Below are 62,178 nucleotides of genomic sequence, written 5' to 3'. Positions count from 1 at the left end.
CTGATTGCCACAGATTTTTTGGAAGTGAGGGATAAGAAGTAAAGAGCAGGACAGCGGAAACGAAAAAAAAAAAAAGAAATAGAGAAAGAGAATTTGGAAGTCCTCCGCCCACTGCTTCTCACAGGAGATCGCCTCTCTCTTTGATAGCCTGCCCGAATCTGTTCCCCCCATAGAAACTGCCCTGCAGATGTTGTTGCTGTATGCCGACTACAAAGAAGGAGCCCTTTATGAGAAGAACATCTATTTTGGGCCTCAGTGTTTCCGAGCCGCGGCGCTCAGTGAGTGAAGCACAGGCCTAATCTTTCTTTCGCTGAAAACTCTGTTTTATTCCCTGCCCGTGATATTTTTAGATTAAAGGCCCATTCTAATGAATAAAGTGAGGATGTAATATTTTATGACAGTATCAATATGCCATCACTGCAGTGGGCTTGAGCCTTAAAATATCTCCATTGCTATTGGCAGAAGCAGAAGAGAAAGTGGGGAAATATGGGACAGTGAAACAAAGAGCTGGGAGAAACCTCTGTATCAGGCCTGACTAGATTCATTTACAAGTGTTTGTGGTTAAAACTCTCACCCTCACCAGCAGAGCTGTGACTTTGTTGCACTCTTGACTGGGGGGCAAAGGTTCTGGGGGCAATATTAGCTCTTGATATTATCTTTAATTAAAGCATGAATCCCCTCAGCCAAGTTGTCCAAACAGTCCTAAATAGGCCCTGTAAATCAGACAAACATCCTCAATATTTGATGGGTCGAGAGTGTGCACTATAGCCTCCAGATGGTTTGTGTTTCTCGAGTGTTTCACAAGGGATGGTACTGGACAGCGATCTTCTGTCCGAGTGTGCCTCTTGACAGAACGAGTTCCTGCAAGCCTCACGCTGAGTCGTTTGGATTTGTGCCTAGGTTGCTCTCTCTCCCTTTTCTTTTCTGTCCTCTCACTGTGTGGGTTTATCTCAAGGCTTTGTGTGTACTGAAGCGTTCCTCAGTCAATGTTATATTTAATTAATGGCATGCCGAACCACTAAATAAATCTGCTGTTGAAAACTCCACATTTTTCAATTTATTAGCCAGTCCAGCACACAACACAGAGTGCAGTGAGAGATCATGGATTTGCATGGATTTTATGTCATACTTCACAGCGTAAGAGATCAAGTGTCATTCCCAAACCTTATACCATCTTTAATAAGTGTAAACTTAACCTTGCTTGGCTAAATAACACCTCCCTTCGATGAAAGACAAAAAAAAGATGAGTGCAGTAAGATGAAAGGAAAAAGCAAGACATGGAGGGAGTGAAAAAGATGCTGAGTTCAACATGAACCGGTATGATAAGCTGCTGGACTGGCGCCAGAAATCTCCTCTACAATACACACACATGCATTCAAATATACACACAAACACCCCACCCAGTGGCTAGCTTGACCCCCCCTCCCCTCCCCTCCCCACCAACACACACATGTACACCAGCACCCCAGTGGCGTCTGCCGCACTAGTCCTCCTCATTAGAGTCCCAGAACGAGATGCTTGTCATGTAATTAGCTGAGGAGGTTTTCAGAACGCCTGTGTAACACACACTCTCATTAGAGAAGTGAGAGAAGGCTGGTGCAAGAGTCGGAGAGGCAGGCCTGGGAGGCACACAGACAGGGAGGACAATCAGTGAGACAGATTAGGAAACAGGGAGATATAGGGCGACATGGACAACAGGCCAGAAACAAATGCTGCTTGCAGTAAGAAAAATGGAAACTCATATCTTAAGGGGGGTTAGATTGAACCGTTCAACTGTCCCAAATTAGACCTGGTGTTGCTCCAAAACATACTTGCTTTGCTTTCTAAATTCAGCTAGTGTTCTTATTAACATGTTTAAATACAGCTGCAGGCATTTGTGTCAGTCTTAATGAATTTTTATTGCGGTCACTGGGCTTAAATGTGACGATAAGTGAGAAAATGTAATACATTTAAAATCACATAGAGCTGCTGTAGCTCAGTGGAGGAGTCGGTCGTCTCTCAACTGGAAAGTCGGGGCTCGATCCCCAGAAGCACATGTTTGGTGGGACCTCGGGCAAGACACTTGCAGGCACTGCTGCTTCTTCAGCGGCATATGAGTATGCCGTATGTGTATGAAAGGTATTGGTTAATACTGATAGACACTAGCAGCCTCTGCCATCAGTGTGTCAATGGGGAGGTGTGACCTTGGTGTAAAAGTGCTTTAAGTCAGAAGACTAGAAAAGCGCTATACAAGTTGAAGTCCATTTACCATTAACCATAATAACTAATATGTGCAAAAGATGATTTGACTGCTTAAAATGGGACATACACATTTTTGTAGTTCATTTCAACGTAACTCTTAAGGTTATATTTCCTAACCTTAAAGGGGCCCCCTTTCTCAGCGCTTACTCATTCACACAACTGTTTTAAACACAACATGGGGTTGTAAAGAGTCTGGCTTTATATGATTAATGCCATGTTAGCACTTGCAGCATTTCAGAATATCCTTTGTTACTTGTTGCAAGAAAGTGGTCATCATTTGCTCCACTTCATCCCAATTGTCTTAACACAGATAACTACATCAGTGTGTGTAGTGCCTGTCGGCTTTGTTCAGATCATCCTACCTGTGATGAGGTGTTGGGCCCGGGCTGTAGAGTAGGCCTTATCAGGGTGATGAGAGGGAAGAAGGAGCTACCTGTCAATGACTGCTTTTCAAGAGTCTGCCTTGTGTCCTGTGTCTGCTCTCCTTCACAGCCTCACTTCAATTTCAAATTCACACTCTTACCAGCAAACCTGGGTTGAATTAACTCCAGAACTTTTTTCCTTAACCACTACTGTTACAAATGAGTTTCAATAACTTTGAACCAACTGAAGTTAAATACCTATTTACTGGATACACTTTTTTATGTACAGTATAGTGAAGCTGTGTTATCTGATGCTATGAAACCACCAATAATGGATTAGAATTTATTAAACAGATGCTAACAGGTTTGTTTGTTTCCTTTATTTACTTAATTTGTAGTCCTCACAAATTCTGGACAAATTACAGAGTAACAGCTGCACCTCTCCCAATTGTCTGGAGAAGTTTCTCACAAAATAATATTGAAATGACCATAGAAATGTTTCTTCCCAGGACGGATGGTTTTCCTTCTTTAGCTGACGTACAAGGCTAACATGTCTCCGCATTTGACTGAATGCCTCTTAAAAACCACAAAATAACTTGAAATTAAAACATACTTTTGATAAACCTAACCATAAGGGAACCATTGTAATTGTTGCAGATTAATCCATGTAAACATTTAAATATCCAAGTAGCCTAGTTAACTGTTTGAACCTGGGCAGAGCATTGTTGGCATCACTTACATAATCTAATGACCTTTTTTTTTGTGGCACTTGTGGCTACAGCATGTGGAAGACACTTGTCATTTTGGAGAGGGCATACTACCCACAGCTAGGTAGGTAGAAAGCCATATTAACCATTCATTTGGAATAAACGAAGAGCATGTCTATAATTTTGTGGCTGCCATTAAGCTATAAAGAGAAGTTCAACAATTAAAGCCAAGAAATGCTGATTAAAAAACTGAGTTGAAATATTTTTAGCACCTTGTAAATCTGGACCGGAGGGCAGTAGTCTAGCCGTCTTACAAAAAACTGGCTCTAGATTAGGGGTTCCCTGAGGGTCGTGAGCCACCAAGAGCGGGGTCATCAAAAAATAAAAAATAAGTTAAATTATTCAAAATTGTATACTTTACCCTTTATTGTAAAATGGTTCAATATCAAGTAAAACCACATCATCAAGTGAAATAAAAATTATTTGAATATGTACAAATATGTCAATTGTAAGTTTACACATGACAGCAACAATGTAGGTGTCGCAGGTCTTTACTCAAAACAAATGCACACAACCTTGTTTCTGTTTATTAAGATTAAGATTCTTTATACACTTCATCAACAAGTTCAGCAACAATTCAAAGTGCTTCACACAAGACATCCAAAGCATCATGACAAAGGAAACAAACATGTAAATGACTTCTATTGTGCTTCTAGCCTCCTTATAATAAATAATTATTTTTTAATAATTGTATGGTTTTTAGACTCTTGTATTATTTTGTAATGTACTTTTGTGTTACCAGTGTTTGGATAGGCCTATTAGTGCGTGTGGCTGTGTGCTACTACATCATATGCCTTAACCAACTCCAGGGACAGTGGGGGTCCCCAGTCTCTGGAACCCCTATTTTGGGGGTCGCGATCTGAAAAATTTGGGAACCCCTGCTCTTAAGTTTAAATAAAGGAGCAAAACTGACTAAAAAATATGGACTACAGTCTTCTTGCTATAATGTTGACTGACAGCAGTAAGGAGGGGCTCTGCTCTGTATGAAGAATGTTGAACAAAACCAGCAATTGAGCAAGGTGAAGAAAGTTTGTTTCAGGTAATAGAAGTCGAAAACGATAAGTCCATAGGAGATGGAGTGATAAATTGGGAATTCTCTCTCCTTCACTTGCTTTGAGTGGAGTAGCTACTCAAACATTTTCAAGTCTTGCTGAATACCATTCTTTGATGCAATACGACCTGAAATCAATCAATCAATTTATCAATCTGTATTTGTACAGTGCCAGTTCATAGCTAATGATAACTCAAGAAACTTTACAAAAATAAAAACCATACTCTTTGAAATAATACTTACAAACACCAAATACAACATTATTCCACCATTGAGAAAAGCACGTTGCAACATTCATTCAATGAACACATTCTTTTTAACAGGCAGATAACATTGAGCAGAACCAGACTGATGTTGAAACGTCATTTTCTGGGACTGTATTATGCAGTGTGCATGTGCAGACCGTGCAAGCTGCCTGTTACAGTTGCTCTTGTTTGTGTTCTCTTCTGATTCTGATTCTATTAGGTTTGCAGAAACAGAAACAGAGATACAACTAAAGCTGTTGCACACAAAAAAGCGCGCCTCTTCAGTGTCGTCATGTCACTAACACATCAGATATCAATGAACTGATTACCTTGGGGGGTTGGAGGGGTATATTAACTACTAATGTTTTTGTCTCAGTTAAGATTTTTCAGTCAAGTAAATAAATGAACTTAAAGATTATAGCAGTGTCTGTCTTCATTAAAATAGAAAGAAAGGTATAATGCAAAGACAGCAACAACAACAGTTAAAAATGTTGATGGTTAGAATGCCAGTAACGCCGTGTTTCCATTGAAGTATGAGACTGTTGTCAGTAGATCTGTAAATGAACAGATGATGCCACTAGTGTCCTTTGCGAGGAAGTGCATGTCTCTAAGGATGGATAGAAACCTAGAATCTACCTGAAGCCATGGGGGAGAGGCTCATTTTGTCCTTTTTAAAAAACCTGTATTTCATGTGAAAACTGACACATCTTACTATGTGATTAATATGAAACTGATAAAGGGTTAGGGTTAGGGTTAGGGCTAACCCTAAAACGATATTTAAGCAGATTAGCATTACTCAGATACACTATGTGTTTAAACTAGATGAACAAGTTATTTTTAATCATACATACTGGTTTTGCAATCAACATTTCCAACTAAATTGTAGGAAATAGCTTGTTAGCTAGTTAGCAGCCTGTTGGCTAAGCTGGAACACTGCCACATGGTCTGTCCAAAATCCACAGGAAATTTACATTTTTGAACGTACTAGATGTACATTAAGTACCAAAGTACTGAGGAGAGGAGTTCCGCAGGCACATCAGATATCACCCATAGGAATATATGGACTTCTGGTTGACTTGCATTTGTACATATACATTAGTGGAAACTAGTTGTAATATTGGTCCAAAAAAAGTATGTGTACAGGAACAACAAAGTATGATAACTGACAGATCCTTCTAATGTTACCTTAACAACTATGACAACTGAATGAGGACTGATTATGGGAAATATAGCAGTTGGAGTCGGGCAGTTTTAAGATTCACTTTGACACACATGATCCTTGTCAAGATGATGTTTTCATAGGTTGAGCTTGATGGAGCTTGACTGAAATGTGGATGGGATTTCTTCCCTGTGTTGGAGTTGTATGTTGACAGAACATAAATCAGAACATCATCCTAATACATCAGGCTCGAAAAGAGTTGGTTAGTCCTGCTGCTCTTTCTGCCAATGCATTTTGCTGCTAAATGGGCCTTCCTTATCCATACCCACCTGCAATACAGTGTGTTGGCAACTCTGGGAAGAGGGTGCAAAGATTTATCCTGTAAGTATAGGGAAAACATTGACACGCCAAGAAACAACAACAACTGGGACAGTAAAGGGACTTCAGCCTTTTTCACTGTTTTCAACAGGCAAGTATTTCAGTTCTATGTGTTGGTGAAACTCTGTAGGGCTAATTGATTTGGGCATCAGAACTGTGGATATAATGCTTAATTATACAGCTTCGTCCTTCGCTAATGTAATTGTACATTTTTCTGACATAGTAGTTTCAGAGACCGTACTATGGAGGGTGATGAGTTTGTTTCATCATTGTCTGTAGAGGTGGAGAGTTTTCACATACCTATAAGGTTATACAACATCAACTGATGTCAACAGAAGCAGAATAGATCATACCCAGGTCTTGATTGCAGTAAAGCTCAAAGTGTTCTCCCGAGAGATTTATGACAAATAGCAACAGTTGCGTCATTTTGAAGTTTTCTGATAGAGTGTGCTAAGATACTATTCTGGTCTGGTTTGGGCAAGTGTAACCACAGTTTGAAAAATCCACTGGAGAAAAGGTACAGCTACAGATACAAAGGCTTTGATTGATAAGGTTTCACTTTGGAACCATGGGTGCAAGCACAAACACAGTACAGCAGGCACCCACTGGGAAATGTTCATGTCTCACGGTTCAAGTACTTTGTTTTTTTGAGGATCAAAGATGGTTTAGTATCTTTCCAGATAATCACACCCTGATATGACGCAATAGTAAGCAACCCTGGCAATTACAAATTCCTTGTGCCATACCCAATTTTCTATTCTGATTCCAACGATACATTTCCCGAAGATGTCCAGGCACTGTCCATCAACTGAGCAAGCTTGCTAAGGAGTTTGTTATGTGCCGTTTTTCAAGAATGTAGATCTGATCTTCAAGAGTCAATAGCAGTCCCATCTGGATGTGAGTCAAATTAATCACGCATTAACTGTGTATCGTCATTTTAAGACTCTAATGAAGAAGTAGATTTTTTCCCCTTCAGCAGTGTCCAATGAACATTTCTCTGTCAGTTTCAGGAGAGTGGAAGTTAAAGGGATACTTCACCCGTTGAAACATGAATCTGTATTGACATTGGGTCATATATGTAGTAGAAATGTGAAATACATTTTGAAGTTGGTGCCTTCTTGGCCGAGAAAAGGCAGAAAGTGTCTTTTTGGCTCATGTGGATGAAAGACACCAAATCCCAGAATGCACAGCACCGCAGGCCACTCCCACTAAGGTCAGGTTTACAGACATTTACTTCAACACATGAGGCCATTTCCTCAACTGATTCAGAGATTTCTTCCAGAATTGATCTTGGAAATTCCTGTCAGAAAACAGACTCTATGTTTGTGTCCATAGACAAACAGTGAGAGCACCAACACTACCAGTCCGCCCCAGCTCGAGCCGGCCCCGGCTCCTCGTCCTCACCGCTGCTGGCTCGGCAGCAGCTGCCTCGCCGCTATATTGCGGTTCGTAGAGATAGCCACACGAACATCCGATTCGAGCCTTCAAAATCCCCTTCATCCATATCAGTTTGAAGTTGAAACATAATGTTAGCATAGCTTCCAAGCAATATGGCAGACGTTAAGTTTAGATTCTGGGAGTGAGTTCCCACCCACTGATCTGTGATTAGTCTGTAGCTTCAGTGGTCGAAAATATAAGGAACTAGTGTTGTAGTTCCACCCCGCTAACCGCAACAGCTTCCAGTGACGCAATATGACGATATTTGTGTCACTGGAAGCTCCTTTTCAGACTCAGAAATACAAAGATTTCCCATCTCAGGGGAAAATGAGGGAGGGATGCATGACCATTCAAAAATACTACCAGGTTTCTAATGATACAAAGCTTAATGCAAATGGGTGAAGTATCCTTTTAACAAAAACTAGTGTTGACTTAAACGTCTCTATTTATGCATAAATTCACCCTGCATACATTTTTAATGGAGTTTGATAAAGAGAGATCCTTTAATAATAATATATATTGCTTAAAACATGGCACCTTCGATAGATAAGTGATAAACTGGAATATTCACCAAAGTAGAAAACTTAAATATAAGTTGTTCCTAACTTCAGTTTTTTCATTTGCTGCCACTAAAATGTTGTTCTCCACTACATTTTACAAGAAAATATTGTACATTTAATCCACACGTGAACTTTTAAACAAGTAAAATATATTAATATGATGTGATGCAGAGCTATTTGGGCGGCTATGGCTCAGTTGGTAGAGTCTGGCATCTCTCAACCAGAAGGTTGGGGGTTCAATCCCCAGCTCCTGCAGCCACATGTCCAATGTGTCCTTAGGCAAGAAGCTTAACTCCAAGTTGCTCCAGCTCATTAATCAGCTGTGTATGAATGGATTAGTTACTTCTGATGGTTACTTTACAGAGCAATCTCTACCATCAGTGTGTGAATGTGTAGGTGTGACCTGCAGTGTTAAAACACTTGAAGTAGTCAGAAGACTAGAATAGCACTATACAAGCTCAAATCCATTCACCATTTATATGCCTTCTGTTTCCTCTGTTGAGTTCTATAAACTGCTATATAGGCTGTTAAATGAAAAAAAAAACACTTTAAATAATATTTGTTTTAGAGCAGTTATGAATAGTTTTTGTATGTAAAATAACTAACTACTGAGTTTCATGGATCTAGAAAGGGCTTCTCTCTCCTCCAGTTTCAAACTTACTCCCACTCTCTCTCTCTCTCTCTCACACACAAGCAGCCAGTCACTGCTGTCTTAGCCGGGTGGTGTTTCTTTGTTTCTCCCCAACTTTTCACCCTCAGTCCACTGCTCTGATTCCCATTTCCAACCACCAGCCGCCCCCACTCACCAACATCCCCCCCCCCCCCCCCCCCACCTCCTCCCCTGCACTCCCACCTCTTACTGAGCAGAAACAGAGGTTATTTTTAGAGCTTGGTTGAACGTTTAAGGATGTTAAGTTCACATTGTGCCATGGATTTTCAGGGAGGAAACATGCGTCTTCCTTTTTTTTGCCCCCTAACTCCATTTCATTTCCTTCTCTGCATCCTCTCTTTCCTCCTCAGAGCCCACTCGTCAAAACACCCTTTACCCATACACTTTCTCTTTCTTCCATACACCAGAAGCACCACAAACATTGTTGACACAAAACACCTGACATGCTCTCAACCACCTCCTCACAACTACATAATTCTCACATTTGCTGATTCTTTCTTGTCCTTGTTTTCTCTCTTCCTATAGCACCAAGCTTCTTCTTCTTTTTCAAGACTATGCAATCTTGGCCTACTTATCCAATCTGCTGTCTTCCTATGGCTGTATGAAAGATGCTTCAAATTTAGAGCCTCACTATGTTGATCTCCCAGACCTTTAGAGTTGATATTGTGGTTTACAGAACATACCAAAAACTATAAATTGTATACAACGGTGAAACAACAGTCATGACTTCCTGACAGCTAATCGAATGTTGGTTTTCCTGTCACTTGTCAAGTTTTACTTTTTTTTTAAAAACATATAGCACAGGTTTTGATACTCAAATGTTAGGGGTCAAAATGATCTGACTTGCACACAGGGAATGCACTTTTTTTTGTTATTGGGGAACTTTTCAGGGTACCAGTCATGGCAAAAGCTTGAGAATAACTTCAGCAGCATAAACGCTGTGATTTAAGTTAATTTTTCAGAAGTTACGCAGTCAAGTGTTTGAAACTTAACATCAATGAGAAAAGTTTCCAACACTTGCCTGACATAACACCCTACTTGTTCCACAGCTCAACTCTGCCCTCTATCACTCGATCTCTGTAGTGCAGCTGCAGTACCAGTTAACCTGTCATATCATCAGAGTAGCATGACAAACCTCAAATCCACTTGTCAGCTGAGCTTTGAATAACATTATCCTTACTATAATTGTTTTTCTTTTAATCTTTTATCACTTTATGACCCTCCAAATAGAAATCTCTTAATCTACTTTTTTTTTTTAAAAAGACTATAGCTGATATACATTTTGATCTGACGAGGCCTTCTATCAGAATGCAATCAGAGAGCTGGCATGGCCGCCTCACGGCTTCTGTGCATCTCACAAGCCGTCTCAAATAGCCCTCGCCATATGTTAACACTTTACCCTCCAAATATGCACGATGACAGCGTTGCTATGTCTCTTTAAGAGCTGGCGTGGAATGCTGTGGTTTTCCTAGGCGTTTGGGGTAGTGCCCTCACCCACACACATAAACACAACCCTTAAAGTGACTGTGACTCACTCTGCTGCTGAAGCGCCCTTCTACTCTTGAATTCTTACATCCCTACACCTATCCCTGTCTGCCCGTATGAAGATGTTTTCTAGCCATGTCGTATGGCCTTCTTCCTTTTTCTTAACTTGATTTTTAAAAGAAAAAAACTAAACTCTGTCCTGACCTCATCTGGCAGGCACCGTGAGAGCATGTTTCCTGTTTCACTTGTTTGTTTGTGCCACAGGTGGAAAAGGAGGGTGTTGCTGTTGTCTTTGGCGCCAATGACCTACATGGCTTTATTTTAGAATTTCAAGTGGTTCCCAATAGAAAAACAAACATTTTAGATGTTGGTCTATTAAGGTTATATTTGCATACAGTATAATGTCTTTAGATTGATCATCATTACATACAAATAAATACAAAGGGAAAAAACATGTTTTTTTCAATGAAGAATCTTCTTGAATCAACAACAAGAAAAGAGAATTACTTGTTTATAACATCTTCAATGCTGAACAAAAGGATACCCGAGTCCTCAATGAGGCACTTGTAGCTTGAGCCAGAGAGCCCTCCAGTGGTAACATGAGGCACTAGCTTTCCCCATGAATAGGATCAATAGGCAACCTCCCTTTATTAGATCCAGATTTGACCGTCTGAAGGCACAGATGAATGATTTTTGTAGTCTGGTGAGCAGCCCACATCGAGTTCAGCCTGTCAGACATGTCTGGGGGGACGTGGGGGAGGAAAGAGAGGCGCGGGCCTCAAAGTAAAAAGCCTTGAGAATGCGGGACGGGGGTAAACCCTAAACCTGAGAGCTCAGCTCAGGCCAGCAGCCTTCCAGGGAACAACACTTTTCTTATTGAGCCAGCAGGCCAGACCCAAATGAGAGGTGACAGCATATTCATTTCACTCAGTGTTTTTCTTTAAGGGCTTTTTAAAATGCTGCTGAATGATGAGCGGTCAGTGGATTTATAGTCCGGGGATGATTTAGGCTTTCTAAATGGCACTCCCCCCCCTCTCCCCGCTCTTGCTTGTACTGTTTTTTTCCACAGGAGCATTAATTTTCAGGGTCTTTATTTCAGCCTAATGTTTTTCATATAGGGATGGCCCTCTCCTGGAAACCAAGATTGATTTAAGATGTAAAGTGAGCAACCAGTTTCCCATGCCCAGTCTGTACTCGGGACAGGGTGTGTCCACACTTACAGCTGAATTGACATAAGATAAGTGGTCTGGGAAATCCATGTATTTACCCTCAGTAAGAGAAGAACTCCACAGTATTTTGTGCTTTTTGATAAGTGATGCTATGCAAACACACTGTGGATGCATAAAGCGCACACACACACACCAGCCCCACATCTACTCTCTTCTCTTTGGATTAAGTGCATACCAAAACATATTGTGTGTAATGACAACATGCATTCGGTCTCGACACCATATGTCGCTGCACAAACATCCACTCTCCGAAGCTCTCGTCTCAGCATAACCCCCCCCCCCCGGGGGGCAAGAATACCAAGACTGAACAGATGAGGTCACGCAGTGGACGCATCAGCGGTTAGCTGCAGACCTTGGTGAGTGGCAACACATCAGGAGGCATTGGGAGGTCGTTAATTTATAGGGATGCTATTACCTTCATAAATGCTCGCCTCATAAAAAAGAATGCCTTGCTTTAATTTAATACTTCCCCTTGCTAATTATCACTGCGCACATGAGTGGGCTGCTGTCTGTGCTCTGTGTGAGCTGGTTCAGACAAACAAGCAGAATCAAAGTTTGGGTGATTTTCTTTAAATGGTATTGTTCAGAGCTCTGAGTTATGTTGTGTTAGTCCTGTAAAGATGGATGATTTTTGGGCCAACAGAGTAGAATGGTTAGGGCTTCCTTACCAGCATTGTGCTGTTCAGTGTCAGGAAATACACCTCATGTGTGTCAATAAGGCCTCTCATAAATCATCCTAACACTATTACCAGTATGATACAATCAGAATCAGAATCAGAATCAGATTTATTGTCCAGGTATGCTTACACACATAAGGAATTTAACTTTGCTGAACTGTGCTCTCTTATGTACAGGTACAACATTAAATATCAACAATAAACATAATAAGAAAAGACTAATATTTACATGACTAAATATGAAACAGTGCAGTGGTGAATAGTGCAAAAGATGCTGAAGTAACATGATAAGTAAAATGCAGTTATGTGAAGGATGTCAATTACAGTATTTGCATAAATAAGTGTGCATATATTATCATTTAAATTAATAATATATATATATACATATATGTATATTCACAGTGATGGTATAATACAAGTATTAAGGTGGATAAGTTGCACTCTTTTAAACTCGAGCCCAGTGCTTTCACATGTTCACTGTTCACTCTGTGGCCCATGACTGCCTATAAGTTTGCGTGAAAAGATTTGATATTGTGCCCTGCCTTCCCTGGTGCCACACTGCCATTTTCTTTCTCCCCTGAGGAGTGAAAGAAAAGGGGGGCTGGAATGGAACCGATTTCCATCTCCAGATCATCTCTCAGTAGCCCCTTCAGCTAAATAAATAAGTCATTACAGTTCAGAGTAAGGAGCTTCATTTACTCTGAGAGATGTAATCTCAGATGTCTGTAGGTTGCCCACATCATCTCAAATACAAAAAGTGTTTTTAGTGGAATCCCAAGAGAAGGACCTCTGAAATGTTAACATACCAGTAACAGAAAGACTGGCATGTGGATGGCAGATTGTTTCGTCTCACTGAAAAGCTTGATTCTTTAAAAAAATAAAGAAGGAGATTCTGTTAGTGACTCTATTATAATATTTATATGGTCAAATATATTTCATAAAAGAGACACAGAAGACCATCAGGAGTCTTGTCTGAGCCATTAACAAGCGGCATAATCACTCCATTTTTGTACGATGACCAAAAACAAGAAGTCCTGGATGGTGCCAGGTTTGATGAGAAAACAGGCAGAGGACATGAAGCATTTGTCAATGTTTGTATTTACTGAAAAAACTCAAGAATTACTGTTACAAGCCAAATAAATCACATGGACAGAGTTTAGAGAACCACATTAGATCACTTCAACAATCTGATATCTGATGGTGCTGTTTGAATGATCATGTTTGCAGCTCACCAGGTTATAACAAGTGCTAGTAATAAATTGAGCAAGCCACAGCCTGGACACTTCATGGTTTAGGACATTAACATTTCAACTTGAAACAGTTAAATCTAAGAATGTCAGAGACTTTTACAACTTTACCCTCAGTGTTGTTTTCTCATATTCTATAACAATCCACTGAAATGGGATGTAACATTATTAGTAAGGTTTTTGATGCTGGTTGAAAAGTGACTCCTGGTGAAAGGTTAAGTAACTTTTGACATTAAGAGTTTACAGCAAAAGCTTTTTTTTTTTTTTACATGATGTCTAAATAAGAAGTGCTCCTTTATTTCAACGTCTTAGTAATTACAGAATATAACTAACAGAATATGTTCACCAGGCTTTATGTACCTAACTTTTTCTTTTCTTTTTTCTTTTAGAAATTAGTAGTTGCTGTTCAAATGTGTTAGAAAACTTCTTCTCCTGTATCCTGAGGAAGGCAACACAGCAGGCGCGTGAATGCCATTTTTCAGTAAAACGGATGTTGGGATTTCCGTCCATTGTTTCGTGCTGGGAACACTATTATCAGTGTTGTTGTTTTTAATCATTGCATTAGGAAACGGTGCAACAAACAGAAGGTCTAGCCGGTGATGAAAGACGACCTTTTTGCCAGATGACCCCATCACTGTGAAAAAAAACAAAAAAACAACCCATGGAGACGGATTGGAAGCTTTTTTATTCAGTCTAATGGGCTCTAATTGTGTGATTATTTAGCCTAATTCAAGTGGTTTTTTTTGTATTTATTTTTGTCCTAGAATCTCCACAACGTACGTCACCTGGGTCTTCACTCCTCTGAGACGCCTGGTCTGGAATACATGAACAAGTTAATGACACTGAGCATCTTTATGCTTGTCGCTTTGTCCTCATTAAATAAGTCTAATTGACTTGTCTTTGATTATACTTAAAGCCTCTCCAATGCAACAAGTTATAGGTTTCTGCTCTTTTTTTTTCACTTTGGTTGCTCTCCGTGAAATAGCGACCTTGATGGGGCTATAAAATGCCACGGTTGGGCGACTTTCCTCACCGTGAATTGCCCCACATCCTTTGGGGGTGGGGGGGGGGGGGGGGGGGACTCTTGGTCGAAGATGAGGGCAGCAATGTGAAGGAAATGAAGTTAGTGAAGTGAGTGGGGTCAACTGGGCAGGAAAAGACAAACCCGCTGCAGAGGAACTGCTGCTGCGGCTGTATTCCTGCGGGAGCTGTCACCATGAGGACACACAGGAACATGAATGACATGAATATCTGAACACAAACACAGAACACAAGTATGCTGCTTAAGGTTAAGTGTTTAAAAAAGTAACAATTAATATAAATGTTTACATGAATGTATTCATCAGAGGGCGGAAGTGGCTTCTTTATGCAGAGCACAGGTGTAAATTGATTCTCTATTTATTTTTTAAACACATGAAGCTTGATACTTGTAAATTAAATTGTAATAGTTCGGTAAATAAATACAAGGACGGTTGATGAGATATACTGGAATAAATTCCTTCTTCTATAACAGACTCAGTCAACTTCTTAAATTTCAGAAGGGAAGTTTACAGGTGAGAGAATAAACAAAGTCATATTCCTGGGAATAAAAAATGTGTGTTTTCAATGAGCTCTGTGGTGCTTTTGAAGTTCTCTGTTTATGCCCAACTGTTGCTCACATATTTGTGAGGTGTATTATTTTTTAAACCTCTGAGGAATACTTCTGAGAAATCCATCTCGTAACAATTAAAACATTATTAGTTTTTGTTATCATATTCTTTACAATAAGGGATTTATAAAGCAGATTTATGACGCTCTGCTTTTCCCTTATTTCATGGTTCAGTGGCCTCACACGGCAGGCAAGGGGAGGTTTTCTCTCGCTGCTCATTGGTCGCGGCTTTCCCATCTCAGCAACATTTCCATTCATGCACCCTGCGCTCCTTTTCAGCCCCTTTCCAAATAACTCAACTGTCATCGGCATTGGGAAACGGCTTTGCCAGGACGGGACTAATTATTTAAAATTGGTGGAAGAGTGATCAGATCGAAAAAAGAAAAGAAAGAAAGGATCAAACGACCGACACTGAAGCGACAGGTGAGTGAGAAAAGCAGCTTTACAAAAGTGATTCGTGTCCGTGGAAGTTGTGTTGAGACAAACTCTGCAACGTAGATGTGCATGCACGACAATAATCAATCATTTCCGCATGTTTTATGGTTCTTATTGATGATCGGTCTTATTGTAAACAGATTGAAAACAATAGTTTAACAGAGGTGGATGTTCCGGAATGACTCTAGGCTAAATTGAAAGTAAAGCCTGCATTTGTCATTGTTTTTTTTTATGATTTAATCAATATTAGATATGTCTTCACAAATAAAGTTTCACTTCATATTCTGTGTTGAATTTAGTTTTTAAAATCGAAAAACACTGCTCCCGAGCTTGTGTCAGCACACCTAATCGCAGACTCACTCAGATCTATGCGTAAGAAGAAGAAAAAAAAATGGAATGCGTATTAGCTGGGAATCAGTTGGCTCTCGTTTATGATGGATAACAGCAAGGTAAGATGCTTAAAATGTAACACTAGAGGGGTCCCAGCCCACGGGGCTGTCTCGGAGGGAGGTTCACGCCGTTATTCACCAGTCCTCCTCTGCCTAATTGGCTGCAGATGCGGTACCCTATGCTCTTTTTACCGCGCAGAAATTGGATGCATTTGGGGAACTTTATGGGGCGAGCCTTGCGTTTGCCTGCCGAATCCAAACACACACACACACACACACACACACACACACACACACACACACACACAAAGAAAGAAACATTGGTCCCACACACGAACATGTTTTTAAATTATACCACGTTCATATACGACCATCTTCCATAGATTTTCATGGGAAGGAATTAAAAAAAACGTGAAATTGCGCTGGAAAAAAAAGTAGCCCAATTAACCCCCTGATCGCGTGTAAGTAGGTTTTAATTGTTAGATTTTTCGTCTCTTCCTCGCTAAATTATCCTGTCAGGTATTGGCCCAATATCACAGGGCCCATAATATGCATTCGCCACTAATTATACTAAAGCGTAGAGTATCTCAAAGGTTCCTGATTGTATATTCATAATCCTGCAGGTCAGAACTCTGAACAGACTGGAGGGAGAAGGACGTCCTAATTGCCCTGTTAAGATATTTGGGACTTTAACAGTGCGTCCTGGTGCCAATATAGTGGTCTATATAAATGTTCATATGCTTAATCACACAGTCTATATAACAGCCATTTGTGATGGTATGTGCCACTGCCTTCCTAATAATTGCACGGGGAGGGAAGGGCTAAAGACACCGTCCTCTAAGTGCCCTTTCACCCTAGACTTTGTAAGCTGCACTTATTAAAGCGAAAAGTGTTTCAATATGTGGTAAGCTTGAGGGGAAAACGTGATGGGGGTTGGGATGGGGCCCTGTTCTTCTTGCTGCCCGGCTCCTTTTGGAGTAATCCATCCATGGTAGCAGTAGTTCAGTGGTGTAATTTCCATCTGTTGATGTTGTTAATGTACGGACAGAGGTAATTAAAACGTAGCCCTATCTAATAACTCTTACTACGCTAGAAGAAAAAAAAGGCTTCTCTCCGAATGAATCAAGGGATTATGTGTGCAGTCAGACATACAGGGGGCCATTAAGCAAATTTGACTTTCCCCTTTATTTTGCTGGAAGTGGTAACCCATGAGTGCCCTGAAGTGGAAGTTCACAAAACCCGCGGAACTTTGTGGATGTTTGCTTCAACACAGGCCTGTCGTGTCAAGTGTGGGGCCACAAGTGATGTCTTGATGGCAATAAGAATAAAAAACGAGTTGTTTTGTCTCGAGAAAACTTAGATAACCATGAATTAAGTCAACATATGAAGTGAAAAACAAAATAGTAGTTGTCTTATTGTTATTTCTGTCTGATTTCCTTTATCAGGGCCCACTGGACACTGAGCACCCCTGGGCCTGTCTGTAGACATGTTTCAGACTGTCCCTGACACGTCGTCTTACGTCAAGGTAAGACACCACCGTCTCTACCAGGTAACGTTGGAAGGGCTAACTGGAGTCTTCCTTTCTTTTCTTTTCTTTTCTTTTCTGTTTAACTCAGTCTGTGACGATAAACCATCTTTCCTTAAATTGTCTAGAAAGTAAAAAAATAAAAACAACAACATTAGGCTACTTATTTCATCCTAGTCTAAAACTGGATGTTACACATCAGTCTTTATATTTAACATATGATCTTAATTTAAAAAGACGTGTTTTTTTCCACATTTGAATTCAACGTCTGTACATAAACCTTGTCTAAGGTCCAAAATGCTTCTGTTATTGCTCGTTATCGTATTTGACGTCACCCCCCTTCTCTCTCTCTCTCTCTCTCTTTCTCCCTCTCTCTCTCTCTCTCTCTCTCTCTCTCTCTCTCTCTCCTCCCTAGCCCTGACTGTGTAAATAAAGCAAACAGTGCACATCTGGTTTTCACATTTAAAAAAAAAAAAAAGCATCATGCTCATATGGCGCAGCATGAATACCTGCAAGTGCTACATACGCTACCTGAGACACTGGAACCATTTAAAACACATCTTGTATAATTGTATATGACCATATAATATCCACATAATGCCAAGTTGTGCGTGCACTTTGCTCGCAGTTGTGTCAGTTCATTTGGCTGGCTCCTTGACGTTTGCTCACGTCGAGCAGAATATTGCTGAGGGGTGACTGCTCGGATTGTGCCTCATTAAAATGGACCATTGTGCAGCAGCGAGCTATGGTAATATCTTCATAATCAAGGTATTTTCCAAGGGAGACTTTGCTAATGTTTTGAAGACTTATTCCCCCTTGAATAAAGGCTCTTTTCATCCAGCTGCAGCGTTTGTGCCACTGCAGAGAGACTCCACGTTTCAGTGCTCGGAACAATTCCTGATTTGTTGTGAGAGAGTTGAATAGCTGGGAAGGTTTAAACGTGAAAATGTTTCTTTTTAAACGAGTATTTTTGCCCCTTGAAAATAGGCAATAGGTCAATGAGGGGCAAAAGGGGTTTTGGTTTGGGTTTAAAAGGCTATTTAAGGAAAGTATCCTTCATTTTTAGATCATAATATGCTTTGCTGTGGAAACAAAGCCTCCATTATCTCTGTTTGATCTGGTTCCAACAACGTTTTGTTTTTATTATTACTATTATTCTGCCCAGACTTTGCGTGTCGTTTTTGCGTGCAAAGTGCCTCGCTCTGTGGCTCACTCACATTCAGGAGATATTGGTCAGAATGTGGCACGCCTCAATACAACATTTTAAAAGAAATATTCCTCATTCGAGCGAATCCACGGCCCAGATTTTTGGTTTTGTTTGGTTAAGGCCAGGCGAGACTGGAACTCTCCAATAAAAATAAATCTCAAATTAATTATGGCCTAGAGCGAGGGGCCAGACAGTTCGTGCTTATGTGTGCTGCAGACTCCACGCTTTGCCCTCAGTATTTTGACTCGGACTGCCTTCTACCCCGGGAGAAGGAATGATCTGAATACAAGTCTGCAGTCTAATAAACAGCCAGTTCTGCAGGCTCATATTGAAAAGCGACTATTTCTTGAGTAGAATAACAACCAAACCAAATAGCTCCCCACACAAGTCATTATTTTTGATCACTTTCTTCCCGCGGAGCTGCTGGCCTTAGGTGCAGTCTTATGTGTTCCACCAACAACACTGGAAAAAAAACATGATAATTATTGGACTACAAAGCAGTAGAAAAACAATTAAGATAATTTAGATCAGGACACCTCAACAGGAATATTGACTTTGAAACAGGAAACACAGTTTAGAAACAATTACCAGAGTTGTTCTCCAAAGACGGTCTTAAAACAAGGAGCTTGATTGAAGTTACCCCTTAACATGTACTCATTTCTTTATACCTCCAGTTTCTCTGATTGTTACGTATTTTAAAGCCTATATGACAAATAAAAACCTTTATTTTCACGCTCTGTCATTTCAGCGTGTGACCAATTGCCATACACTAAATCTTAGTCGATCTTCATAGAAGCCAAAAAGGAAAGCAAAAGCCAAACAATTGAGAGACTGCTGAACATAAACTGTGCATAGTGTCCGCCCACCCCTGGCTGGTTGCCCCATGCAGTGGAGAGACAGAGGAGCTACTGGCTCATGGTGTAAGGGAGAAATGTCTGGCTGTCTAGTTCCAGCGTGGAGCCAGATGTTTTGTGGTTCCCTGTGTAAACCAACTTGCATCTGTTTATTGGCCTTCCAAAATGTTTGTTACCACTGTATTCATTATGGGCTTGGTAGGTCCTGGACCCCCAGCCACCCTGATGATTTCTATGGCATGGATGGAAGGTATTCTAATACAGGGAGAGAGTGATCTTGTTGGTTAGATATTTTTATTTTATTTTAGAAAATTAGCTACTTTTGGACTAAATATAGGCTTACAGGTTGAGAAGAAGCTCACACTTGTTTAAAAATATAAATCCAAAGCGGCACACCACAGTGCAAAAAAAACTATTTTTTAGAGACCTGCTTCTGAAGATATGATGAGTCATATCTTAAGCAGCTCTTTAATTTGTCACTTTATCACAAGCCTCCCTGCAATGAAATGCCTTAATGAAAAACCTGGAGTCATGTATAGAAAAACAAAACAAAAGCAACAATACAAATCAGAAACCTCACCAGTCACTAAAGAGTTAAACAAGGTGTCTCCCTTAATTACACAAGTCTGAGCTGGCCTCAGGCAGGAGAAGCCTTGACCCTTAGCAGGATCCAGATGTGGTGGTCCCAAGGGTAGGGGCCGTCAGCCCCACCAGACCCCCAAGTCGAGAGCAGACAGGCCGGCCCTGCTTGTCAGTCGCTGCGGCGGCGCGCTCTGAGGCCGCTCCCCGAGGCAGAACCCCAACACTGCAAAAAATGTTCTCCATCTTCACCTCGACTAAATCGCAGTGTGTTGTTTAACATACTTTAAGTGCAATATGGATCTTTTTTTTTTCTTCATTTTTTGTTATTGTTGACAGTGTTGAAATAAAGCTTGCACCCCTGCTTGTTATTAACCCCCTCAAGCCAAATTAAGATAATCTGGGATAAAGTGTATTTTTCTTTGTCTATACATTCGAGTTGCTTATTGTTAGTTATAAATTCGTTTCGTTTGTCTTTCTAGCGCTTTTTAAAAAAAATGTTAAATGTGACAATAAATCTGTGAAAACAGACTCTTCTTGCAGTGTTATTGGTCTGGTCACGTTCAGAGCCGGCTCCATGTCTAGCATCTGCACTAAAATTATGCTGGAATTGATGAGAGCAATTTCATAGAGCAGACGAAAAGAAAAAAAAATCCTAAACGTGGGGGTGGGGATTACGGGATTTCTCTCTCTAAATTCAGGGGAATAGGGAATGACATCGAATATCTAAAATCAACTTAAATATATTTATTATTGTGTTATGAGCAACAATAATAATCCACACTGTGTCGTGTTTCTGTTGACGCAGGCTGCGTTTCATTCAGTGCTGTGCTGAACAGCAGACGCACACGTGTAGCGCAGACCCGCAGACTGTAGTGCGGTCAGGAGCTGAATGCTTGGATTTTATTAATGGTGTTTCAGGAAAACTTCACAGAAGCTTCACGGAAGGCTGTAAGGGAAAAAAAAGAAGACAAGGTTGCAACTCTTGTAGGTGTTCAGGTTACTCTCCTGTTTTGATTTAGAGCTCCTTCAGCGGCATGTCTGAGAAACATCTGTCCAAAATCAAAGATCAACTTTATTCAATGTATCACTTTCACTATGAAATATAGGATAAAACAGAGAATGGGCAGATTTATATGAGGATGGAGGCATGGCCAGATGAGAGTCCGAAGTGTAGGCGTGAACAGAAAGTGATCAAACACACAAGATCACAAAAACCGCGACAGAAAACCGCATTCCCTGAAACCTCTGTGAAATGCAGAAATAAGTCACAAGTCGGACAAACGGTAAACGCTTCCACACTAGCCGTGATTTAACTGAGAAGCAAACAACACAGCCCCTTTTTTTTTCTTTTTCTTTTTTTTACAGCAGGCTAAACAGCAATGGCTGTGCACAACGCAGGCAGTCATCCTGTAAATATTTCCGAGCAGAAAAACATAACAGCGGAGCGAACACTCAATTGTTTTCCCTGCTTATCTCTCTGGGACAGTATCCTGCTTTTTTGAAGGCAGGGCTTTCGGTGACACACAGCTTCCTCCTCAACCTTCTCAACAGCGGTGACTTCACTTCCCAAATTTAGAGGAAAGAAAAAACTCAATCCGGCAAAAGTGTCTCTTTCTCTCCGCCACATACCGGGGGCTGGAATTAACACAGAAGCGTGTCATGTTCGGGATATTGTCGGGGTCCGCTGAAAATTGCGCAAAATGGACGGAACTATTAAGGTAAGGGTGGAGAACGGGGTGTATGAGTTTGTGGGAGACTTCTTTTTCGGAGTTGCGCCTCCTTTTTTTAAAGAAATGGGTTGAAATGCCCCTCTGTGTGGGTCTGTGAGCGGGGACCTTCAATCTGACGACTATGAGCGGCTTTTCTGTCTCAGCCTGAATGCGGTAACAAGATATTCTTACTTTTTAGTCTTTCCCCCCCCTGTCCTTTTTTTAAATATCTGACTGGTTGTAAGAATACGCTACGGGTTTGGATTCAAATCAGAGTCACGCTTTGGACTTGGGGACCAAGCGCACAATTACGCACGTCTGGAAGGACGAAAGGAGTAGATATGTGTTTCAGACAACACATTGTAGACTAACTTCAGTGTCGGTACACGTTTTCCACGAATTCGGTGATTAATTTTTGTCTGACAAGCGGGCATTAAGCAATAGCCATGACTGGATGTACGCTGGACACGATGTGTCGAGCTGCGCAACGGCGGTGTGGCACATCGCCCGGCTCGGTCAGAAGATCCTGTCCTGGGTCAAAAAAAACATGTGATGTTTTGGTAAATGGTTTATAAGTAATGTCCTTGTCTTTGTTGCTGTTGGTTATTGTAACCTTTCCTCCTCCGGAGTAACAGAGAGTTTTGTTGAAGTGTAAGGAAAGCTGTCATTTGGTAACTTCACGGGGTAACTGCTCCGTTTGCAAAACTTGAAAACCGCAAGGCTTCACAATGATACCTTGGCTTGCTCCTCATATATAGTTACACAACTATTTTGAAATGGCATGTTTGAAGTCTAGAGCTCTGGTGTACTCTTAACACCAGCTACTAGCCCCGACAGTCAAAATTCCAGATGCATTATGGCTGCGGTCACCAGATGTTGAATGGCAAGTCCCGATTAGTTCGTCCTGCGATGCTTCAGTCTGTGTTCTCCGGGTAGAGAGCGGGAGCTAGGCAGGCTGCAGCATCTGCATTTTACTCTCATTGTTGCTGAAAAGTAAAGCGACTTGTTTTCTGTTGGAAACTTAAAGTAGCGGGTTTGCGGCGGCTGGGTGTGGTGTGAGTTTTGGATGAGTGTAAACGTTGGCCAGACAAGAATGTCAGACTGCATATAGTCACTTAAATGTCGTTATGTGCCGCTCAGAACCCTGTGGTTGTTTTCTTGTGTATCAGGGGTGAATGTCATGCTGCAGAAGTACATGAATGTCTCCACCTTAGATGATTGTAACAAAGCAGGAGGTTGTTACAATTCAATCATAATTGAATCCTCGGGTATAAATTACGGGCTGCTTGTTGCATTCATGCTCGCTCAAAAAGAAAGGAAGGGCTCTCTAGCCATGAGAGCTTCCTGTTCTACACAATCTTTTCCTGACAGGTTTCCTCTTCCTCTTTAAACAAAGAGCAGGAATGCCCCCCTGGGTGGCTCCTGCTAGATGGCTGTGTGTGAACGTCAAACAATCACACGTGTAGTCTGGATGTAGAGCTATTGCATATATCTCCAGTCTGCTCCAGACACGTCGTGACGCATTTAGAGAGATGGACATGGCTGATGTAAACAGCACAGAGGTGGCTCCCAGCAGGTGTCACACTCACACAATGCTTCTTATGGTGCCTGCAGTTGAACCTTTTCCACCTTTGTCCATCTGAGGACTTTTAATATGGTTAATCAAAAACTGAATTTTGAACTTAATTATTTTTTGTATTTTATTTTTTTGGTACTGATAATCTAAAACAGATGTTCAGTTATCGTCCTTACAAGAAAGTGACTACAAGTGGCACATAACCACTGAGATTATCTTTGGATGCAGTGGGACAGACTGACAGAAAAAAAATAGTGTAACCGCTGGTAGCTTTTACTGGCAGCATGTTCCCCACAGATACTGGAAAGAAAACGTAGGCACTGGTCTGTCAACCTCCCAGTTTGTCTTCATGAGTGTGGTGTGCTCTATTTAAAACAAACATCTGCAATCTTGATGGGCTCCCACCACTTGCCAATCATAGAAACAATTTGCCCAGGCTGATATGTCAGAGTAAATGTAACGTGCAAACACTCATACTAGTTGTCCAGGCCGTTATCGAGCTGCAATGAGACATTCCCTCACTCTCTACACTTTATCATCCACAGACTAGCTGCTGTGCTCTGCTCAGATAGAGAGTCCCGCCGCCAGTGTTCAGACTATGATGGATCCACTGATGAAATCGGTGGAAAATCTAATTCTGGCGAGATGGTTAAACGCTTTGGAGAGGGTTCAGCTTTTTTTTCATTAAAACCATCACTCTGAAGAGTAGTAGTTTATCAAAGGAGGTCAAATTTGTGTCTTGTATTTGATATGTGTTATAAGTCACATACGACTTGCAGTAAATTGTGGTAATAAATGACACACAGCAAATACCTCAAACTGTCACTTTGGTTGTGTTAGGTTAGTTTTTGTAGAGCTGAAATGGTTTCAATATCAACTTTAGAAAAAAATAACAAGTCATGATGGCAGCCAATGAATATAGCGCTGGCTTCTTGTAAGACCAAGTTAAGGCAAAGGAATGCTGTGTTTTGTATGTTTTTCTATTCAAAATGAATATCTGTTTAGTCTTTGTTATCTGAATCCTACCTGTTAAAGGACTCAGATCTCCTTGAAGACACAGCATCAGTTACTTTCTTTTCATATAAGTGTAGAGAGCTAAATTAGAGTTACTCGGCTTATCTCGTGTTGTTGGGTTCTTATGATGGTTCTTGTGATGGTTCTTATGATGGTTCTTGTGATGGTTCTTGTGATGGTTCTTATGATGGTTCTTATGATGGTTCTTGTGTTTCCTGGGTTCTTATGATGGTTCTTATGATGGTTCTTATGATGGTTCTTATGTTGCCTGGGTTCTTATGATGGTTCTTGTGATGGTCGGGTTATATATGTCTGTTGGGTATCGTGCACTTTGGGTTCTTTTCTGTTGAATTGTATTTAATTATTTTTAGTATTTTTCATTTGTTATGTTCTTGCTGTTGTTTATGTTCTTCTGTGTTTAGTTTAGTTTGTTCTTGTTTTTGCTGTTTGTCAAAGCACTTTGTAAACCTGTGTTTTTAAAAGGTGCTATAGAAATAAAGTTATTATTATAAAGTTATTATTATCTCATAAAATGTAGAAGCAGCTGTACACAACATAAAAGATACCCAGGTACTTGTTTTTTTGTAGTTAAGAAATGTAAGCAGGTTATATTTGTAAATTCAGCATTTAAGAGAGAGAGTTGTGAGAGATCATCCATGTCATTTACAGTTACTGTTGTGTTAGTGTTAGTGTGTGCATTTCATCAACCTCCTCATGTAACAATGACAAAATGTGCTTCAAAAAGGAGACACGTGCAACAGAAAACGGCATAAGTGAAAACTTTCTACTTGCATGAAAAGTCTCAGCATGGAATGATTTTAAACCTCTGTGGGATCAGGAGGGATTTCACTTTTCATTTCGCTTTTCATTTTTAGAGAATGCAAAAAAAAAGCTACGTGTTGGAAATATCGATCAATGAATATCAAGTAGCATTTTTTCTCCCTCGAGCAGATATGTGGCATTTGGAATGAAATAATTTCAGTCATCCTGGAATTAGACATGTCTCGGTCTAAGCTGTGCCATCAGATCCAGATGTGCATCAGACCCCGATCCTAATCCTCAGTAGAACCATATGACTCCAGTGACTCCACTTTATATTGTGACTTATAGGTTTTTCTATTTCTTATAGTTAACAGTCGATTACGCAATTTCTACTAAGTCATCAAGTTATTGTTGGGTATAATCGTTCTGTGCCAGCTTTGAGTTGCCTGGCACAGGTCTAAGATGGTGTCATTGCCCAATTATATTCTTTGTGCAGCTTTTGGCAGTGACATCTGCATCTTCAAATGTAACCTATCATTTACAATACATGCTTTGCGTCCTAGACGTTACAAGAGGAGCATGTTTGAAAACCACGTAATAACTTGGCCAGCACTAAGTTTCTGCGTTTGTTTTCTTTAATAAACTGACATTGCTCCAGCTGAGCCACAGCAGAGGGGTCGGTGTAGCTGTGACCTCTTCTGCTTCTGTTGAGTCTTCAGCCGTGCAGCGACGCACAAGACAAGACATTTCAGGGGTGACAGGGGAATTGAAGTCCAGAAGATTCTGATAATGAGCGAGAGGAAATGATAGTAAAACCAGGATTCTGTAAAATGTTGCTAAGAGTATTTGTTTGTACTAGGAATGTGAGAAAGTAAGACTTTTTTTTTTCTTTGCGTGAGCTGATGGGTATTTACTGGTAGAACAGTTGAATGTATGAGCAGATAATGTCAGCAACGCCCAAGCTTACAACTCGGCCTTACTCCACTTTGGGCTTGATTGAAGTCATGCAAACATCATGCTAACATCAACAGGAAGCTACAGTTGCTACGTGGGCTGTATACACAAACTACTTAGGATGCCAGACTGCGATATGACCAATAACTGCACGTAATTGCTGTAAACAAAAAAAATGCACAAGAGAATTCAAATTTGATATCACAAGTTTCAGTGTTTTGTCAGATGAGACTTGTTGGAAGTAAGATGAGAAGATTTACTCTTAAACCTGTCGGCTACATATGGAACCACAGCCAGGAGATAGTTAGCTTAGCATAGAAAAAAAAGAAGCAGGGTGAAAATGGATAACCCAGCCCTGTTCAAAAGTAAAATGAACCATGATCCTGCAATTCTTAAAACATTTGATTATCACAATACATCTCAATTATTGAGTATGTTGCAAATCATTGAAGGTATGTCCCAGGAAGTCCTTCAGGGTCGGCAGGCAAAAGAACTAAAGTTTGTTTAATGGCTTGAGATGTGTATGTAAGTGTATTGTGTTAAAGTTAATCGGACAGGGGCCAGTTTTCCTACACCTGTATTTATGCTAAGCTAAGCTAACCGGCTTCTTTTAGTAGATTTATTTTAAAGGATCAGACTTAAGCGTGGTATCAATCGTCACATCTAATTCCCTGCAAGAAACTAAATATGTGTAATTAGAAAATATAATATACGTTTTTTATTTCCAGCGTATATTGGTATCAGTAGCTCTTCAAAAGTGAGTAGTGAAGGAATTAAGTATCCTACTTGTTTCTTCCATCTACAGGAGGCGCTATCAGTGGTGAGTGAAGACCAGTCCTTATTCGAGCCCCCGTACGCTGCTGCTGCCCCTCTCCCCAAGACAGACATGACTGCATCTGGCACACAGGACTATGGCCAGACCCACAAAATCAACCCTTTACCCCCACAACAGGAGTGGATCAACCAGCCAGTGCGGGTCAACGTCAAGAGAGAATATGAGCACATGAATGGATCCAGGTATGGAATAACAATTTCTTCTAGCATCATATAAGTTATACAGGCTTCAGAGAAACATGGCAGTATATCTCTATGCATTGGGTAGTGTACACAATCATAGCTGTTGCTTTGACTGCTGTCATTTGTCATTCAACAGGCAATTTTTTTTACCACGATTAAACCCTCATTTTTTTCTTTTTCTCTTTGAGAAAGTGTAGTGCTAAAAACAGTCCCATGCTAAAGTCAAAAAAGAAAAACCAACAGCATCCAAATGTATCTCCTGAATGCAATATTTTACAACTGTCTTGTGTTTGTGTGTTTGTGTAGCAGAGAGTCTCCTGTAGACTGCAGTGTGGGTAAATGTAATAAGCTGGTGGGCAGTAATGACACTTCATCTCAGATGAACTATGGAAACTACATGGACGAGAAAAACGCCCCTCCCCCCAACATGACAACCAATGAGCGGAGAGTCATTGTACCTGCTGGTAAGAATAGGTTTCTCAATAACAAAACAACAAAATGCCATACCAGTATCATATGCTAGGTTAATATGATTCAAATAAGTGTAAAAACAACTCCTCCTTTTTCTTTAAAATTTGCAAATACCATAAACCCCAATATCTGTTGAGCTGGTTGATTGGGTAAACCATTGTTCCAGTGGTCATATTTTTTTTCCTTGGCTTCACTAACTTTCAATATATATCAAATCACACACTTTACGATGCAACAGTTTATAAATATAGCCCCCAAAAAATATTTAGACGTCTGTTTTGATTACGTTGTAAGAATTAAGCCAAAGACGGGTTCATTATTTTCCCAAAAAATGAGCACATGTGATGAATTAACAGTGAAAGGAGAGTTGATACATGTTCCTATTAGAAGGCTACTGAAGTGTTATTTCTAAACTGATCCAAATGGCCACTCATCTATTAACTTAATAGAAGCTCCACATGGACACCACTCCTTAACCACAAGTGGCAAGTCTGGGCTTTGGTTTCACAATTTGCTGCACAATATACAAGATTTCAGAAAGGTTATTTTAAGAACTGGGTTTTTATTTATTTGTATAAAGGGTTATTTCAAACATTTGTAGCCACAACAGGAAGGGATTTCAGAGCCAATACTACGTTGTGGAAGATATTCTATTGAAACCTTTTATGACTCATCTCACTCATGCTGACCCTATCCATGTGGTAAAAATAAAACAAAGAATATTTACAACTATCTGAACAAGGTCTGCTACTGATATAAAATTCTGTTTCCAATTTGTCTCCTGCCCTTTACCTTTCCAGACATGAGGCTCTTCCAGCTCTGTCAACGCGTCTGTCCAGAAACAACTGTAACAGAGGCAAGCTTCTCCTCACTTCTTCTTCTTCTGTCTTTCTGCAGACCCGTCATTATGGTCCCAGGACCACGTGCGCCAGTGGCTCGAGTGGGCGATCAAGGAGTACGGCCTGTTAGAGATCGACACGGCCATGTTTCAGAACACAGACGGCAAAGAGCTCTGCAAGATGGGCAAGGACGACTTCCTCCGGCTCACCACCATGTACAACGCCGAAGTGCTTCTCTCTCATCTCAATTACCTCAGGGAAAGTAAGTACCCGCTATGCAAATCATGTGTAAGAAAACAAAAAACAAGCAGGCAAATCAAGGGAACAAAAGGGTACAAAACTAATGAATATGTCATAAGACAGACAGTTAATTAACTCAGGAAAAAGAAGTGATTGGTTATTGATCGATAAAAAAAGCTAACAAAAATGAAAACATAAGGAAGACATATGAAAGCAGTTCTGGTAAAATGTGCTCTGATATTCATGCTTTACATCCTCCTGGTTGTACATAAAGTAAAGTCTGCTCTGGCATCCATTTTTTGCCAAAGAATGGAAGTCAAAATCAACCTGCAAGACATACTTCTCTCTCTTGTCACATACTTGTTTTTGCTTTGGAAGAAAAGTATCAGAAGAAAAAAAAGAAGAGCATTGGCAGTGACACTATTTTTGTCACCACATTATACTCACATTACAATACGTAAACAATGACATTGCTTTTACTGGAAACTCATGTCTCCATAATAACTGCTATAAGTATGAGGCAGGGTTGTGAAAACCCAAGAAGGTTCTTTCCAGTCTCGAGATAACCATCGACTGCATCCCCTCCCCACTTGACTTTGCAGCGCCTTATTCCACATGGTCGCGAAAAGATGAAGGCCAGGTGCATTGCCTCGGGAATCACGCTATAGGCCTTTTTTGTCTTCAGCACGGCAAAGAAAGTTGATCTGCAATTTGCAATGGAGGCAACTAAATTGGAAGCTGTAACCTTTGAAGAGTTCCTCGAAAAACAATCCTGGTTCACATGTTTCGGCTCGGGAACTAAAGCATTTTTTCCAAGGGCAGTATGCAAATGAGGTTTTGATATAAGATGTAACATCTGGCATGGCTGTTGGGTTAGATACACAGTCATGTCTAGTCCAGAAAGTAGGAAAACACTGTTTTCTGTTAGAAGGTCATGAATATTGTGAATATTGAATATAAACAGTTTGTCCCATCTTTGAATTCTTAGCATTCTGCAAAATGGTTTTGAGCTGCTTCTGCTGTGGCTGAGATAGCATGACACCAAGTTGGGTGGAGTGACTGACGGCTCAACTAAATTTAACATCACTTCCAAAATACTGCGATGGGGCCGCAGCGTGATGTAATGGGAACTGTATTTTTGTGGGTGTCAACAGTTTTCTCTGTGCACGGCGTCTGGGCAAAGAGAGATGCTTGTCATGAGTATAACAGCCTCATTGTGCAGCGCTGCAGCGGGTGGATCTGTCTGACCGCCACTGGGCACACTCCACCAGGCAGTTTTCATTACGGCCACTGGCTGCGGGACTTAGCCGCGGCTTAGGCGTGCTGCACCGCGACGTTGCCCAACGCTGCCCCTTTTTTTTTTTTAGACCTTGTGTGTTTTGGAGACAGAAGAAATGTCTCGGGAATCCTCTCCACTTGCCAGCTGAAATTGCTTTGGATCGCTTCCCGACAATCAAAAAAGATGAATGCTCCCGTCCCTGTGCCTGGACTGACTGACCTTTTTTTGGGGGGGCAGGGTCTTTGAGAAGCAGGCAGTGTGTATTATTGACATTGGGAGCCTTAGGGCAAGAGGAACTATGTTAGTAAATGAACGTCTAAGGAAGACTGAGAAGCAGGAGGAGGAGGGAGGTGGAGGCTTAATGTATACCCTGCGGGGCTGATGATTTGGAAACTGAAGCCGTTCGCTTTTTCCCCCCGCAGCACAAACAAACACAATCACAGACAAGGAGTAACCCCGTCCAGAAAAGAGACCTCTGGCTTCACTCACGAGAGCTGGAGCTTGGCCGAGCTTTTCAGAATACAGAAAAATGGAAAGGAGGGAGAGACGGAGCCTAACCCTGGAAGTATTAGTGATTCCAGATTATGTGATGTCTTCCTCCGTTCACCCATTCATACATTACCCCCCCTATCCTCCTCCAAAATCTGGATGGTCCAAGGGGGGTACGATTACATTTCTTACACATCTGTGTGCATCATGTGTGGGTTCTGTTTATTGAACCTTTGATTAACATTCCTCAAAGTCATTAAGCCCTGTATGTACACTCGGCACGGGGCAAGGGCACGCCTCCCCATCCTTCAGCCGTACGATAACAAAACATTCCTGCCAGGTCATGTGCAGAAATATCACGCAGAAACCAACGCTGGTGCAACCGCTGGCACAATCACAACATCTGTCTGGCTTCCCAGCTGCTTTGCAGTAACAAGGGTAGTTGCCCGTGCATTATTTGTTGGCCTCGTTGTTGGTCACTTATCCAGATTTTTATAAGTAATGGCCGCCCGCGCCCCAATGTGCTTTCAATTTGGAACGCAATTTGAGAATTTGTTCAAATTAGTCTGTCAAGGAGGGACCGCGGATTGTTTGCTTTATCGCACCCATGTAGGTCGGTTTGATACCACATGTGCTGGAAACGGAGCCGAGCAAAACCTCAGACAACGAAAGTCTGTATCCTCCGACAGACGGAGATGCAAGAAGAGAAGGAGGAATGAGATGGGGGGAGGCATAAATGAGTCAGAAGGCAGACAATTTAAAGCAAATATACTGAGGATCTAAAAAAACAATTTCAGAAATTGGATGAAGAAATATGTCCTTGACAGATGTATTTTACAGTAGTTATTTGAGGACAGGAGTGCGAGGGTGTGAGCAGGAGAAACTGTTTTAGTAGGCGAGTGTGAGCTAGAAAAAGAAAGTCAAGGGGGTCGACTATTTTTTAAGAATTGTGTGGAAATGGTCCGAGGTGGTCATGATTGAGTGCTGTTGGAGAACAGCAATAGTTCTGTTTCCCAGCTGTCGCCGTTGCTTGTGTGTCTGGATGGATTTACAGTGAGGGAGTCAAGACAGAGAGAGAGAGAGAGAGAGAGAGAGAGAGAGAGAGAGAGAGAGTGATAAGTCTGGGCTTCTGCACTCTGCAGCTCGCTCCAGAGTGGGGGACATTCTCGAGCCCTCAATAGTTTATACAGACCATAAACATCTGGGCTCGAAGGCTGAGTAGGGAAAAAGGAGGTCTGGAGAGCTCTCTACCCTCCTTCTCCCCTCACAACATTTTTATTGAGCTCCCTTTGCATTAGTTCTTTCTATTGGCAGATTATCACCGGTGCAGAGGGGCTCAGCAGTCTGGCTCTGCGCCCTTTACTGTTAGCTGTCTGCTGTTAGCCACCATTACAGAGCAGTTTGTGGCTGCTCAGTGACGGCTGGGCTGCAGACACTTTGTGCTTAAGGAATCTATGTGCATATCACATTAGCATAAGGGGAGGTGGATAATAAGCAGTTGCTATTCATGTAAACACTGAGATGAGCTCAGCTGTAATTTAAACTAGCTTCTCAGAGGTCCATTATAATTGTACTCACAGCCCAATTGCCACTTAAGTATTATGATTTGGACCAATTCTGTAAAACCTTGGAATTCAGTCAGTGATGTTTTTCAGCTTTTATCCTAAAAACCTTTTACATAATTTTTTTATAGTCACTTTAAACAGCATCATATGGTTAATCTATTAGGGGGATAATTTTGAACTCCCCACAAACCTGATACACTAAAACTCTTACCCACTCCAAGCAGTGACTGGATAGGTGGGTGGGAGTGAATAAACAAGGAAGTATTTAAACATTTCAAATACTATCAGCATTTAAGGTGAAATAGTTAGAAAAAGATATGGGGGGGGGGGGGGGGGGTCATCTTTGGACCTAGCGAAGAAATAACAATAACTTAATAATGTCCATTGTGGGATGTAATGATCTTCAATCACATTGTTGATCCATCCCTGAACTGCAGCCCCTGTTACTTCCACATTTGCTTCATCATTTGAGAATCAAAGAACCCCTTCAGTTGTTGTCTGTTAAGTCTCATACACTTAAGAATGGTGTAGTTAGCTTACCACATGATTCTCGATAGGTCATGCTGGGGGACAGGTGTGTTTTGCGTTTTATTACATTTATTTCAACTTCCTGTTTTTGTGCTTTAGTAGCCTAAACAAAAGAAAATGTCTTTCACTTTACCATACCCAAGTTTCTATTCCTTTACTAAACCAAACTTTGACTATAATGGATTCTATACATAGGAATCTTTTTTGTAATTTCATGAAAAGAAAGTCATGTACCACATGCTTTAAGAAGCAACACTTGTCAGAAGCCAAACCTTTTGTGTTCCACAATTTCCCAGTTTGGGATCAATAAAGTAATTCTATTCTATTCTATTCTATTCTATTCACTCCCACCCACCTATCCAGTCACTGCTTAAAGTGGCAGCTCCAATTATTTTCAAGACAGGGGTAATGTAAAGGATTACAAATTTAAATTGCTGTCGCTAATCGCTGCTTATTTGTAACTCTTACATTTCATAGGTGGATTAGCTTGCTGTAGTCCTGCTAGTTTATGAGAGGATTGATTGCAGTTGGGTTTCCTTTAGTTGACAGACTGGCACAGTTGATTTAAGCCTTTACAAAAACAAAGGGAATATGATCCCTGCAGTAACTGCACTGCTGTCTCAGTTACAGTTTCAACTACACATCCAGCCTGCTGATGATGTTAGCCACTTACAAAATGCTAACACAGTGAGCGTATAAAGCTCCTGGTTACATTACTCTGCAACTTGGTTATACACAGGTAGAACATCTGAGAATATACACATTGGTACTTCTTATCAGGCAGTGATTTGTATCTTTGAATGGGCTTGTGGATCACACAGAGGTGGCTGTGGCTCAGTGGTAGAGTCGGTTGTTCCTCAACTGTAAGGTTGGAGGTTTGATCCCAGCTTGTGCAGCTACATGTTGATGTGGCCTTGGACAATGCTCACTGCTATTGTTGAAAAGCTCAATGGACACTGATGAATTATCTCTTCATATTTGAGGACTTGTTGGACATTTCTGACATGCACTAAGGCTGGTGTAAAAAATGAGCAGCATCATCCTATGGAGCTGAAATGATAACCTACTGCTGACTGGAGCCCATTTGGCCCGCTTTAGGTGGCAAGATGCCCAAAAGAGGGTGACTGGAACCCTCAGTTTGTTGACAAAGCTCAGGCCGCATGTTTGAGGCAACAGTATCACATAGCTTTACAGAATAAACAGCAGGGGCCTGATGGAGGTCAATCACAATGCTGAGCAAGCCCTCCAAGATCTCTGTCAATATTATGGGGGTAGCCAAATTCAAGGACAGGACTTAAAAAAAAAAAAAAAAAAAGAGCGAGCCATCACTCATAGGAAGGAGAGAAAAGAAAATTGTTTGTGGATGTTATGTAATCAAGCAGACCGTGAGCAGATGTGACAGGGGAGGGAAAGAAAGAGTGGAGGTCTTAAAGGCTAAACACTGGCCAGTCCTCCCACTGTGCTGTCAGATTAACCGGGGACGTGTTTGTTTTCTGAGAGAAGGAAGAAGTCGTCCAAATAAATAGGCAGCATGGCCATGGACCCCCTCCACTCAAACAGTCAGCTGTGTCTCTCTCTCTCTCTCCCTCTCGTACTCACTCTCACTCTCCCTATACGGCAGTCCTGATTTTCTCTGTGGGGTGGTTTGAGGTTTTCTCAGCAATGCTGCCTGTTTGCCTGTCTGGGTCAGCCCACATATGTGGCACACAGTAGGAAAAGGGTTAATGACCCCTTCCTCCTCCCTTCCCTCCCTTCTTTTATTTCTGTCGGTTCATCTTTCTCCTACACTTTCTGCCTCATTCCAAAGACGGTGCTTTGGTGGCTCATTTGCCCCCTGTGCGCTTACACTCTGCGTGTGGAATTATTTTTGTACGGGGGAGCTGCATTTGATTGCTGAGCAGGGACCCGGCCTCATACAATGGCTCCCCTGTTCTGAGGCCCCCAGGTTTTCTAAACTAGACCCAGAGCCTTGGGGGTGCCGTGGAGTAGGTAGAACCAGAAGGGGTGGGGTGTTGGGAGGTTAGAATACATTTGTGGAGCACCACACTCCCCCCCACCCCCAAGCCACCCCCTAAAAAAACAGAACCCTAGTCTGCCACCATGGGCCCCTTACCCCCTATTCCTCCAGCTTTTAGGTCCTGCATCAAATCTCAAGCAAAGCAAATCCCAAATCTAACTTTTACCTTTGACGTTTTTTTGGTTCTGTTTCATATGATCCCATTCAGAAAACACACATCTCCCTTACTCAGCAGCTCTCTGCAGCCATCGCAGTGCTAAATCTTAAAAACTCCCTGCGTAGTAGCTGCCCTTGTGTTTTCTCTGTGCATTTCTGGCTCTGTTTTTCCACTCGCTGATTTATGCCTGGGGGCAGCTAAAATTAAGAGAGCATTTTGGTGCCGCCCAGGGTGCCTGTGTAAGTGGAGGAATGCAGCGCAGAGTTCTGCTCCATAAGGTGAAATGAATAGGCCGCCATATGCAGACTCCTGCCTCCCTGACTTTATTATTCAGGAGTGAGGATTGCAGTTAAAACACTGCACCAGGGTTTTTTGTATGTAAAGCACTGACTGTGTGCTGGATTGTCTTTATTTGGGACTAAATTTATGTGTCATGAATTATTATAGTACTACGACTATTTTTAGGTTAAAAAAAACAGGAGCACAATTCAAGAAATGAAAAGGGCTCTATATAGCTGCCTGACAGTAATTGAGCTGAACCTACTACTGCCACCTGCTGGCTATTTTCTTTAAACCCTGTGAGCTTTCTGTCTGAGGGAAATGCACTATAATTACACTCACTAATAACGTCCCTTGTGTTAGTTAGTAAGGCTATTAATATACATGTTTGCAAATATTCTGCAAGCTATCTGATCGCACAACTTAAAGAGCTAAAGCTGGAACTTTACTCGTTTATAACTTAAACTGTCGATCACTGATTGCTCTCATGAAAGAATCCATGAAAACATCTTCTAGGCTGATCTATGCTACTTTTTTTGTCCATCACATGTCCTATTGTGTAACTTGTAAAAGTAGATTTTTCATTGTTTTTTTTTCTCACTACTATGCTCTATGTCATCTCATTTTTATTCCAGGTAGCTCATCATTATCCTACAACACACCATCTCATGCAGACCCATCCCCTCGCCTGGCCGCCAAAGAGGGTAGGGACAACATTTTATTTAAATGTTCTAATCCTGATATCCCTGTGTGTGTTTTGGTATACTTGGGGCTGTTGTAACTGTTAAGATAAGTGGGTCAAGGTGAGATTGTCAGGCCTAAAAATAATAAAGAAGAATGAAAAGATGAAAACAGAGAAAACATTTTTTATGATGACCCTGAGAGAACCTTTTGAGACAGGTAGATAGGGAAACACACTTTAGCATTCAGGTCAGTTACCACAAATCCAAACCTCAAGCTCTGATGCTCCCAACAGCACACTGTGCAGGTGCACCTTTTGTGATTCCAAAAACAATATGAGCCAAGCTGCCCTTTTTTTTTTTTTGTGAGAGCCGGTGCCTGTGAGCACACATCGTGCACTCTCAGGATAGAGGCATACTAACAAGTGGACAAAAGCTGGGTGCTGATGAGTCCTTTCCACAACAGCAGGGGCGAAAGCAGAAGCTGAATGTGGTGATAATGGTCAAAGAAGGAGGACACAAGACTTGTGAATGAGGTTGTTTGTTGGGAGAGAGACATCGTAGACAGGTGCTTTGGCAACAATGTGCATGGAAAACACGGCAGAGGAGCCTGAATGGCTTCTTCGGGCCAGACTAGAGCAGAAAAGAGTGTTTGTTGCTTTCAACAGGGTGTGTAAGTGATCTATTGGCAAAGAGGATGACAGAAGGTCACAGGGAGAGTAAGCATAATATACTTTAGTACATGCTTGTAGGACTTTTGTTAGAGACTGGCCAAATCTTTATCATTTTGCAGTTTTAAACATTGTGCACTAAAAACTCACTTTTTTAGTGACATTGTTTTAGAAAGATTACTCCCCTTTAACACATGAATCACATGCGACCTTTACCTGATCGAAACTCTGAAGGTATGCAATGGATACAGTAGCCTACATATTTACACATGATTCAATATTAATACAGCCTATTCAGATATCTCTAAAAAATGAGCCCAAATTAGTTTATTTTTAAAGACTATTAATTTGTAATGACGCAAATTAACTATGATAAAAACACAATGATTGCAATTTCTTAAGATAGGGAGAAAAGTGATAAAACAGAGAAAACAATAAGGAGAGAATAAATATAAAATAAAACATTTAAAATAGACATAAACTGTAGAGCAAAGGCAGCATGATCAAACAATAAACCAGTCAGAAGCTGTTCATGTGAGCACTGTTGTTTTGATTTTAGCCATTGTTTGAGTCCTCTGTTAAAAGCATTCCTGTTGCTCTCTAGTTTTATGCCAGTGGGCAGAGAGCTCCAAAGTTTTGCCCCCTTTGCAGAGAAAGTAGACTGGTCAAAAGATGTCTTGTACATTGGGACAAGACAATCACCACTGATGGAGGCTCATGTGACTGCCCTACGAGAGCTCTGACGCCTAATGGCTAATTCAGAGAACAGTGGTGACACATGATTATTTACACATTTAAAGAACAGTTTAAAAAGTCTAAAATACATAAAATTGTCAGAGGAATGCATAGTGAGATGAAGCTTTTGTTGGTGCTTGCTGTTTGCGCTGAACAAAAGTTGACTGGATCTATTCTGTTTATTGTCTATTGTCTATTTCTGAACTATTTGTATGCACTACTGCAGTGAAGTAGAAATGTAATGCCGGTGGTGTTGAAGCAAAAGTCTTGCAAAAGCCGAGCTGAGTTTCTAAGAACAACGCCCACAGCAGCTTAGGATGATTGTCTCTTTCCTCCTGGATACCTTTCCACTCTGCAAACATTATTTTGTGCTGACACAACACCATCATCGCTTGATGGCTTGAACTGCATATCAGTAAAATAAAGAAAGCTACACATCCTTTACATCAGCTATATGGTGTCACCACCAGAGACGAGAGAAAGGACTGCAATAACAGTGATAGCCTCGCTCACAGGATGAGGGGCCCTATCAAGGCAGGCCTGAGAGGAAACACTAGGTCTGATAAGTGTCCGAGAATGCCCTCTGCCTCTCACTATCGGGGCCCCCAGTGGTTTAGCATTAGGAAGGTTGTGTACTTGTTCTCGCCCTGCTTCAATACCAATAGAGCAATGGGCAGGCGAGATAAGATTCTGCTCAGTCACCCCCCGACCCCTGCTCTTCCTGGTTCTCAGCGCCAGGTATTTGGACTGGCAGGAATAGAGGGTCACTCCCTTCACCAGCATTTCCCTTTTCACAAGAGATGACTTCTATAACGGGCTCCGGTAACACTGAGCGAGCCTCTGACTGTGTCTTGTGATCCCCGCCTCGAGCTGAGAGAAGCCGGGTCCCAAACAGAGATGACTTTTTAAATTATTACCAAGATAATAGAGTGATTAACATAAGAGTTTAATTATATGTTTTCCCCTTAAAGTACATTTCAAATTCATTTAAAAAAAATGCTACTTATTTACCACATGTTATAACACTAAATTACATATTTATGGTTTAAGTAATTCACTTGTATGGAATTGAATGATTATTTAACTGACATGTTTTACCGACGAATCAATGTATTTTGTTATTTATTTACTACATCAAAGCTCTGTGAAGTCCAAGGCAATCTCCCACTGGGACAAAACAGTGAATCTTAATCTTAATCTTAAATGTTACCTTGTTTTATTAAACACGTTTTAGCAGGATAGTTCAAAACTGTTGTGAGTTGTGAGTTCGATATAAACGAAGTCTTGCTGCAGGAGAATCCTTTATCAACATTTTTCTCAGACCCACATTGCCAGATGTTCAAGTTCATATTGCCTTTAGAGAACAGTCAAATACCATTCAGGCTCTTTGGGGTAGAGTAAGCACGAGCATGCAGCAGGAGACAACCCTTAATCTGCTCCAGACTCGCTGGTGTAAAATGCAATGTTATGAATAAAAGAGAGCATATAAAACACGGAATGCAGCAGCTATGAAAGGGGATGTGTGTCTGCATGTGTGTGTGTGTGTGTGTGTGTCTAACGTCTGTGTCTTCAATATGCCTGTGGAGAGGCATGTGTGTGTAGGTGGGATTCTGAATGCCTTAGTGTATTTGTCACCCTTTGAATGTTATTTTTTAGAGCATATGTTGAGGAGTTTCTGTATTGTTTGTTTTCTACTTGTTAATGTTCATCCACAGCACAGATTTAGTTTTTTTTGTTGTTTTACCTCTAGTGACTTTTTGTACCTTTTTCAAGTTTTTAGCATCTGTTTGTGCCGCTGCTTTGGCATTTTATAATTTTGCAGAAAGTACACTCATATTCTCCGCTGCTTCTTTCTTTTCCGCGAATGGAGAAAGACGATGATGACGATGATTCACCTCTGTGAATCTATTTATTTTGCTGCCACGTCAAACTGGCAATTCAGCTTGGCGTTTTGTGCAAGCTGTCACATTTATACATTTGAAATGCTCCCATGTTGCATTTTGACATGTAAAGAAAAAAGAAGATTGTATATCTTTCTGTGTGTGTGTGCAGCATTGTTGCTGTCTCCTCTTGCGTACCCACTGCCTCTAAATCTTGTTCTTCGCTACTATCTCGTCCTCTTGTGGCTCCTTCCTTACACAGCTTTTTTAAAAGCACCTGTATTACTGGTATTTAAAAACCTTGTGTCCTGTCTGGGTCTCTTGTCTTGGCTCAGACTTCAGGTTAAGAACAGTCCATGACTCCATTATCGCCGTCTCTTCTTTTTCTCTGTCTACCCAGCCTCTGTGCTCAGTTGTTCTTTCACTCCCACTCTATCTAGCTTTCTCCTTTTACTCTCTCTCTCTCTCTCTCTCTCTCTCTCTCTTTTACTCTATGTCTCTTTGCCTTGCTCTCTCTCTCTCTCTCTCTGTCTCTGTCTAGCACTTGGGCCTTGTTTTGACTAACTGGTCCTGCAGTCGAAGTCTCCCAGGAGCATGCACCACACCCTCAGACCAGAGTGGAAACTGGCTCAAGTCGCAGTCAGAGCAAGGCCTGGAAAAATGAAAGAGGGGGGTGGGGGGTGGGAGGGGGGGCTTGGGGAGAGGCGGCTCTGTGTGTGCACATTTTGGTCTGTGTCTGTGTTTGTATGGCTGGCTTGCCCCGAGTACCCCCGACCACTTGGGCTTTGTACATTTTACCTCTGCGGCTTCTTCCTACTTCTTCTTCTCTTTCCCTTCAACTTCCCTGCCTTTCAGTCAGTCCACTTAGCTTTTAACAGATTATTATAGATAGGAAACACTTCCATTAGTGCCTTTATTCTCGCTCGCATTAATGCTTTTGTAGGTAAATGTGATATTCTGTGGAAGACTACACCACAGGTTTCTAAAAACCTGAAGGAGAGCTTCTCAGCTGTAGCTCATACCAGACAGTAGCAGGGTTCTCTGCCATTATTTTCTTTTCAAATTCCAATGTTGTGTTTCGTCTGACTCTTTTTTTTTCACGTTATTTTTTCTTCCCCCTCTCTTACATTTCTTCTTCTTCTCCGCTTTCGCTCAGCTTTTTCTCGCTCTGTCACTCTGTCTCCATCTTTTGCCCCTCCATACCTCTGAATAAAATCACTTTCTCTTTTCTGTGCCTCCTTTACATTCTGTCTCATTCCTCTTTGCTTCACTCCCCTTCATCTCCTGTCCTGTTTGTGATGCCCCCCCCCCCCCCCTCTCTCTCTGCACGTATGTATGGAGGTAGCCCCGATGTGTTTTTTGGGGTGGTGGGGAGTGGATGGGGATGGGGGGGCTGGCGGTGAGTAGAGGGGAAAAAAGGGCCAGTGAAACAAAGAGAGGTTGTCTGCATGCGAGGCAGGCAGGAAACGCAAGTCTCCCAGGACTCTCCCCCAGTCGCTGCTCCTTGGCTATCCTGCCGGCCCACACCAGATTGAACCTGACAGCACCGCTGAGCCACGGCAGCCCGCTTTTTATTTGTCCCTTTTCTTCCTCTTTTTGTCTCACTCTGTATTACCCTCTTTTTTTTCATCCGTTTGATCAATATATTCACTTTTCTTTTTTTCCGTTCTATACCTTACCATCGCTTTGTGTGTTTTTGAACTGTCACTTGAAATGCTTGCACTTGTTACTCTATTTTTAATATCCCTCTATTCATCTCACAGACCAGAGACCCTGTGTCATCTATACTGACAGGTATGGGTGCTTTTCTGGAAAAACTCTTGGGTATAAGATAAAAAGTTCAAACTGAGTGAAGAGATCAAGAGGTCCCTTAAGCAGCAGGACGTTTAGGCACTGGTGAATATAGTGCTGGTAATAAAAGGGACAATGAGGCAGCACAACTTCCAAGTTCCAAGTTTTCTTATTCTACAAAAAACACAATTATTTGTACATAAAAAGACAAAAACAAATACAAGAAAGAAAGATGAGTGATGACAAACCATTGCAATATTTGACAAATACTACTCCTTTTCAAAAGGTTGCAATATTTCCATGGTTTCCATCAATCCAATGGATGATACAGGGGACCTTGCCTTGATTGCGGATTCTTTCAATTGTAATTTGGGGGTATTTCAATTAGAAGACAGTAAAATAATGATGTCTTACTGTAGAACAAGACAGATACTTTGATTTGAAGAGTTGTTACTTTTAATAAGGCAGCTAAGAAACAAGTAAGACAATAGAACTTTGTTTGGCAGGTTACAAAGAAATTTATGTGTTTGTGTTTATGAAGATATTTAGTTCAATTGTGTGTGTGTGTGTGTGTGTGTGTGTGTGTGTGTGTGTGTGTGTGTGTGTGTGTGTGTGTGTGAGTGAGGAGGCGGACATTGATTTTGTACATTAATTATTTCCACTTTAGAAAAATAAAGATGTCAACATTATTTGATCCACAGGAGGGCAGCATTGCACAGGGTTTGAAGGGAGCAATAGATGAAGCTGATGGTGAATTAGATGCCACTGGAAGTTCCTCTGGTGTGGTCGAATGAGATTTATGATTGCAGCTATCATCCTCATAACTTTATAGTATGGCACAAAACAACATAAACATGCAGTGCTTTAAGGGGGGGGGGGGGGGGGGGGGAACTAGAGAAACACTGCAGTGGACAATAAGTCCAACAACAGTGTTCACTGATGTAATATTGTCACACTAAGCCTCAGCTGCTTTAACATCTTAAATCACACAGTGGATTCAATTAAAAGGAGTGACCAGGATAGTAAATAACATGGTTGACATTTGTAAATGGTCTTGGGCTTGTATAGCGCTTTCTGGTCTTCCAGCTTTTACACTGCAGGTCACACCTTCCCATTATTCACACACTGATGGCAGAGGTTGCTATCTAAAGTGGCCATCAGTATTGACTCATTCATTCATACACATATGCCGCTGATGAAGCAGCGGGAGCAGCTCTGGGTTAAGTGTCTTACCCAAAGCCACATCGGACATTAGGCCGCAGGAGCTGGGGATCAAACCCCCAACCTTCCGTTTAAAACCAAGACGACTCTACCACTGATCCACATCTCAACATAATCACAAACCCTGTCATCACATACCAAACACTGCATGACATCATCAGCAACATGAGGAACATTGGGACTCACAAACTTCTTCCCCTAGCCTGCTTTTTAATGAAAAATGTTTTGGGGCTTAAGGAGTGCACTTGTTAATCATAGCAGGGAGGAAATCTGCACCAAGAGCCAAAATTCAAAATATGAAATTCAGAGTATAAACTGGGGATGTTACGCTGGATATCTTTAGCCTATCTTCCTGACTGACTGTTAAAGATGTAAGATAACTCACTCTTTTGTACTCCCAAGATAAGGATGATATATTCATCATGTTTTTTTGGTGAAGTTTTGGCGATGTTGCTGATATTCCCACTCCAACAGATTTAAGAAATAGACTCGGTCTTTAAATGAGGGATCAGGGGGGACTTCTCAACATGAAATCAAGACAATTTCTGGAGGCACAACCACATAAAAGGATGTTCAAGTTAAAATGAATCATGTTATCAGTTAAAATCCCATGGTACCTAACAGTTCTCTTCAAAGTCTTCCACCTGTCCCTTGACAATCTGAGAAGCTGAGGCACTTACAATCAGAATGCTTGTCCTAGTTTTTGTCACTATGGGTAAATTACATGCTTTGTATAAGAGAGAGCACATCTGATTTGGTAAACTGACTGGAAGAATGAACAGCAAACATTGAAATATAACTGTTGTTGTGGTGAAGGCTATACCAACTCCACTTGTTCCTCCACATAGGTCTGAAAAGCATCTTTCATTTTTAAAGTCTACGTTTGACTTTTCCATGAGTTAACACAAATTAGGTCTTCAAAGTGGAGACAGAAATTTAAACTGAGAATTTGCTGGTTTAACGAAGGATAGCTTGCACGTTACATAAATACACTGGTTGAAACAAAGTTGAGAATAATTTAAGTTCACATAAATATTCATGACTTACAAACAAACACCTATGCATACAAATACACACAAAGCCTACAGTTGTTGTTGGGGATAAGCATACTCCCTTGCTTCTAAAAATCAAAAAACAAGAAATGAGAGCATGATGATAATTCATTTGGTATTTCCTTAGAGAAAAAAGAGAAAAAATAAAAGCTGTAAGTCGCTCTTTTTTCTGTATTTGAAGAATACCTGACTCTCTTTTTTTTATTTCTTTTTTTATTGAGATTTTCAGCAAACATAACAGTAACAATAATTTCACTTGTGGATTTTTATGCAGAGGAACATTATTTGCATTGAAAGCAACAGACATTTAAAACAGAATGAAGACAAAAAAAATCTCAAGAAAATAAAGGTAATGAATACATAAATTAAAAAAATTATAAGTATATATGATAAAAATTAAAAATACAAAAACCAGATAAGAATACCTGACTCTCTTAATAAGATACAACATGCTTGGTTTTACATGAGCCAATTACTGACCCAGAAGCAATTCATTGTCCACTTAACAGTCGCAGCAAAATGAGTCTTTCACTGTTAAGATTTTCCAATCCAGGGATTTAAACTGCCAACTTTGATCGTCAGTAAGCCTGCTTCTCAAAAGATTCCACCTCCACTGATGGGAAACAGGATTGCCTCTTGACCTTCTAACAGCTTGCTTATCTCAGCAACAACCTCTGTCATCACCATTACATCGTCTCTACTCGCTGCCCTGCGGGAGAAAACACTGCTGACAAAAAGATTTGCAGATCATGATAACCCTGTTGCACACAACACAAGAGTGTAAAGCATATCTGGCCACAGTACGCATCATGTTTCCCTGTATTCTGACAACTGTTTGAACTGTATTGCCTGAAATAATAGAAACCATCAAGGGTACTGGCCAGGTGCGTAGTGAGTATACCAGGGTGTTTTTTGAGACGCTGCCAGGGGAACGATGCATCCTCTGTTTTATCTGCTTGTGTCAGAGTGATTGATTGTTACTGGAAGCGGTCCAGCTTCACATTCAGTCAGGTTTGAAGCGTAGACACACAGCAGGTATAGAGCCCATGCAAACTGGGCCAGTTTGGCTCTTTGTCAAGGTTTTATAAAAGCAGCTGCTTTGTGTGGGGAGAGAGGGATGAGGGTGAATATCACATGTGTGTTTCTGTTGTAATGGCCTACGTTTAACTTGCACCAATGCTTTTATTTGTGGTCAGAGTGTTGCAAGCTGCTGAACCAACTGTGCCCTCATGAAGATTGTGCCATCAACACTTTAACCACCAAAGGGTGCCAAATGAAAACTGCGTTACAATGCCCAGATATCCTGTTAAGAGCCCCGTGGACCATGTTTTGATAGATTTATTGATGCCATTTGGCACTTGTCTCCTAATTTTCTTCTGTGGCAGTTATAGATGTCGGATAGGCTAGAAAACTATGAAATTAAGTATAAAATAACAAACTGGGGATTTCTGAAGCTTTTCATTGTAGACACTGCTCTGTTTCGAGTGTTACTCAACATTTTACGTCGCCAAAAGCAGCCTTAAAATACGTTTCAAATGTACTCAAACTTCCCTTCTTTCCTCTCCTCCTTTTAGACCCTTCATATGATGCTGTACGGCGAACAGGATGGTCAAACAACATGCACAGCGGCAAAGGTGAGGAATGCATTTTTATTTCAACATCTGCAGGTTAAAAAACAGACTTGAAAATTCGCTTTAACCTCTTTAAGTATACATCACTGTTGAGATGCATCCCCAGCATCTACACAGTCTAGACATCCTAAAGATTATCGCCTCTGTTCACAGAACATTCACAGTCTAAAGGAGTCAGTCCAACCCCCAATTAGTGCCTCACTGTACATACATTGGAACTCTGCTGACGTGATGTTGTGAAGGGTGGTTATCTGTAAACCTTTTAATGCCTCTCTCATCCTCTATCTATTCATTTCTCTCTCTCTCTTCCTCTCTGCAGGCTCACCAGTTGTTACCCAGAATGTGACTAAGACCGCAGAGCAGCCCAGAGCTCAGCCAGGTATTGGTTTATGGATAGGATTCTTTCTTAACCAACGTTTTACCAAGCTAACAAAGCTAATCCTTTAGCATTGATATCAACTTCCCCTGTGGCTGTTTCCTTGTTTAAGCTAGTTTAAGTCATTGTTAGTCTGACTAATTTCTGCAAAGCTAAACTTTAGTTATTCACATTGAAACATGATATTATTAGTCAAAAGTAAGAAAACATTAGCTGTTGCTTTGTGGCAGACCTCCATGTAAGTAAGTAGAGTTAGCTTTCCATTTTGTTACAACAGTGCCCGCTGTGTATACCAACAAAGCTCTTCTTTTGTTCACAGATCCTTACCAGATTCTGGGTCCAACCAGTAGTCGTTTAGCCAATCCAGGTAAGATTTTTAGGCATCCTCAAGTCTTTGTAAATTAATAAATAGTTTTTGGTTGAATGTGGCGCCATAGTTATCGTTTTTTTGTGTCTGTATCCACCATCAGGCTCAGGTCAGATCCAGCTGTGGCAGTTCCTCCTGGAGCTCCTGTCGGACAGCGCCAACGCTGGCTGCATCACCTGGGAGGGCACCAACGGAGAGTTCAAGATGACGGACCCGGACGAGGTGGCGAGGCGCTGGGGCGAGCGCAAGAGCAAGCCCAACATGAACTATGACAAGCTGAGCCGTGCGTTGCGCTACTACTATGACAAAAACATCATGACCAAGGTGCACGGCAAGCGCTACGCCTACAAGTTTGATTTCCACGGCATCGCTCAGGCCCTGCAGCCGCACCCCACCGAGTCCTCCATGTATAAGTACCCCTCGGACCTGGCCTATGTGCCTTCCTACCACGCCCACCAGCAGAAGGTCAACTTTGTATCCCCACACCCTCCATCCATGCCTGTCACTTCCTCCAACTTCTTTGGACCCACTGCTCCGTACTGGAGCTCACCCACTGCAGGCATCTATCCCAACCCAAACGTTCCCCGCCATCCTAACACCCATGTGCCATCACACCTCGGTAGTTACTACTAAACAACTCTCTGTCTGTCCATACAACTCCTTCTAAAAAAAAGTCCTTACCCCCCCAACACATTCTACAATTGCTGACCTGCACTCCAAATGATGCTGAACCAATGAAGACTTTGTTGAAAGAGAATATTTTCCATATGAAGAAATGTTTCCTCCTGAATGAAGGATGGTTAAATTGAAGGATAATTGTTTTTTTATTGTAAGAATCTATAAACAACTGGATGCTATGGTCCAAAAATGGAATACTACTTACCTTTACAAGACTAGTGTCTGTTTTTTAAAAATGTTTTTCAGATATGAATCTGAGTTTCCTGTGCCTTCTCTTTCATTGTTCACCAGAAATACACCACTAGGTGTTCCTAACCCAAAGCCTTTCCAACCCAAAGCCTGAGGCCAGGGTGAACAACTCAAGTCTGTCTGCCTCTTTGCAATACAACCGCGCCAGACATGGGCCTAATATTTATGGGTCTCAATCTACATCCTCAGTACATTATGTACATAACGCTATAAAGCATCTGTTTTTTTCCCCGCTTGTCTACAGCCTTGTTGGGATTTCTTATTCCCACGACATCCAGCCGTCTGTTTCCACTGTCTCTGTCTGCTTGTCTGTCCATCTGCATCTTTTTATGTGTGTGTGGAGTGTCTTCTGAAATTCGCTGGACAAGGAGAAGCTCTCGAAGAGATGGACTTTTCTCAGCACTGAATGAAATGTGGCAACTGGAAATATGCCATTCACATTTTAATTTATCCTCCAAACTGGAAGGCTAGAGAAGAGTTAAATGCCAGTGAAGGAAGCGCTGTATTTTTTGCTGACCTGGGTCAACCTAGTTACTGAAAATGCTCTCTGTGTGTTGTGTGTGTAGTTCAAGGTGGCTGATGTATACAGTTGACTCCACTGTGCTGGGGATGCTGGGGCAAGATGTAATTGAAGTAATTTGCAAGAATAATTCAACCCAGGTCAGATGTTTTTTTTATTCAGGGGGCCACACACTAGGCTATTAAATTTGTTGCCATGTTGTTGCCTTCCAGCCATGCCATTTCCAGATGTTTTGTTGCTCGACCGTGTCAGTATTAATGTGAATGTCTTCTGGTTTGTGAAACACGTTTAAAAGGGATATCCTGCAGCAAAATCAAAATTTGTCAGATGTTGTTCTTTTGTGAAATCAGTAAAAGAACACCCTTGATTTGTAGCTACCGGTTTGCTGCTCACATCTAAATCTGAAACAAAAAAGGCCCTTTTTTTCCAGAAGTGAGGATTTAGATGTCAACAACATCATAAGTTTTTTTTTCAATCTTTTTTTTATCGTAAGAGGCTAACAGTGCCATAAGTGCATATTTTTAAAGTATGTGTTATAAAGATAAACATATCCCTTACACTGCTTTAACTGCTGATTATATCATGTTTTTCTATTCATTGGACAAAAACTGCATTACATGATAAAAATGCATAATTGGATACATATTTACTAAAAATCTGACAACTTTTGATTTTGTAGTGAACTCTGACAGTGAAGGCTGCCACACGGTCTCCTTCCTCTCTTCAGGCCAGTCAGTACCGTACAGGTCAGTACAGAGTAGAGGCTTTGCAGTAAATCCTGTTTATAGACAGTCAAGTTGCATTTTACCAGGGCTGGATCCTAGTTTACGAGCAGCATGTGTATTTGAATGTTAGTTTGTCACTGATCTTAAGCCCAGCCAAATGCACATGAATCTCAAGTCAGGATTTCATTATGTCAAAACATATCCATCTTCAGGTGTTCATGGCTGCAAATGTATTCCTTTTTGGAAATAAATTACTTAGGACTAAGTAGTTTATCAGAGAACAAAAACCAGCAAAGTATGACAAGATTTAACAAAGAAATCCTCAGATTCGCAAACGCTGTGCGTTTGTCAGACCTATTTTGTATTATTTTATAAGCATCAGACAACTAGGCATTAAAGCAACTTACTGTATAAATTATGCAGAGTTATTTTCATATGTGACACAGTATAAAAAGTCAAGAGAATTAATACGAGTTGACCTCGGTCAAAAAATGCAAAAGTCCATTTCTGCTAAGTAGTTTGTTCAGCATTTTAAGCATTTTTTTTTATATATCTGTACATTTGGGCAATACATGTTACAATTTTTGTTTTCTTGTAATTGTTATTATGAGTTCTGAAATTTGGTTGGAACATCCTAAGTGACCTAATGCACAGAAAGTATTTTCTTTCTTTTCCAAAACTCAAATATCCTGCTTGAAACATTAACCAATAGCCAGGGATTCCTTTACTCTATTATGCAACATGTGTCCATGATGGATCTTTTCCATCGTGAACACCCTTTTTTATGCCAGAAAGCCCTGGGATCGGTTGCTTTTTCTGTTTAGTCAAGAACTTCAGGTATTGTATGCAAATTAATACAAACATTATTGCTATTCAAAACCGGCCTCTCCTGAAAATGTACAGCTTTACAGAACAAATACAGAGGAGATGTGTTATTTGCAGCATCAAGGAATTATTCTAATGAACCCTTAACTTTCATGTTTCACAAGCATTATTGAAAAGGGTCTGTGCTACTTCCTATATGCAATGTATTTTGGATATCGAAAATATATATATAAAATATATGTGTATAATTTTACAATTAACCAATGTATTATTTTTATTGTCATTCCTGCAATGTATGAAGTAATACCTTTTGAAAAAGGGCTTTTGTATAGGAAATGTGACAAAATAAATGTTTTTACCTCTCAAGTCTTCTTCTGTTGCCTGCCTGTGGTTTCACCAGAGCAGATGGATTGGGATTGGGTCATTTTAAATACGCAGATACATGCACAAGCTGAAGTTAGTGAGCTACTTGCACCACAACTTACACTGCACTGTGCTCCTTTCTCTATGATTATCTGTAGAACATGCACTGAACTCTATGTGAAGCTTAGGACAAGTAATGTTCTTGGAGCAAGTGGCTCTGGCATTTCTGTGGTTGGATATCTTTGAAAATGTAGCCACTCTTAGATGGGTTACAACTCGGAGTACAACTCTCTGATTGTTCTTATTAAACTGCTATCTCTATTCTTTCTTTCAAAACAAAATCAAGGAATGCATGAACATTAAGAAAACAATCTCATTTTAAAACTGTTCCCGACACTGAGGTGTATCCTTTTTTCATTTGATTAATAGGACCATAAAGCTGCGTTACAGTTTGTAGATAACAACTTAATCTTGATCTCAGGCTTGTTATCTGATACTAATTTAATCAAATGTATGCACAAACCAACCATGAAATGTACAGAGGATAGCTTTGTCCAATACGGAGAGACACTGAGTTGCTGGTTGATAAAGTACACCACTTTCAGAAACAAAAAGCTTGTATTTAAGTCTTTGGTTTGTGGGGATTCTCAAAAGTGTATCCTATATTTTACTCACCCCAATGGTGCTGGATTATTGATTAGCAACAAATGTATAATTCAAACATCATTCAGTTTAAAAGACAGTGTTGAAAGAGAATGCAAAGAGGATGAGGCAGTCTTTTTTTTATAAAGAACCCAACGTTTTGCCATGATGAAGAGCTTGATTTTATTATTGTGAAAATAATGTTGGACTTTGTTGACTACTACTCGTTAGATCAATCAAGCTGGAAGCGAGACGGTAGGTGAAAGAGAGTTTGGTACTACAGTGTATCAAATTGAAAGTCTTGTGAGTTTTTAATTCTTTATGTCATTTAATTCTCTGCTTGAACACATCTTTAAATTACAGGTGTCCATAATTTAACAACCAGTGTGTTGGTATGGTGTCTGTGTTAAGAAACAGCTTAGCTCTGCAAATTGCTCTATTGGTATGCATGAACCATGAAGACCACTGACTGTGGCTCAGTTGGTAGAGTTGTTGTCTCTCAACCGGAAGGCCGAGGGTTCAATCCCCAGCTCCTGCAGCCACATGTCCGATGTGTCCTGGGACAAGACTGCTTCGTCGGTGGTGTATGAACTAGTTACTTCTGATGGTTTCACTATACATAGCATGTGAATGGGTGTGAATGGGTATCATAGCATGTGCATAGCATGTGAATGGGTAGCATAGCGTGCGAATGGGTGTGAATGGGTAGCATAGCATGTGAATGGGTAGGTGTGATGTGGTTTAAAAGTGCTTTGAGTAGTTAGAAGACTAGAAATACCATTTACCGAATATGCTTCAAAAACCAACAGTCAGAAATGGTCAACAGACAGTTGATGTGAAACACATTTTTTCTCCGGGGCTAAACTTTTATGAGGCAATATAATGAAATGATTTCTCCCTTGTCCTGCTTCTCTCTCCGTCCCCTTCTTCAGGAATGTCCCTGTTTGCAAACAGACATCAATGAGAGTAAATTATATGAAGTTCATCACAGGGTTCAGTGGGAGGTTTGCCTGAAGAAAAAACCTGATGAAGCTGCATGCTAGTATAAAGTATGCTGTATTCCTTTAAGTAGAGAATTCTAGTGTCATGTTCAGATCCTGCAGGCAAAATAATAAGCAGCAGGCAGCCTCTCTTATCTCCTAAACACTTACACTCTGCTGTGTTTGGATCCTTATTTGCTGTCACAACTTGACTTTGTTTATGGATAAAGAGACATCTGATAGGGGTTGTTACCTGGCATTATGTTGCCGTGACATTTTTAATCATAGCCCTTATTTGAAACATATATGAATCTTTGGTGTCATTCAGACAGAGCCAGGATAAAACTACAAAACTTTTTTTTTCAAAAATAGCCTTTATTTCATTGTATTTTTACCCTGAGACCAGATACAAAATAAACACTAAACATTTCAGATTTGTATACTATACAAAGTGATTTATTCAGCAATATATTCAATGTTTCTTGAAATGTTTTGTTCACTTTCAATGTCTTCACTGAAGAAGAATTCCCACAACATGATCATCCATTCTTTGAAAAGTGTGCCCAAGAGCCCAACCCTTCTCTAGTGCCTCAATGTCTGAATTGTAAAGCATACTTAAATGGTTCAAGTCCAGGTATCTCCTGGAATACAGCAGCTTACAGTAGTAAGTATGAATAAAATAATAATATCTTTTCACAATAATGACAACTGCATGGCTCCAAACACTGCTCTTTCAAGTGACTTTTTGATATATACACAGTATAAAACATTTGCTTTTTTTGTTGTTGTTTTTTGTGCTTCTCCTTTGTCAGATAGTCAAATGTGACAGACTGGAGGTAAATTATAACAACTAACCCTCTTTTTTTGTGAGTTATTTAGAAAACTTGTTCTTGATTTGTAGCCTAACCACCTTGCATGACCTGGACTCTCTTTTGAAAACAGGTTTTTGGTCAGCACACAGTGACAGGTGTGGTTTGATATACAAATAGTCCACAATAACTGTCCTGCCATACAGACGTCTTTCTTATCTGTGTTAAACACAATAGAATGACAAATAAGGAGGATTTTAGGTATTGAAATGCTAAACAATGGGCTGCCTGCGATTAGGTAATCCCAGCTGACCCCAGCAGCTGTTAGTCCTTTTGGAGTCTTGATGAGTTGTTCAATGAGAGGGTAAAGGCCTCTTACTGTAGAGAGTCTCAGTTTTTACTGTTCATTGAATGATATGCATCTCCTCACATCTTTGTGAGAGTAGTGGGATCATTCATATCAATCACCTCAAAGCCTGGGTTGTCATTTCCATCTCTGGAGTGATGATGGTGACCCTTGATATTGTGAAAACAGTAGGGACAGTGTGCGGTGGCCACTGGCACCACCTTGGAGAAGTTGGAGAAATCAACTCTGTACTTGCCCTCCTTGCTTCTGGAGATGATGGGCAGGAAGTTGTAGCCCCACATGATCTCCTGAGGAATGAAGGAGGTCCGGACTTGGCAGGAGGAGCTGGTGGACTCTGCGGTGCCGTCCAGAAAGACGACAAGCTCAAACTCTTGTTTGTTGAGCGTGTCCACTGCCATCTCAAAGAAGGGGCTGCTCTTGTCGATGACGTGGTAGAGCGTTAGAGGACATATGAAGAAGAGATTGTCCTTCCCAGCGTCCATCATAAAGTCAATGTTCACCTGGTCCATGATAATCGTCTCCCCGTCTGGTGTTATCGTCGTTCTCAACAGTTTGCCGTAGATCTGGCTTCCGATCATTAGCGTCTTGCGCAGGTTGGCAACTCTGATGGACAGGCATAGAGTACCGTTTTTGGGGCTAATGACCGCCATATCACTAAATGTGATGGTCTTGGCTCTCTTTTTGGGCGAAGAGATTTTGGACAGGATGACTCCACACATGAAACAGTTGATGATTGCACCGACGAGAGACTGGATGATGATGAGGGCAACGGCACCCGGGCAGAGAGGGGTCAGCGCTCGGCCACCATAACCGATGGTTGTTTGGGTTTCAAGGGAGTAGAGAAACGCCGTTGTGAGTCCCACAACATTATAAACACATGGAATGTGGTCATTTTGAGGGTTTTGCCACTCCAGGTCTCCATTATTGCGGGCGATCCAGTACCACAGGAGGCCAAAAATGAACCAGCTCAGGGTGAAAGAGGCAATGAAGAGGAAGAGGACAAAACGCCACCGGATCTCCACAAAGGTGGTCCAGAAGTCAGCCAGGAAGGCAAAGTGTCTGCTGTACTTGAAGTTTCCGTATTCAATGTTGCAGCGGCCATCTTTAGTCACTAGCCTGGCTCTGCGACTTTTCCGCTCCACCAGATAGTCCTGGATACGTTTGTTAAAATATCCCAACATTTTGTATGACCTAGAAAACATAAAAAAAATTACATTATAAATATCTATTAAAAACAGCAACTTAATACAAAATAGAAAACCCCTTATCCAGCAATTAAGTGGACAGTCACTTGTGCATTCATTAAAAGAATGGCTGTACAGATTTAATGCAAACTTTAAGAAAACATTCCATGTAAACTGTGCTGTACTTTTGAAACAATAAAACTTTTACTTGATCTGACCTTGGAAAAAAGTCCCACTGCTGTTTTAAACCTCTTTAACTGGCTATAATCATTAGTAGAAGCAACACTCTGGTAAAGACATTAAATTATTGAGGAACAAAGTCTCCACTCAAGTGCAACTCGTAAGTTCTCCAAATAAACCAAATACCGGTTAATTGGTTTCAATTTGATCCCATGCAAGTGTCTCAACACAAGAATCAGCTTTGTTTGCTTGGTTTTAATGCTGCAAAAATAAACATTGCATTTAAAGAAAACTGGATGAACCCAGCCAGAAGACCAGTTACTCACAGTCATAACAATCTTAGACTGTGTTCAAGCCACTGAGTTCTCATAAGTCAGCCACTTGATGGATGGCAACTGGCAGCTTTGGCTGTACAGAGGTTTCTAAATAAGTATTGCCTCTGTGCTTGCCAAGTCATGCAAACTACCCATTTGGCTCATTGCGTGCTTGTTAGTGAGTGTAAAGTAGTACAAAACGATCAGTGCAGTGACTTTATGTTTTTGTTTTCAACCCCTCAAAGCTCACATCCAGTTATTTTGGCAGAAGTAATCTGATAATCACACTGTGTGGCTTGTTTGCAGGCTTAAAATCTTTCATAGTTAAACCCAGCCATTCCATACCTTATCATTATGTCAGCATGTTTTCCATAGGGCAACACGATATGTGCTGGGATAATTTCAGGTATACTAATTGAATGTATGACAAGCTACTCTAAATTGTTGCTTTGCATTAGAAAACTAATGCCTCCATTAAAGTACATGGCATTTGTGAAGAAAGTTATATCTGAAGAGGATCCACAACAGAATGGACACTATAAGCTTTGAACCTAAAAGGGCTGTGAAGTCTCGCCACAGCATGTCAACATTAAAACCGGATTGATATACAATTTAGTAATCTATATGCAGAGGCTCCAAATGACAAGCTTTAAAAAAAAAAAAGGTTTCTCTTGTGAATCTTGTTTACACAGACCTGTTGAGAATGCCATCAATGCCTTAAGCAGAATTATTTGGAAATTTGAAAATGTAAACCTCAGTTAAGCTTTTGTCCATTTAATTTTCCATGAAGTAGAGAATCAACTGCAATGAGTAAGCTGCATCTGGTTAATGAATTACCAGTAAGGTGATCAACAATTGATTGCATTAACATTATCATTGCATCTTTCTTCCTTTACATTTACAACTATTTCTGTCATTCTAGTATTGGTAAATGGATATCTCCCATCACAACTTGCAACATTAAGTTGCTTGTGAATGTTACATTATGTCAGCTACAGCAGGGTTTAGTGTCACTCTGAATGGCAATAATAAAGAAATAATTCAATTATATTATATAGACTTTTAGTAAAGGTTTGTTTATGTCGAGATGTAAAAAAAAAAAAAGGAAAAAGATACATGGAGTTTTTCAGAGATTAAGAAGAAATGTGTTGAAACCAATTTCTTTTCCAGCTCCTTTATTTTTTTTTTACATTTGTATATTAGTCTCTGAAAATTCTGATTTCTTTTTTGTATCTGTATCTGAGCTATTCACACCAAATTGTTACTAAATATGCTCATCCTGATGTCAATGTGCCAGAGCTTAAAATGCAAATTTGTTAACATCAAAGTAAACTTTCCTTTGTCCAAACTCACCTCTGATATTAGAAGTCCAAGTGTTGTGTTCCTCCAGAGGTAAATGAATGACAAATTCCAGCTTGGCCCGTCTGTATCCTACTTGTTCAATGAGAGTGTAGGTGAGTCCTCCTATGTGTCTGCTTACCAACACCTGTGTGCATTTATATAGACCTGTTTGAGTGTGCTGGAATCAGCCAGGTGATGTTTACGCCCACAGACACATCAAGTACCCCTCCGCCCCCAAACAAACTCACACACACACACACAAACACACATGCATAAACGCACACACACCCCCCCCCCCCCCCCCCCCCCCCCCCCGGCTCTAATAAGTTGTTTAGCCCACAGATGCCTGGCACCAAGGGCCAAGCTGACCTCTATCCACCACACTCCCAGTCTACTGCAGTCTATGAAAGCTCCTTATGAACTAGTAGTTCTTTCTCTTAGTTTGTGATTTATGAATCAAAGGTTAGTCACACTTGCCACTGATTGTTTACAATGTAAAAAAGCAAAAAACCTGTATGTGCTGTTTCTGTGTGTGGTTCTGGTTCTCTGTGTCTCAATGACAAACACACTCTGTTGGCATTACTTACTATAGACACACGCAAACCATTTCATTATCACGATGAAAACTCTGGTGAATTATTATTTGTTTGAACTTGTTGTTGCACAGCAAGTAATTAGATAATTAATTATTATTATTATTTAGATAAAATATGCAAAAGAAATATTAGAAAACATCTGGAAAAGGGACAACACTTCCACAGCTGTTCCTCACCTGATGTGAAATGTTTAGATTATCATGTGATCCCTGATATAGGCCTACTTTATGTTTTAATGACTGTGGGATATTCCTTTTTTTGTGCTATGTATAATAATTTAACACATCTGGTATTTGCACTATGACGTCACATTGAACCCAGCATCAGAGCTTCACAGCTCTCTTCCTCCAATAAACAACTACACAGGATGATATGTGAATAAATATGGAGGCCATAGAGCATGAAAGGGTGATGGAGTGAGTTGAGAAGCTGCATAGATGAAAAAGAAGATGCTCCAGATATGTAGCTCTCTGGGGTCAGCCAGGAACCAAATGAGTTCAGGAGCTGGAGGTGTTTTTAATGCTCAGGGGAGACGGGTTGCGAATCTCAAAGGGAGTAGTTTTTCAACTCTATTGTTGCGAGTAAAGTGACGGAAAAAGCCGCTGTATTACCTTACATGCCACAGAGTGTGTATCCTATTGATGACCACAATACATTGCTGTTGATACACAACAAGATTAACCTTGCCTGTATTCTTTTAAATCCATGCTATTGTTATAGGATGACAAGCATTTTCTGTATAAGCCTTTTTTATTCAACAAGTGATTTGCCTGTTTGTTAAATCAATTCCCTGGTTGCTAATCCCTTTTATTTCTGACAAAGGGCCAGAGTATAGTGACCAGACCACATGGCTGCACTGATTGTTGGGCTGGTTTAGCAACTTAAGAACTGTGGAGGCTACATTTGATTGATAACAATGCTATCTGGGACAATTCATGTCAAAGAATAAATGGCACATCAATCACAGGTTGGCCCCCTTGATATGGAGATGCTGTTGCCATATTAGAATTATTAACACAACCTACTCTCAGGACTCATGAAGTGTGTGTGCGTGTGTGATTTTATCAAATTCATATTCTGAAATATAGTGATCTTGCTGACTATTGATGTCACTGTGAGATCAACAGGCCTATAAACAGTAGAAAGAAAAAAACAAATAACACAAAAGGTTATGTTGACACTGAATGAGAAACAAAAAAATTGAAAAAAAATAATCTGAATTGCCATTCAAAACCTAGGATTGGAAACAACGTTTAATGAGTTTTGTTATTTGTATTTGTTTTATTTTATTGCCCCCCGGTAGTGGATAGCACTTCCAAACTCCATTCAATCTGCAGAGTTCCTTTGAACCTTTAAGAAAAAGCTAAAGACCCAGCTCTGATGAATACCTACGACCTTAATAATGATGATGATGATGGTCTCAATATTATTGATGACGATGGTTTTTGTTTGATAACGATGACTTTTAAGATGGTCTCTATACTGATTAGATCTCTCAAGAACACAAAGCCAAAGTGCAGTATCTGCACTTTTTTTGAAATTCCCTTTTTGTATCTGCTCCTCAATCTGTGAGAGTTTCGTAGTTCTACTGCTTTATTTCCCAGAGATATTGGGTTTTTTAGTTACGCAGTATCTGTAAAATACACTGTGAAACCAAGGCAAACTGCAGTAAGTGTCACTTACTGCAGTTTGCCTTGGTTTCACCATGAAGGTGTCAGATACTACGGTTTGCCTTTGTTTTAGGACCAACCAAGATAAGGCTCATAACCAGGACACTCAGTGTAAACGCACTCAATTTTTTATCGGAACTGGGGAAGTTATTTACAGCACTCATGTAATGGGTAACAATATGCAGAAAAGGGAGATATGTAAAGCAAAGTTGATACTACATGTTTAAAACGATTCAATCACTCTTATGATACTAGCCAAAAGTAGCCTACCTGAACTAAAAATAAATCTACAGATCTTAGAGTAATATTCATATCTAACGACTGCTGCATGTGAAAAAAAGAGAACAGTGGTGGTTTCCGTTTATTGAGTACTTTTGAAGTCTCTCACAGCCAGGTAATTGATGCCCAGGCTGATAAAACTGTTATAATTACATGTGTGTCACATGTGTCTCATAGAACGCATTCATGTGGTGCATTCAGTGTTAATTAATTAATTAATTGATTTTAATCAATTGTTCAGTTCATATGAATTGTTACTCACATACCCAAACATACAGCCCTGTAACTGTAAGATTTTGTTTATAACATATAAATATATTTTAATCTGATCTATAAAATAATCAAATAAAATGGGAAACAAAACAAATGAGTGGAAAAGAATATACATCTTGTTTGTCAACTCAATTACATTAAAACCCATTAACAATTGTTAGTTACTGCAGTCCATCAGTGTTTGGCCATATAATTATTCAGCAGTAAAACAAAGGCAAAGTGCAGTTTTAGCCATAAAACTGAAATGGTTAACCTGAATTTCAAATTACAATATGTTTCCAATTCACTTCACTTTCATCTAATCAATCATACAATTGTTTTTTAAATATAATTTTATACTTAAGCTTGACAAACAAAAAACACAAAAAGCTAGTTTTTTCAGATTGTCATTTTTGTAGATACTGCACTTTGGCTTTGTAGGGCAGGTCAATGTTCAGCAGTTCAAGTCCAATCGGATTTAAAGCTGATCGTTTGCACTTACTGACATCGTTTCCTTTTTTCTAGATCCTTGCTTGTGTTGTACTTACCCTGATATACGTCGCTTTGGAGAAAAGCGTCTGCTAAGTGAACTGTAGAATTGTATTTTAGGGTGCGATAATGAATCAGTATCCTTTTTGCATTAAATACTGATGTATTTAGATACATTTATTTAATTTTAACTATTATAATTATATTAAATACAATTTTACGTTAGTAATTCATATCATCAATTTCTCAGGTATTTTATTGAAGTTAAAGTAGCAGCACAAATCATACATAAATCTTCCATATCTTGTGAATATTTCATGAACAGGACGCATTTTGACTAATATTTATGTTTGATAGTTCAATCCACGGTACACTTTCATATTGTCTTAAATGAATCTTACAATGTGTATGTAAAATATTGATCTGCAAGGTAAGGAAAAAATATATAGCAGAGTAAAAAGTAGAACAACGTAGGTACCTCACATTTGTATTCAAGTATTGAGAAAATGTACTCAGTTACTTTCCACTTCTGATGTTATCAGATGTTTACCTTTGCACTTACTCTATGCTGATTAGAACAAATGCAACACTGTCACTGCAGGCCCTCACTGATAAGAACTACATGTTTGAGGGTTTACCACTATTGTGCCATTGATAATGAGATGTCTAACAGTGATAGTAAACAAAAGGGATTCTCCTCCCACGTCAATTCAAGCACTCAAATGCATAGTGTGGTTTCTGGATCAGTTTCTGTCACTCAGCTTGGGGACATTTAGGCTACCAGTGGTCGGTCAGTTTACCTACTGACCCTAACTAGCATATGAGTACGACGGAGGATAAGTGCCATGTTTATTTTATTTTATTTAAATTTTGAGATCAAAGTCGTAAATTAACAAGAATAATCTCGTAAATTAACGAGTCCGAGACCAGCCTGTGCATGAAAGTAGAAAATGATGAAAGTAGAACTCTTAAAGTCTTTTCCTCTGCAGACAGCTTCCTCCCAGTCAGTGTGGATCTTTCTTCAGTTTCTTGCAGAATCTTTTCAGGGTCCTGATATTTTATGACAATGTGAAGATGATGATGTGTCAAAAGCATGTGTAGTTTCATATCTGCATAAGTAAACAACACAACTATTTGTGTCTGTTATCGGTCTGCCTTGTTAAAGTGTCTCATGTGTAGAGACAGTTTGTGTCCTGTTCATCATTTTACAGATAAACAAGGTCTTTCAAATTGAAGTGAAAACTTCTCTTCAACTGTTTTTACCGACTACACAAGGAAGTATCCTATTTCCTTATTAGTGAAACCTTTAGGACAAGATGCTCTTCTGATATAGACTAAAATAACCACTTTATTCTTTTATTCTTTAAAGACTTCTACTTTCATCATTTTCGCACAGGCTGGTCTCAAACTCGTAAATTTAACGACTCCACTTTACCCTGCTTGGACCCTGCTTAAAGACTTTATTCTCGTGAATTTACGACTTTAATCTTGGAAATTTACGACTTTAATCTCGAAATCAAAAAATAAAAAATAAATTTAACGTGGCCCTAATCCTCCGTCGTACATGAGGGTAGCAACACAAGGGCAATAAAAGGAGATGTGCCTTTTTTATGTAAAATTAGATATCCTGCTTGTACACCTTAATTTAAAGACGGTATTGTTACATGGATGGTTTTCTGTTCTACTGTTTATTTAACCAATCAGTAAATTATTTTTTTTTTCTTTACATTGTGCCAAAATTACAAAAAAAATGTATCACATTCCACCAAACCCACAGAGCAGCACCAGACTGTAAAAAAGGCCTGTTCAGGTTAGTCTTCTGTGTGCGTCCATGAGACAAGTGAGTTGAGTATTGCTGGAAATTAATGTCTTTTGTATTGTTCATAGCAACTTTGCCTGTTCAATTTCTAAGTGCTAATGTTGTTTTTCCTCTTTAAATACATGCTAATTGCTTGCTAATCATTTCCTGAGCACTGCTGAGGTGCCCTTGAGCAAGGCACCTAACCCCCTCCCCACCACCAGCTCAGGAGCGCCCGCTGTGGGCCACTCTGTCACTCTGACATCTCTTCATTAGTGCATGTCCATAGGATCCTGTTTGTGCATGTGTGTATATTTCAGCCTATGTGTGTGTTGCATGATTAACAGAGTGTAAAAACTGAAATTTCCCCTTGCGGGGATCAATAAAAGTAAATCTTAATCTTAGCTTGTTAAGGTGCATATGTGCATTGATTGCTAGATTGCTAAGTGTTTTCAACAGTCTGTATTCTGGAATGTTCTAAGTCACATTCCTAATTGTCTTTCTTTTATTTGTTTTATTATAAAACCACACAAACACATACACACATAGATTCAATTATTTCAAGAAAAGGAAAGGCCTCAAATGGGCTTGAACTGGAACTGGATTCTCCATCTTTCTTCCTCACTCACACCTTGGATTGGATTCTTAATACCTCTCATACAATACTCTTTATTTTATTATTTGCCAAAAACTAAAATTACAGTATTTTTAAAGCATTAACCCAAACCAAAGTTACACAGTATATCTGATATATCACTCAAGCACTCTAAGATTAGAAATGACTCGGGTTAACAAATCAGAGTTGACAACCCCCAGCTGAGTCACTCGAAAACTCAGAGTTTTCATAGACAAACAACATAGACAAAAAGTTTTGTCCATGTTTGTGGGTCAGTGGTAGAGTCGGTCATCTTCCAAACGGAAGGTCGAGGGTTCGATCCTCAACTACTGCACTGCTCCCACTGCCTCGTCGGTGATGTGTGAATATGCATGAATTGGATTAGTTAAAGGATGGGTTTGTAATTTCTTGAAAACTAGCATGATTTTGAAAGTAGCATTCCCTTCGTGCTCAATCAAAGCCACGCCCCTCGCTTACATGCACGAGCGCTGTTGGTCCAGAAGCGGACCAGAAGCTCATTGCTTGCATTGTGTAGAAACTACGTTGTGTAATGTATCATTCAGAGGTAAGTTAACACTAAACCTTATGTTAAAAAAAAAGTTAGTATTTTTCTTATCACAATGGCCGACGACAAACTCACAGTGTGGTGACAGGGTAGAGAACGAGCAGGGAGACAGGGAGGCATGATTGGTTCATCAAATTGGTACCTTGTGGCAGACATTGGTCAACGTTTTTACAGGCTTACAACATGCTACAGATGACAGATTTACTTTGTTCCTTTTTCAGAGCACATCATTTATTGATATCTGTCAGGACAATTTTAACCAAAATCTTAAAAAGTGCATCAGGAGAAAAGTCCCAACACTGCCTTTAATGTTCTGACGGACACTGGATCAGTGTGCAAATGATGTTTGAATGGTTAAGTGTCACCTATGGTGTAAATCTACTTTGAGTTTGAGCCATCAGAACACTAGCAAAGCATTATACTAACTGAAGGCCGTTCATCATTTACCTCAAAGAAGTGACATTTTATTTATAAAGTGTCACAGTGCCGGTAATAGTTTTTATAATGTAGTTTAGTTTTACTTGATTTGTGTTGACATGTATGTTTCAAGTTTGGTTTCATCATTCAGTGTGTTATTGCATGTTTTAATGTGTGGACTTTATTGAAACATGACATGTCGGACTAATCAAGGCAAATAGAGACTGCTGTGATAAGTGGACTACACCCCCCAACGGTGCATGATTGGCGACAGGAGCAGGGTGATTAACTTTTAAGGGACAGAGGTGGGACAGACGGGGGAAAAGGCGAAGGAGAGATGGGCAGCAGAGAAATGGGAGTTGAGCTGATTACGAGATCATCGGGCTACACGGTCAGAGAGCCATTGACGCAGCCGGCGGGACGACATGGGAGCCGGACTTGTTGCGAGGCGCTGCTGGGATGACCGTCTAAGAGCCAGACGAGGCACGAAGGCAGAGACTTGGTTCAACACGCATTATCAGATAAGTAAAGGAAGGTGTCCAAGATCAAGCCTGCTAAGTGAGTGTGTGTGAACTAAACTAAAGGCCCTGACAAACCAAGCAGACGGCAAAGAACGAGTGGCGACGAAGGTCGCCTGTGGCGTCTGTGCACAATGCCTTTTGTCTTGGACAAAAAGTTGCACTTGAACACGTCGGAAAGACTACAGCCGACAGCTAACCACCACATACGTACGTTCTGCGCGTGCGTGAGAGGCAATAACTCCATGCCAGCAGACGGCGGTAGTCTGTAATCGTCATTCCAAAACCGGAAGAGGACAAGGAAGAACACAGATAAATAAACTGTTGCTAAGATACAAGAAGACAATTTTCTC

The 62,178-nt window shown here is 40.5% G+C and overlaps 2 protein-coding genes across 8 annotated transcripts; one reads left to right on the top strand and one right to left on the bottom strand.

The window, feature by feature from the left end:
• Positions 1-15,388: 15,388 nt before the first annotated feature.
• Positions 15,389-48,811, top strand: fli1 (Fli-1 proto-oncogene, ETS transcription factor). 7 transcript variants are annotated; one of them, XM_061045940.1, is made up of 10 exons: positions 15,389-15,579; positions 17,426-17,529; positions 26,969-27,180; positions 27,490-27,644; positions 28,549-28,752; positions 35,680-35,748; positions 44,649-44,708; positions 45,025-45,084; positions 45,401-45,448; positions 45,552-48,811. In XM_061045940.1, exons 2-10 carry the CDS (start codon positions 17,467-17,469, stop codon positions 46,079-46,081), a joined length of 1,401 nt encoding a protein of 466 aa, XP_060901923.1. In that variant the 5' UTR covers positions 15,389-15,579; positions 17,426-17,466; the 3' UTR covers positions 46,082-48,811. The 7 variants fall into 7 exon arrangements, with proteins under 7 accessions (XP_060901923.1, XP_060901925.1, XP_060901922.1 ...); XM_061045942.1 differs by having other exon boundaries at positions 15,390-15,579; positions 17,426-17,505; XM_061045939.1 differs by having other exon boundaries at positions 15,391-15,579; positions 27,487-27,644.
• Positions 48,812-50,864: 2,053 nt separating this feature from the next.
• LOC132980037 (ATP-sensitive inward rectifier potassium channel 1-like) lies at positions 50,865-54,759 on the bottom strand. Its single transcript, XM_061045904.1, has 2 exons — positions 54,638-54,759; positions 50,865-52,797 (listed from the first exon to the last, which is right to left on the bottom strand). The coding sequence occupies exon 2, from the start codon at positions 52,785-52,787 to the stop codon at positions 51,666-51,668; it is 1,122 nt and encodes a 373-aa protein (XP_060901887.1). The 5' UTR covers positions 52,788-52,797; positions 54,638-54,759; the 3' UTR covers positions 50,865-51,665.
• Between the last annotated feature and the right edge of the window lie 7,419 nt (positions 54,760-62,178).

This window comes from Labrus mixtus, chromosome 9 (genome assembly GCF_963584025.1).
Source record: "Labrus mixtus chromosome 9, fLabMix1.1, whole genome shotgun sequence".
Classification (NCBI taxonomy): Eukaryota; Metazoa; Chordata; class Actinopteri; order Labriformes; family Labridae; genus Labrus; species Labrus mixtus.
The sequence above is the reverse complement of the archived record's forward strand: the minus strand, read 5'-3'. Positions and strand labels throughout refer to the sequence as shown.

What these genes read in the sequence shown, in the direction of transcription:
- fli1 (XM_061045939.1), top strand. Translation starts at nt 17,467, where the DNA reads ATGTTTCAGACTGTCCCTGACACGTCGTCTTACGTCAAGGTAAGACAC. An exon ending in GCAGCCCAGAGCTCAGCCAG is followed by an intron (nt 45,085 to 45,400) that starts GTATTGGTTTAT and finishes TTTTGTTCACAG; the next exon opens with ATCCTTACCAGATTCTGGGT. An exon ending in TAGTCGTTTAGCCAATCCAG is followed by an intron (nt 45,449 to 45,551) that starts GTAAGATTTTTA and finishes ATCCACCATCAG; the next exon opens with GCTCAGGTCAGATCCAGCTG.
- LOC132980037 (XM_061045904.1), bottom strand. Translation starts at nt 52,787, where the DNA reads ATGTTGGGATATTTTAACAAACGTATCCAGGACTATCTGGTGGAGCGG.